The 72,089-nt window shown below is 36.5% G+C and overlaps 1 protein-coding gene and 1 pseudogene across 1 annotated transcript; one reads left to right on the forward strand and one right to left on the reverse strand.

Annotated features, from left to right (window-relative positions):
• Window positions 1–4,838: 4,838 nt before the first annotated feature.
• On the reverse strand, window positions 4,839–5,749 carry LOC125131499 (glyceraldehyde-3-phosphate dehydrogenase-like; annotated as a pseudogene).
• An 8,076-nt stretch (window positions 5,750–13,825) lies between these two features.
• On the forward strand, window positions 13,826–53,908 carry LOC125130459 (ankyrin repeat and sterile alpha motif domain-containing protein 1B-like). The gene is made up of 8 exons (XM_047785797.1): window positions 13,826–13,875; window positions 15,378–15,458; window positions 23,618–23,774; window positions 30,074–30,370; window positions 47,068–47,143; window positions 49,146–49,247; window positions 52,316–52,429; window positions 53,571–53,908. Exons 1-8 carry the CDS (start codon window positions 13,826–13,828, stop codon window positions 53,906–53,908), a joined length of 1,215 nt encoding a protein of 404 aa, XP_047641753.1.
• The last annotated feature ends 18,181 nt before the right edge of the window (window positions 53,909–72,089 follow it).

A 72,089-nucleotide genomic window follows, 5' to 3' on the forward strand; every position in this document is an offset into this window, starting at 1 on the left:
TCTCCATCAGAGCTCTTGGTGACGAGGTGACTTGTCATTGATCAGTAATATTTGGAAAGGAATCTTTTTTTCTGAGCAGTAGGTTGCTGCAGTGGGCTTAAAATATTTAGTAAACCATGACAGATGTGCTGTCATCCAGGCTTTCTTGTTCCACTTATAGAACATAGGCAGAGTAGATTTAGCATAATTCTGAAGGGCCCAGGGGTTTTGGCAACGTTTAATGAGCATTGGTTTCAATTTAAAGTCACCAGTTCCATTAGCTCCTAACAACAGAGTCAGCCTGTCCTTTGAAGCTTTGAAACCAGACGTTGACTTCTCTTTCTAGCTCTGAAAGTCCTAGATGGCGTCATTTTCTAATGTAAGACTGTTTTGTCTATATTGAAAATCTGGTGTTTAGTGTAGTCACCTTCATTAATTATTTTAGCTTAGATCTTCTGGATAGCTTGCTGTAGCTTCTATACTAGCACTTGCTATTTTACCTTGCTTTTATGTTATAGAGATAGCTTCTTTCCGTAATCCTCATGAACCAACCTCTGCTGGCTTCAGACTTTTCTTCTGAAGCTGTCTCACCTCTTTCTGAACCTTCATAGAGTTGGCGAGAGTTAGGGCCTTGTTCTGGATTAGACTTTGGCTTAAGGGAATGTTGTAGCTGGTTTGATCTTCTGTCTAGACCACTAAAACTCTTCAGATCAGCAATAAGACGGTTTCACCTTCTTATCATTTGTGTATTCACTGGAGTGACACTTCTAATTTCCTTCAAGAACTTTGCCTCTGCATTCCCAAGTTGGCTAACTGTTTGGCACGGGAGGGCTAGCTTTCAACCTATCTTAGCTTTTTTTTTTTTTTTTTTAAATTCTAGTCAGCTTTTGACATGTTTTCCTCACTGGCTTAATTTTTTTCTAGCTTTTGATTTAAAGTGAGAGATGTGTGACTCTTCCTTTCACTTGAACACTTAGAGGTAATTGTAGGGTTATTAAGTTCACTGTCATATGTGGGCATGTTTCATGGCGCTCTAAACCAGTTACAATAGTAACATCAAATATCACTGTTCATAGACCACCATAACAAATATAGTAATAATGAAAAAATTTGAAATATTGTAAGAATTACCAAAATGTGATGCAGAGACATGAAGTGATCAAAAGCTATTGGAAAACAATGAATATTTGTTCAACAGAGTTGCCACAGACCTTCAATTAAAAGAACAAACAGACCAAAAACAGTATCTGTGAAGCATAGTAAATTGGAGTCTAATAAAGTGAGTTGGCCTGTAGAAGAATTTCGTTTAAGATAAAGTTGACACTTGAAAGTAGCAGGAAGAGGAAAAATGAATCACTGAAAAGTCCTGAAAAAAAATGTTTTAATTATTGAGTGGGGGAAGAAAGTTCAATTCCTTACCTCATACCATTTAATACTCCTGCCCTCAACTGGGCCTGCTGCCTCTAGTCCAGAGACAATGTGTTTTATTTGATTCAGGGAATAAATCTCCCATTCTGCTGTTCCAAGAGTCAGAAATGATCTGAGAGGAGTTCCCGTCGTGGCGCAGTGGTTAACGAATGCGACTAGGAACCATGAGGTTGCGGGTTCGGTCCCTGCCCTTGCTCAGTGGGTTAACGATCTGGCGTTGCCGTCAGCTGTGATGTAGGTTGCAGACGTGGCTCGGATCCCGAGTTGCTGTGGCTCTGGCGTAGGTCGGTGGCTACAGCTTCAATTAGACCCCTAGCCTGGGAACTTCCATATGCCGTGGGAGTGGCCCAAAGAAATAGCAAAGAGACAAAAAAAACAAAAAAAAACAAAAAACAAAAAACAAAAAACACCCCCAAAAAAACAAAACAAACAAAAAAGAAATGATCTGAGAACCTGACTGATTTAGATTTTCAACTAATGTTGTTAGATATTTGAATATTTCATTCCTTTTTTTTTGTCTTTTTGCCTTTTCTAGGGCTGTTCCCACGGCATATGGAGGTTCCCAGGCTAGGGGTCGAATCAGAGCTGTAGCCACCGGCCTACGCCAGAGCCACAGCAACTCGGGATCCGAGCTGTGTCTGCAACCTACACCATAGCTCACGGCAACGCCAGATCCTTAACCCACTGAGCAAGGGCCAGGGGATCGAACCCACAACCTCATCGTTCCTAGTCGGATTCATTAACCACTGAGCCACACGGGGACTCCTGAATATTTCATTCCTTTTAATTGCTGAGTAGCATTTCGTTGTATGGATCTATCACAGTTTGTGTATCAGTTTATCAGTTAATGGACACTTGGGTTATTTCAGTTTCAGGCTATTATAAATAAAGCTGTTAAGAATATATATTTATATATTATTTATTAAAAAATATAAATATTTTATATAAATTATATATAAATATAAATTATATATCATATAAACATAAGTATAAATATTATTTTAGTATTCCTCTTAGCTCTAATTCCTTAACTCTCTTCTCCGTCAGTTCTTCTAACTCTCTACCGCTTCTATCTCACTATATTCTTACCGCTCTTTTATATATTTATATGTAAGTCTCTGTTATCAATGTGCTGTTATTTCTCTTGAATAAATATCTAGAGTGGAATGTCTGGATTGTATGGTAGTTGTATGTGTAACTTTTTTTTTCCTTATTTTGGCCATACTTGGGGCCATGCAGAAGTTCCTGAGCCAGGGCTCCACCCATGCTACAGCAGACCAGAGCCACTGCAAGTGACCATGATGGATACTTGACCTGTTGAGCCACATGGGAACTCCCATTTAACTTTTTAAGGAACTGCAAAATACCTTTCCAGAGTGGTTGTTTCATTTCATGTGTCTGTCTTCAGTGTGTAAGAGCTGTAGTTGATTTACATCCCTGTCAGCATTGGTAGGTGAAGTCTTTTTAATCAGCACCATTATGATAGGAGTCGTATCTCATGATTTTATTTTGCGTTTCTCTAAAGGCGGATGATGTTGAGCACCTTTTCGTGTTCTTACTTGCCATCTGTGTATCTTCTTTGTTGAAGTATCTATTCAAATCTTTTGCCCACTTTTTAAAAAAAGTCATTGATTTTCTTATTACTGCATTTTGAGGGTTTCGTCTATTCCCAAAGAATATATCAGAAAATGTGATTTGCTACTTTTTTTTCTCCCAGTCTATTTGCTTTTCATTCTCCTAACAGTGTCTTTGAAGAGCATGAGCTCTTAATTTTGCTGAAGTCCAATTTGTCAAATTATCTTTTTGAAAAATACGCTTTTGGTATCATATCTAAACAAATCTTTGATTAACTCAAGATCACAAAAATTTTCCCATGCATTCTCTTTTAGAAGTTTTATAGTTTTAGGCTTTGGTTTTAGATTTGTGGTTTATTTTATTTTATTTATTTATTTTGGTCTTTTTAGGGCTGCACCTGCAGCATATGGAGGTTCCCAGGCCAAGAGTCAAATCAGAGCTACAGCCGCTGGCCTATGCCACAGCCACAGCAAAGCCATGTCTGCGACCTACACCATAGCTCACTGCAACACCAAATCCTTAACGCACTGAGCAAGGCCAGGGATCGAACCCATGTCCTCATGGATACTAGTCTGGTAGTTAACCTCTGAGGCAGGACTGGAATTCTTCTGTGGTTTATTTTTAAGTGAATTTTTGTATACAGTGTTGTGAGGTCATCCCTTTTTGTTTTGTATTTAGGATAGCTTAAGGATATCTGTTTGTCTCAGCACAGTTTTTTGGTAAAACTGTTCTTTCTTTAATGAACTGCTATTGCATCTTTGTCAAAAATCAGTTGTATCTATATGTTGCTTTCAGTGAATTTTCTATTTCTCTGTTCTTTTCAAATGATCTATCTTTAATATCATACTACCTGTCTTGTTTATCATAGATTTGTCATAGTCTTGAAATCATGTAGTATAAGTATCCAACTTTGTACTTCTTTTTCAAAATTGCTTTGGCCATTCCTAGATCCTTTGTATTTCCACGGGAATTTTAGAATTAGTGAATTTCTACAAAAAACTTGCTGGGATTTTGATTGTATTGCAATAAGTCTAAATTTGTGGAAAATTAACATTGTAATGTTTATGATCCATGAACTAGAAATTATCTCACCATTTGTGTAGGTCCTCTTTAATTTCTCAAAGCAGTATTTTGTAGTTTTCAGTGTACAATTTTGCACAATTTTGTCAGATTTATTCTTAAGTATTTAATATTTTTCCTGCTATTATAAATGATATTAAAAAATTTTGATTTCTGATTGTTCTTTGCTAGCATGCAGAAATACAGCTGAATTTTATTTGTGAGTTGTTTTCTACAAACTTTCTAAACTCTTTTTTGGTTGTGTTTTTTTTTTTGGAGAAGCTTTTCTTTTTTTAAAACATTTTATGTTGAAATAATTTTAGATTTACAGATATATTGTGAAGAAAGTTCAGAGAGTTCCCTATATTTTTTACACAGTGTCTACTAATTAAACACAATTTTAAATTTAGTAGCTTTTTTGGTAAATTTCATAGAATTTTTTTGCATACCTGTTTATGTTCTCTTCAAATATAGATTTTCTTCCTTCCTTAAAATCTTCACATGTTATATTTCTTTTTCTTGTCCCTGCATTTCTAGCCACTATGTTAGCTAGAATCCCCAGTACATTTTTTTTTCTTTTTTTTTGCATTGGTTGCATTATAGTTAACTGATGGTACATGACAAGGTAGGGCTCTCTGAGCCTTACTCATTCTTCAAGTGGTCTTGAGTTGAAACTGTATTGAGAATAGGAAATTATCAGTGTGCTGGTGGGTCAGGTTGGGGCAAGGACTCCCCAGCAGCTGAAGGCATCTCTATTCCTCCCATGTTCACACTGTGGCTGGTGGTCTAGAGGGCTTTTACTCCTTGGAAGCCGTGTCGACCAGTCAGTCCACTGCCCTGTTACTGTAGCCACATTCGTTGTCCTACCAGGAAATGAGCTTGAGGAAGTGGTTACTGAGGGCAGTGCAGGCCCCAGTATCAAAGGTGAGAGAGTAGATGTCATTGTTAAAGTTGTAGTGTAAAGATTTTCGGTGTAGACCAGGATGTCTTCTAGTGGGCTCGCTAATGCTTGCTTCACTACCTTTTTGATGTCATTATATTTGAAAGCTTTCTCCAGATGGCAGGTCAGATCTATGACCACCATAATGGTAGTAGGGTCACAGAAGGCCGTGCCAGTGAGCTTCCCATTCAGCTCAGGAATGACCTTGCCAACAGTCTTAGCAGTGCCAGTAGATGCACATATGATGTTTTGGGCAACTCCATCGCTGTCACTGTCTAGTTTCCCAGAGGTGCCATTATGGTCATTCTTCTGGATGGCAGTGGTCATCAACTGTTGTCATGAGTCAGCCTGTGATGCCAGGTTGTCATGGTTGCCTTGGCCGGGGGCAGGGGAGGCTAAGCAGTTGATGATGCATTGCTGACAATCTTGAGGGAATTAATATACTTCTTATGGTTTATGCCTACCACAAACATAGGGGCAATAGCAGAAGGGGCAGAGATGATGATGCTTTTGGCTGCACCCATCAAGTGGAGCCTACGCTACTTCAAGTATTGAAGACATGAGTGGACTCCACCATGTATCCAGCAGCAGTATCGCCCCATTAGATGTTGGCAGGATCTCATTTCTGGAAGCTGGAGATGGGCTTGATGACAGGCTTCCCATCCTCAACCTTGCCTGTGGCATCTAACTTGCCTTAGGTAGAAACCTATTGGAACATGTAAACCATGTAGCTGAGGTCTATGAAGTGTCATTGATGGAAATATTTTCCACTTTTTTTGAAAGAAAGCAATATTTAGTGAAAGTTATAAAGAAAATAGTTCCAGAAACAGAAGTGATTTCAAGAATACTTGGGAAATTTTACAGCATGGGCATGGTAGGGGCATACTTATAGTGCAAAATAATTTTCAGTGGATATGTCTACAAAAAAGTAGAGCAACTGAATGTACCAACTTACATTTTACTCCAAGTTTTCAACATATTAACTACTAACTTGAACAGAGTCTAACACTCACATTTATGTATGTGGCTTGCAATTGACTGCTGTACAAGCAGGAAATTTGAGCAATTTATAAAGTCATCATCAATCTAATGCTAGAAAATTTTTATCATATTATCTTCCTTTTTCATTTTTCACTTGTTTTTCCTTCTTCTTCCTCTCTCTATCTTTCTTGGTCTTTCTCTAGCAATCCCCCCCACATCTTTTTTTCTTTTTAGAGCTGCATCTGCAGCAAATGGAAGTTCCCAGGCTAGGGATCAAATTGGAGCTGCAGCTGAGGGCCTACGCCACAGCCATAGCAATGCTGGATCTGAGCCACATCTGCAACCTACACCACAGCTTGCCACAATACTGTATCCTTAACCCACTGAATGAGGCCAGGGATGGAACCACGTCCTCGCAGATACTATGTGGGATTCTTAACTCGCCGAGTAACAGTGGAAACTCCCAGTTCCTCCCTTTTTAACTAACCATGCCAGGATCTTGGGATTAGGATTACGGTGTTGTCTTCCATGAAAAAACACCATTCCATTTGGGAGGTTACTTAATGAGCCTGACATTCTGTAAAAATTTAGTAATTTAAGCCACAAAGATATGTTGTACAGCATAGGGAATATAGATAATATTTTATAATAACTATAAATGGAATATAACCTTTAAAATTTGTGAATCACCATATTGTACACCTTTAGCGTATGTAATATTGTCCTTCAGTTTAAAAAAAGAAGAAAGGACACCTATGGTCAATTAATCTTTGACAAGGGAGGCAAGAACATAAAATGGGAAAAAGAAAGTCTGTTCAGCAAGCATTGCTGGGAAACCTGGACAGCTGCATGCAAAGCAGTGAAACTAGAACACACCCTCACACCATACACAAAAATAAACTCAAAATGGCTGAAAGACTTAAATATACAACAGGACACCATCAAACTCCTGGAAGAAAACATAGGCAAAACACTCTCTGACATCAACATCATGAATATTTTCTCAGGTCAGTCTCCCAAAGCAATAGAAACTAGAGCAAAAATAAACCCATGGGACCTCATCAAACTGAAAAGCTTTTGCACAGCAAAGGAAGCCAAAAAGAAAACAAAAAGACAACTTACAGAATGGGAGAAAATAGTTTCGAATGCTGCAACCGACAAGGGCTTAATCTCTAGAATATATAAACAACTTATACAACCCAACAGCAAAAAAGCCAATCACCCAATGGAAAAATGGGCAAAAGACCTGAATAGACATTTCTCCAAAGAAGATATACAGATGGCCAACAAACACATGAAAAAATGCTCAACATCGCTGGTTATAAGAGAAATGCAAATCAAAACTACCATGAGATATCACCTCACACCAGTCAGAATGGCCATCATTAATAAATCCACAAATAACAAGTGCTGGAGGGGCTGTGGAGAAGAGGGAACCCTCCTGCACTGTTGGTGGGAATGTAAACTGATACAGCCACTATGGAGAACAGTTTGGACATACCTTAGAAATCTATACATAGAACTTCCATATGACCCCACAATCCCACTCTTGGGCATCTATCCGGACAAAACTCTACTTAAAAGAGACACGTGCACCCGCATGTTCATTGCAGCACTATTCACAATAGCCAAGACATGGAAACAACCCAAATGTCCATCGACAGAGGATTGGATTTGGAAGATGTGGCATATATACACAATGGAATACTACTCAGCCATGAAAAAGAATGACATAATGCCATTTGCAGCAACATGGATGGAACTAGAGACTCTCATACTGAGTGAAATGAGCCAGAAAGACAAAGACAAATACCATATGATATCACTTATAACTGGAATCTAATATCCAGCACAAATGAACATCTCCTCAGAAAAGAAAATCATGGACTTGGAGAAGAGACTTGTGGCTGCCTGATGGGAGGGGGAGGGAGTGGGAGGGATCGGGAGCTTGGGCTTATCAGACACAACTTAGAATAGATTTACAAGGAGATCCTGCTGAATAGCATTGAGAACTTTGTCTAGATACTCATGTTGCAACAGAACAAAGGCTGGGGGAAAAATGTAATTGTAATGTATACATGTAAGGATAACTTGATCCACTTGCTGTACAGTGGGAAAATTAAAAAAAAAAAAAGCCAAAAAAAAAATAAAAAAAGAAGAAAGGTGCAGAAGGGTGACAATAGAATACAATCTTTTATGTAAAAAAGGAAGAGAAAGAATATATGCATTTGCATAAGAAAATTCTGGAAAAGTGCAAAAAGTTTTTTAGGTGGTTGCTTGGGAGGAGGACATGAGCTTAGGGATGAGACTTTCCTCTGTAAACCTTTATGTGCTGTTTTGTCTTTTGAACAATGTGAATGTATGTATTTCTTATTGAAATGTAATATACATGTATATGTGTGTATTTATATAAATATACAAACTTTTGAATTAAAATTTATTTTAAAAATAAGGTTATCCTATTTGTATGATATATATATAATTTTTAACAAATTTAAGTGTATTTGATTTATAGTGTGTAAGATTCAGGTATATAGCAAAGTGATTGTTTTACATATTTGTATTACATTACGTATAGAATATTACATTGTTTTTTCAGATTCTTTTTCAGTATAGGTTATTACAAGGTATTGAGTATAATTCTCTGTGTTGTATAGTAGGTCCTTGTTGGTTGGTTATCTATTTTATATATAGTAGTATGTATATGTTAATCTCAAACTCCTAATTTATCCATCCCCTTCCTTTCCCCTTTGCTAACTGTAGTTTGTTTTCTGTATCTCTGAGTCTATTTCTGTTTTGCAAATATGTTCATTTGTATCACTTTTTTAAATTCCACATATAAACAATATCATTTAATATTTGCCTTTTCTGTCTAACTTCACTTAGTATTATGACCTCTAGTTGCGTCTGTGTTGTTGCAAATGGCATTATTTATAATTAATTCTTTTTATGGCTGAATAATACTATCCCATTATACACACACACACACAAACACACGCGCGCGCACACACACACCCCTTTTGTATCCATTCATCTGTCAGTGGACATTTAGGTAGCTTCCAATTATTGGCTATTGTAAATAGTGCTAGAATGAACATTGGGGTACGTATATATTTTTTAATTATAGTTTTCTCCAGACATATGCCCAGAAGTGGGATTGCAGGATCATATGGTAACTCTATTTGTAGTTTTTTAAGGAACCTCCATACTGTTTTCCATAGTGGCTGTAGCAATTTACATTCCTACCAACAATGTAGGAGGGTTCCTTTTTCTCCACACCCTCTCCAGCATTTATTATTTGTAGACTTTTTGATGATGGCCATTCTGACCAATGTGAAGTGATACTTCATTGTAGTTTGATTTACATTTCTCTAATAATTAGCGATATTGAGCATCTTTTCATGTATTTGTTGACCGTCTGTATGTCCTCTTTGGAGAAATGTCTATTTAGGTCTTCTGTCCTTTTTTTTTTTTTTTTTTTTTGATTGCGTTGTTTGTTTATTTGTTTGTTTTGTATTAAGCTTATGAGCTCTGTATATTTTGGAAATTAGTCCCACATTTTTCACTTTGCCAGAGTTAAAAGTAGTTCTGGTGACCAGGCATCTGATATAGACAAATCCATTTACTCCAGTTTTCATTATCACATGGCACTGGACAGGAAGATGCAGCTGTCTGTTGAACGAACAAAAGCAGAGAGCCCCCAGAAACATGTTGAATAGAAGTGGAAAACAGACGTATTTGCTCTGCTCTTGATCTTAAGGGGAATATATTCCATCTTTCATCAAGATGGTGTTAGCTATAAGTTTTTTGTAGATGTCTTTTTAGGTTGATGAAGTTTTCTTCTATTCCCAGTTTACTAACAGGTTTTTTTTTTTTTTTTTGGTTAGGAACTGATGTTGGAGTTTGACAAGTACCATTTCCATATCTGTTGAAATAATCATGATTTTTTTTTTTAGTCTGTTACTATATTAATTTATGGGAGTTCCTGTTGTGGCTCAGTGGTTAATGAACCTGACTAGTATCCATTGAGGATACAGGTTTGATCCCTGGCCTTGCTCAGTGGGTTAAGGATCCCATGTGGCCGTGAGCTGTGGTGTGAGCTGGCAGCTGGAGTCTGATTCGACCCCTACCCTAGGAACCTCCATATGCCCTAAAAAGACAACAAACAAACAAACAAACAAAAAAACCCAGTAGTTTATGATGTTAAAACAAATTTGCACTCCTGGAGTAAACTCCATTTCATCATGATGAAAATATCCTTTTTCTGTATTGTTGGATTCAACTGCTAGAATTTTACTGAGAATTTTTGCATCTATATTTAGGCATGGCATATTGATCTGTAGTTCTTTTCTGTTATGTTTTTGGTCTCTTAGAATACTGATCTTGGAGTTCCTATTGTGGTGCAGGGAAACGAATCCTACTAGTATCCATGAGGATGCAGGTTTGATCCCTGGCCTCACTCAGTGGTTCGGGGATCTGGCATTGCTGTGAGCTGTGGTGTAGGTTGCAGATGCAGCTTGGGTATGGTTTTGCTGTGGCTGTGGCATAGGCTGGCAGCTGCATTTGACCCCTAGTTTGGAAACTTCCATATGCGGTGGCTGCAACTCTAAAAAGCAAAAAAAAAAAGAATACTGGTCTTATAGAATGCTAGGCAGTATTTGTGTCTCTTCAATATTTTGGAATGTTTTTTGTAGAACTGATATTATTTTTTTCCTTAAATATCTAGCAGAATTCCCTGTTGAAGCCATCTGGACCTGGAGGTTTTGTTTGTTTGTTTGTTTGTTTGTTTGTTTTTGTGGGGAATGTTTGCAACTACAAGTTCAAATTCAATTTCTTTAATAGAGGTAGGGCTGTTCAGGTTATCCATTTTTTAAAAAATGAGTTTTGGTAATTTGTGTTTTTCAAGAAACTTGCCCATTTCATCTAGGTTTTCCAATTTATTTGCATAAAGTTATTAATAATTTTCTTCTACTGTTCATATGTTTATATATTGATATTCTGTAGTGATATCTCTTTGCTCATAATTCAATAATTTGTGTCTTCTCTTTTTATCCTGATCAGTTTGCCTATAGATTTATTAATTTTATGGAATATTTTAAACACTTTTTGACTTAATTGATTTTCTCTATTGTTACCCTGTATACTCTCATTGCTTTCTGCTCTAGTCTTTATTATTTCTTTCTTCTTATTTTGGGGTTAATATGCTCTTCTTTTTTTTAAAGAGGAAACTGAGGTCATTAATTTGAGACCTTTCTCTGATCTATTAGTGTCATTTTAATACTAAAAATTTTCCTTTAGGTACGACTTTAGTTGCATCCCCAAAGTTCTGATATTTTGTGTTTTCTTTCTCTTTCAGTTGTACTTTTAAAAACTTTTTCAATATCTCCTTTGATTTATGTATTATTTAGTTTCTAATAGTTGTGAATAGTACAGATACCTTTCTGTGAATGGTTTTTAATTTAATTTCATTGGAGTCAGAGAACATAATTTGTGTGATTTGACTCTTTTAGATTTATTGTGATTTGTTTTATGATCCTCACTATGGTATATCTTGGTAAATGTCCTGTGTTCACTGGAAAACAATATGTATTCTGCTATTTTTGGGTAAATGTTCTATAAATGTTAGGTCAAGTTGGTTGGTGGTGTTTTTCAAGTCTTGTATGATTTTCTGTTTATATACTCTATCAATTATTGAGAGAAGGATGTTGAAATCTCTTAAGTATAAGTGGATAGGTTTATTTCTCTTTGCGGTTATATCAGTTTTTGCTTCACATATTTTCCAGTTCTTTATTAGATGCAAAGAACATTTAGGATTATTATGTTCTTCTGATAAATTGACCTCTTTATCATTCTGAAATGACTTTCCTTTACCACTTGCAACATTCTTTGCTCTGAAATCTGGTTTGTCCAATGTTAATATAGTTATTCAGCTTTCTTTTGATTAGTGTTAGTATGATTTTTCTGTCATTTTGATCTGTTCGTATCTTTTTAAAGTGAATTTCTTATAGTGAGCGTAAAGTTGGTCTTACTTTCTTTAACCCAGTATGGAGATTTTTCCTTTATTAAACTGGAGTGGTTAGAGCATTGGTAATTAATTTAATTACTGATATGATTATGTTTAAAGTTACCATCTAACAGTTGGTTTTGTATGTGTCTCAACTATTCTTTGTTCTTCTTTTCTGCTTTTTTTTCTTTTCCCTCTTTTAGATTATTTTTTATAATTACCTGGATTATTTTAAATAAGTACATTGCATTTGTTTCAACATTTGTTTTACTTATGGCTTATTTACTCATTACAAATTATCCTTTAATTTTTAAATTTATATAGTTTACCACACATTTATTAAATAGCTATTGTGGTTCTCTTGTAGCTCAGCAAGTTAAAGACCTGGCATTGTCAATGCAGTGGCTTGGGTTGCTGCTGTGGCATGGATTTGATCCCTGGCCCGGGAACTTCCGCATGCAGTGGGAGTGGCCAAAAAAAAAAAAAAATAGCAGTTGTATAGAGCATTTAGAGAAGGAGGAATTACTGGTGTTGGTGAATCTTGATCTGGTCTTTGGAGGAATGATAAGATATGATTGGTTGGAGAATCTATTATAGGTTAGTAGAAGGACATGATTAAAGGCATAAGGGTGGAAATTAATAGGACATGGTGGATGAAGTAGCAAGAAGAACAAAAGTACAGAAATTTTAAGAATATAATAAGAGATTGAAAATGCTTCAAGGATCAATTTTTTTTTTTCTTTTTTGGCCATACCTATAGCATATGGAAGTTCCAGGGATCAAATATGAGCTGTGGCTGTGAACCATGTCTTTAAACCACTGCTCAGGGCCAGGGATCAAACCTGCAATGTGTCCTTAACCCACCGTGCCACAGTGGGAACTCCTAATTTTTTTTAAATTTAAAAGCATAATGATCTTAATGAAATTGTAAAACACGTGCACATTTTATAACTTTCCAGTTTTAACTGTCACTTTTTTTTATTCTCAGGAGGCATGCTGCCATTAAATAAAACAAACCACTGGAGTGAAATAAAGTTAAGATCAAAATGAGGTTAAAACCTTATGATTGACTAATTATATTTGGACATTAATTTCTTTAAGACCTTCTTTATTACCAAATAAATTGTTTAATTCTTATCTGACTTTCCTTCTCTTTGGAACAATTTCCTGTTTCAAATTGTATAATGCTGTCTCTTGGTTTTATTTATTCATGGACAGTTCTCAGTGTCCTTCATATAACCTTTTCCCTCTCCTGGACCCTTCAGTATTGTTAATTATCCATGTTTCTTTTGTCTATCCCATATTTCTCTTCTTTATCTTTCTTTTTTTTTGTGATATACTTTCCTGTATATTCTCTGACAGTCTCAGTGAGGGCTGGGAGGTTTGTGAGTTGCATTGTACTTGGAACTAGCTATCCAACTCAGGTTTGATTTTTTGTTTTTTTAACTGAGGAGTGATAGATTTTTACTAATCTCAGCCTTTGAGATAAGGTTTCACCTTGCCCCACATACAAATTTTCCACTGAGGTGTTTGCATCTAATGGCCTCCCTCTTACCGAGTTTGCTATCAGGTACTCCCTGGGTTTACCTTCTGTTTAATAATAATTTGTTCTAACAATTTGCTGAACTGTGTTCTAACAAGTATCATAGGTGCTAGTACTGTGTTCTGCTACTGACCTAAGTGCTGCATAGGTGTTGATTCATTTGATTCTCACAACTCTATAAGGTAGTGCTATTATTATCATCTCTATTTTGCAGATGAGGAATTGAAGTTCAGAGAGGTTAAATACCTCATCCAGGGCTACCCCCAGCAAGTAATGGAGCCAGGTTATTGAACTCAGGTAGTCTAACTTCAGAGCCATGCTTCTAACTAGATATTTTCATAGTCTTCTGGAGAGCCTTACTTCTGTGTAAGTATGTCAGATACTTAAAATTCAATGTCTCCAAACCTGAAGTCCTCGTTTGCTTTCCATCTGCACTGTCTTCCCCAAGCAGATTTGCTTCTCTTCACATCTTCATTAATGTTGTCATTTTCCTTTTGGTCGTGTAGGCTTTAAATTTGAGTCATTCTATGCTACTACTTTCTCCTTTCTTCACTTGATGCCAGCATCTTATTGATTTGTCCTTTTAATACCTATCAAATAAGTACATTCTACTCATTTTCGTTGTCTCAACTTAGTTTAAGTCAGTTGTGATCTCTCATTTGGATTCTCTTCTTGGAGATGCCTTGTGCTCTCTGGTACCTTAATTATCTTATTACTCTGTAATTGTTAGTTTGTATATCTATCTTCTTCATTAGACTCTGTTCTTATAAAGAAGGATCTCAAATTATGATTTTGTACCCTCAGTGTCTGGCTCAATATGTGGTATACAATTGGTATACAACAAATGTTTTGTAACTATATGAATTAGTTTGTAATTAAGTGTCAGTTTTTATAATATCAGATAAAGTCATTTTTTGGTCCACTTTTGGAAAAGTGTCTTTCAATGACTTATTTTCTCAAAAGCTATACATAGTTTCTATAATTGTAGTGATCAAGGATAAAATGGACTCATATAATTACATGCTATCTTTAGAATATGTTGTATAATAAAATAATAACTTCAAAACTGTTAGAATATTTTATGGTTTGTGATAGTCCAAATCTTTAATTATGTTTTCAAGAATGAAATATGTACTATATTCTCTTGGGAGCAGTGGAACAGCATGACATATTTATATTCTTTCCATACGCAAAAATATCTTATAACTTACATAAACCAGTGCCAATTCAGAATGAGTTTGTTAAAAGGCAGGTGATAGGTATCATAAACTTTATTCTTTGGTAAAGAATATAATAGTTGAATAGTAATTATATCCAATATTTAAGTGATGGCAAAAAGTGATAGGGAATTTTGGGATCCAGATTTAATGCATAGTAGTGGGCCTGCATATGCTAATAATTTCTCTGCTTCAAATAAATGAAGTTATTTTTCTGAGGGGAGGCGTGAAAGGTGGCAGTTGTTTTCTCTGTGACTAAAGTTTTTGGAGTTCCTGTCATGGCCCAGCAGAAACGAATCTGCCTAGTATCCGAGAGGACCCAGGTTTGATCCCTGGCCCCCAGCAAGTAATGGAGCCAGGTTATTGCCATGAGCTGTGGTGTAGGTCACAGACATGGCTTGGATCTGGTGTTGCTGTGGCTGTGGCGTAGGCCAGCAGCTGCAGCCCCTATTTGCTCCCTAGCCTGGGAACCTCCATATGCCGCAGGCGTGGCCCTGAAAAAGACTAAAATAAAATAAAATAAAATAAATAAAATAAAATAAAATTTTCATATGCCACACACTGCTGACTGTGAGGCTGTCAGGCTTCTTTTGGCTTTTCAAACCATGATTTTGCTTAACTATTAACTCTGCACTTGTGCTTTATTTGCAGCATCTGGCGAGGCCCCAATGTGAACTGCACAGACAGTTCGGGTTACACTGCTTTACACCATGCAGCCTTAAATGGACATAAGTAAGTGCCACTTATTTGGACTGGACTCTTTGTGTGTTTGGTTACATGTAATGAAGTTATTTATGTCTGTCTCCTGTTGCCATGAGTCCCCTGGGCTTAGATGAATTTGGAGTCACCAGATGTTCAACACTTGACAAGCTGAAGGTGGTAGGAATACTGTTGAGGATGATTATGTGCAGAGTGTGAACCAAGTCAAATATCATACAGGGAAAATGGAAGACGTGGCAGGACCATGTCGTCATATGTACCTTTGATGAGGAAAGGGGATAAACCACTAAATGATACCTCCCTACTTTTTGGGTGTCTTCACCAAATATGGGATCATTCACTAGGAGTGAAATCTTAGTAGAGGCTTGCTGTTATGAGCCATGAGCATTTACATGAATCCCTTCACAATCCTTAAAACTAAGCTAAAGTGTTTTTTTTTTTTATCTGTTTGTCATTCATGGATGGTCCTTTGCGTTCTAAATTGCTTTAACCTATGAATTATATTTCAAATAGTGTGATAGTGCGCAGTATGGAGAGTAAAAGAATGTGTAATCATAACTGCTGTGTTATTAACAGTGCCTTAGCTAGGTAACCTAACAGTTCAGTGACAGAGTCAAAGTGTGAGGAGTCTTCTCAATGATTCAAATGTTCTGTCCTCCTTCATGAGAAAAAAAGCTGACCCTAGTAGCACAGGGAACTCTACCCAATCTTCTGCGATAATCTGTATGGAAAAAGAATAGATGTGTGTGCATGTATAACAGAATCACTTTGTTGAATAGCAGAAATTATCACATCATTGTAACACAACTATGCTTCAATAAAACCTTAAAAAATGAAAAAAATGTGTAGACAATTAAAAAAAAATGACCCTCTTTGTGCGTCTCCCCTTCTGTTTTTTCTTTTGCTTTAATGATTCGAGTTAGTTTTTTCAGATCTGGATAATTTCATGTCACTTCAGTTTTTTAGATGTGGTAATTACTACCTTAAAAATGCTTGTTACCCTTTACTTTCACACCTAACACTTTTTTTCATTCTGTGAATTGAGACACAAGGAACTTAGTTGTATTTGATCACGTTTTGTAGCCTTAAAACTCTCATGCAAGAAAAATCATTTTTATCATTACTTATCATTATGACATTTTAAGCCTAAAACTTGTTCCACAGATTGAACATTATCATCTGAATTATGTAAAATATGTTAGTTTTATCACTTAGATTCTTAGTATTAGAATTCCAAAATTACATTTATTTTCATCCAGTCCTTATTATATCAACTTAATCTAACTTAGAAATTTAATTTTGCCAAGTCTTTTAGCTATATTGCTGTCCTTCTATAGAGTGGAAAATGTGTTCAGATCCCTATAATGGGCATCTTTTTTTTTTTTTTGTCTTTTCTACGGCTGCACCCATGGCACATGGAGGTTCCCAGACTAAGGGTCTAATTGGAGCTGTAGCGGCTGGCCTATGCCACAGCCACAGCAACATGGGATCTGAGCCATGACTTCAACCTACACCACAGCTCACAGCAACGCTGGATCCTTAACCCACTGAGTAAGGCCAGGGATCGAATCTGCAGCCTCATGCTTCCTAGTTGGATTTATTAACCACTGAGACATGTTGGGAACTCCATACAATGGGAATATGTTAATGAATTAGCATTTATTCTTCTTTGTTCCTGAGTCATCAGGAGCCAAGTTAATTAAATCAGCCCAGGGTATACAATACTAATGGCTTACTTGGTCATCTTGGTTGTGGATTCAGGGTGATACTGTTTCTTAGTTCTGGTTAAGACATACTATCAAATCTAGTGGACAGGAGTTCCCATCGTGGCTCAGTGGTAACAAACCCAACTAGTATCCATGAGGATGCAGATTCGATCGCTAGCCTTGCTCGGTAGGTTAAGGATCCCATGTTGCCATGAGCTGTGTTGTAGGTCACAGTCATGGCTCGGATCCTGAGTTGCTGTGGCTGTGGTGTAGGCAGGCAGCTACAGCTCATATTTGACCCCTAGCCTGGGAACTTCCGCGGGTGTGGCCCTAAAAGACACACACACACACAAATCTAATGGACAGAAGATCTTGGGCTTGACCAATTGAGCTATACAACTTTTCTTGTTTTATATCGGCTTGGTGTTATAAGTACTTCTAAAAAATAATATTGTTCCCAAATAGACATATTTTTTTTTGGTGTGTGGCACAATATTATCATAAGAGATGGGGATTTGACTATATGTTTTTTTTTTTTAAATACACTTTATTTATTTACTTAGAGATTTTTTTTTGTCTTTTTGCTATTTCTTTGGGCCGCTCCCGTGGCATATGGAGGTTCCCAGGCTAGGGGTCTGATTGGAGCTGTAGCTGCCAGCCTATGCCAGAGCCACAGCAATGCGGGATCCGAGCTGCATCTGCAACCTACACCACAGCTCACGGCAACGCCGGATCCTTAACCCACTGAGCAAAGGCAGGGACCAAACCCGCAACCTCATGGTTCCCAGTCGGATTCATTAACCACTGCGCCACAACAGGAACTCCTGTTTTTTAAGATCTCTAATTACAGATGTTCTCTGAGAGTTATTTATCTGCTTTTTAAAAAAAGTCTCAAGGTCTCATTTATGTTTTCTTTTTAACACTTTCTAGAAAGATTTTACTTAGTGTCATTCTAAGAAGGAAAAAAGCAGGAAAATTCTAATCCCATCTCTCCCTCCCTTAACTCATTTAATTAACCTCCTTAGGCCTCATTCTATGTACTGAATACACTGGCTGGATATTTTCATTATTACTTCCAAGTATAACATTTTATGATATATTGTTTTGTTATTATTTGTGGCTCAGTTATGTACTATGATGTTATAATTCTGAAATTTAGTTTTTTCATCTAGAGTTTAAGATTTCTTGATTTTAAATTATTTAAGATATCAAAGACTTTTAAAATTAGAGATCATTTATTCCACCATACCTTGTTCACTTCTTTTATTTTATAGATGGAGAAATAAGATCATTCCTGGTTAAGTGGCCACTTACATATTATAAGATGTGGCTGTATCTAGAGTCTTAAGTGTTGTAGTTAGCATATACTTTTACCAGTAATTTATATTACCTCCCCTTTGTGGCTATATGCACATAAGATTCCTAAATTCTTTTTTTTTTAATGATCAAAGGGACTATTTTATTCATAGCTTCCTCCTTTCTGGTATGAATGCACATCAGGTAACTGAAGAGCTGTGGTTCCTAAATTCATGTTGGTTTTTCTCTGTTACATTATGTATTTCTCGGCTGCCTCCCATTATCATCAAGTAGTGTGTTTGCATGGAATGCTGATTTAAATATTGGCTTAAGAAAAGATATTTGAAGGAGAAAAAAGTGTCATAGAATATACCTCAGAGCCAGAGGAGAATGATTTTTCTTTGTCTTTGTATTCTCACTTTGCATAGGTAATGAACAATTGATTGCGTTGTATTCTTCCCAAGAAAGCTTTAGCAGTCAGCACAGAAACATATAATTTCTATCTTTGTTACTGCCGCTATTGTTATTCATCAGGTCTAGACTGTGTTCATAAACATGATGTCTCGGCTGAAGTTCATAGAACTATAGAACTGAAAGAAAGGTTATAGGGTCCTGTAGTTTATTCTTTGCTTTGGGCATATGCTTTTCCCTTCCCTGCGATATGTAGTTTATGGCCTTCATACTGCATATTAAGCCTGTATCCTCTTTACTTTGTACATTATATTGGGAGCTCTTATTTATCACTGCTAGTTCATCCACAAATGGAGTAGCATTTTGTACTTGAAATATTTCATATTTCCTAATGAACAATTCATTTACACTTAGCCAAATCAGGATACAATAGAAAATGTACTCTTGGTGATTTCCCTAGTCGTTTGTAATTATAGATTAGGAAATTATTACCTTCAGATGATAGAAAAAATATGGCCAGTAGAACAAAATTCATGAACAGCAATTATAAATAAATTATTTCAATAGATAAGCTAGAGATCTTTTTCTCCTCTTCTTTTTTTTTATTTTTTAAAATACAGAGGATTCATTGGTTCTCTCACACATTTCTACTGCCAATTTGATTCCCTTAATTCTCTTCTGAATAGCAATTAGCCAGCCTTCCTTCCTCCCTCCCTCCTTTTCTTTCCTCTCTCCTTCCCTTTTTCCCTCTTTCCTTTACTTCTTGGCTTTCCTCTTTTCCTCTTTCCCTCTCTTCCTCTGTCCTTTTTTTTTTTTTTTTTTGTCTTTTGAGCGCCACACCTGTGGCATATGGAGGTTCCCAGGCTAGCAGTCCAATTGGAGCAGCCACAGCAATGCCAGATCTGAGCCGAGTCTTCGACCTTCACCACAGCTCACAACAATGCCAGATCCTTAACCCACTGAGTGAGGCCAGGTATCAAACCCACAACCTCATGGTTCCTAGTCAGATTGTTTCTGCTGTGCCATGATGGGAACTCCCCTCTTTCCTTTTCCTTCTTCATTCCTTTCCACCCATCTTTTCAAATAATAATCTTATCATTCTCTATAAGGTTTCACTAAACTTGTATATTCTTATTTCATTTTGGTTCTCCTCTTTTTAGCACATTGCACCTTTGTTTTTTTCTTGATAAGTTTCATTTTATAAGCTATGTTGGGTACATTGTGATTTTTGGATACCGTTTTGGAAAATGTCAATGCTAAATTGTTATTGTATCTTTGAAATGTGTGTTATTTGATGTGTGGGGTTATAGTATTTTCTATTATTACTTCTCATTCTTTAAATATTTAATGCTTGACTCCTAGACTCCATTATCTTTAACCAAACTTGTATCTCAAATTGGATCTAGAGTCCAGATGGTAAGCTACCTGCATAATTTTGATTTGCTCAGAATAGCCTTTCTAATGAAAAAAGGGTATTTGCTCTAAAAATTTGTGTAATCTAATCCATGAAGTTGCTCTTTGAATAACCTGCAAATAATCTTTGGTTGATTGCTTCTTTCCTGGATAAGGATATTAACTAGTTAAAATTGCCTTTATTTACTCTATGCAGAAATCTTTGAGCATGAATTCAGTATATAAAGGAACTCCAATTAGAAAATGGAGTATATCATTCTAAAGTCTTTTGACCATGTCAGACATATTTGCAACTTGCTGTTGAGGTAAATAAATTTGCAGAATTAATCTTCCCAATGATTTAATTCTGCTCAGAACATATACTGAACTCCTTAAAAGACCTTCATATTAATCAAAGTATTATTTATGTTATCAGAAAACAAAATAAGTTAGCAAAAGTCAATACTTTTAGAATTCCTATTTTTACCTGAACTTAGCATATATTAGCCTCATTACAAAATCTTGCAATGATTTAAATGGGATTATTATTAAATTTATTTGATGTTTTGTTTTGTTCCTGGGAAATGATTTCATTAGCTAAATTTATTTTGGTGTTTCGTTTGGAATATTCCTTCCTCCCTTCACTAAGATTGTTCCACAGTGAAGCAAACAGCTTTGAGAATAGGTTTTTTTTGTTTTTGTTTTCGCCTTTTTAGGGCCACACCGGTGGCATGTGGAAGTTGCCAGGCTAGGGATTGAATTGGAGCTGTAGGTGCCGGCCTATGCCACAACCACAGCAATGGCAGATCTGAGCTGCATCTGCAACCTACACCACAGCTCACGGCAGTGCCAGATCCTTAACCCACTGAGCAAGGTCAGGAATCAAACCTGCAGCCTCATGGATGCTATTCAGATTCGTTTCTATGGAGCCACAATGGGAACTCCAAAAATAGTTTTTGATTGTATACAGTTTTACAGTTATATTCATTTTTCATTTGATTCACATCACAACCCTTTGAAAATGGTAGCAGTATGTAATCTCTAAATTCTATTGTAATAATATCTGAAAGAGTCAGGTTTTTGTTTGTTTGTTTTGGTCTTTTTGCCTTTTCTAGGGCAGCTTCCCACGGCATATGGAGGTTCCCAGGCTAGGTGTCTAATCGGAGCTGTAGCCATTGGCCTACACCACAGCCACAGCAACACCAGATCCAAGAGGCGTCTGCGACCTATACCACAGCTCACAGCAACGCCGGATCCTTAACCCACTGAGCAAGGCCAGGAATCGAAACTGAAACCTCATGGTTTCTAGTCAGATTCGTTAACCACTGCACCATGACGGGAACTCCAGAGACAGGTTATTTTTTTTTAAAAGTTTTATATATGTGTGTGTGTGTATACATTTATTCGTTTTTAGATTCTTTTTCCATATAGATTATCATAGAATGTTGGGTAGAGTTCCCTGTCCTATACTGCAGGTCCCTGTTGGCCAGTCATTCCATATACCACAATGTACATTTGGAAGACAGGTTATTTCAATTGCCAAGGTAACCAAGTTAGTAAGTGCTAGTAGGGAGTTGGGACTTGAAACCAGATCTTTTGGTTCTTAGCTGCTTTTGTTATTCTTTTTTTTTTTTTTTGTCTTCTTGCCTTTTCTTGGGCCACTTCCACGGCATATGGAGGTTCCCAGGCTAGGGGTCCAAACGGAGCTGTAGCCGCCGACCTAAACTATAGCCACAGCAATGCAGGATCCGAGCTGCATCTGCGACCTACACCACAGCTCACTGCAACGCCAGATCCTTAACCCACTGAGCAAGGCCAGGGATTGAACCTGCAACCTCATGGTTCTTAGTCGGATTCGTTAACCACTGAGCCACAGCAGGAACTCCTGCTTTTGTTATTCTTAAGCATTAAGTCCTTTTTACTTCTTTACAAATTATTTATCTCATATAGAAGACCTTGTATAATAATTCTTATGAGGCTGAAGAGAGATGAGAAGAGACATAGGAATTGGACAAACTTTAAGTTTCTTTCTGATTTGCAGACTATTTTTTCCAAAGGTGATTTGAAGGAAGCATTTTTATTTTGAAAGGATTTTATTTTTACTTGGGGCATGAACTCATTTTTGTAGAGTGCTTACTATTTATTAGTGTCTTCTCTTTTATAGTCTCTTTTAATGTTCTTACATCTTGAGCAACAGGCATTATTATTATTATTATTATTATTATATTTTCTACAGGAAAGAAAAAAGTGAGACTAAATAATACTTTAGGGGTCATAGCATTAGATAGTTTGCATAGCTGGGAAATCCAAGTCCTTTAAATTCAGATCTTATAAAATAGTACTGTTTTTGGAAAAGAAATCATAAAATGAGATTTATTTTTATTTTTTCAGAAGTCTTACCATTAGAAATTGCATCAGTGGTAGAACTTGTCTCATAAGTGAATTTCCCTCTTGAAATCATTTCTTAAGCTTGAGGAGGAAGGCAAAAGATTGCACGAGTATAAACAACATGCGGTCAAAGTATTTTTGTGCCATGGTTATTTTTCCAACCTCGACCTAACACTGCAGGGTCCCTTTCCTACTACTGCCTTCTCTTTAATATGAACTTTCAGTCCCTTATTCCCATTCTCTATAGGAATGATGTATAAACTCCTCAAATGTCTCTTGGTGGTAAGATAACTTTTCTTTTGTAAACAGGGAGTTTGCTTGCAACTCAACTCTTCCTTTAGACTAAATCTCAGATACAGGTTATCTGGAAATACTCCCTTTTTAAAAAAGATGAGAAAAGGGAGTTCCCGTCGTGGCTCAGTGGTTAACAAGCCCGACTAGGAACCATGAGCAGGAACCTGGCCTCACTCAGTGGGTTAAGGATCCGGCGTTGCCATGAGCTGTGGTGTAGGTCGCAGTCGCGGCTCGGATCCCGCGTTGCTGTGGCTGTGGCGTAGGCTGGTGAATACAGCTCTGTTTGGACCCCTAGCCTGGGAACCCCTATATGCAGTGGGGTGCGGGCCTCAAAAGACAAAAAGAAAAAAAAAGATGAGAAGAGGTATCCTTTTAAATTTTTTTACTTAATTCATTCAGTTAACAAAATTAGGTAATATTTGCCCATATTAATTCTTTTTAGTGGTTTTATGGGTTAGTCACTGCTCTGTGTGTGTATAGTGGTGGTTTGTTCCAGTTAAGTAAATTAGCCATATATTCAATAGGCAAATTCTTAAACTCAATTTTTTTTTGTCTCAGTACCTTGAAAGATATCTCTCAATTGCCGGCCAATATCTAGTATACTTTTATATCTCTTTAATAAAATCTGTATTATTCAGCATGTTTTCTTTTCTGTTATATTCTTTTGGTTTTTTTCCTTCCTAGGGACATAGTTCTCAAACTGCTTCAATATGAGGCATCAACAAATGTAGCAGACAACAAAGGTTATTTTCCTATTCACCTGGCTGCCTGGAAAGGAGATGTGGAAATTGTGAAGATTCTTATTCATCATGGACCATCACATTCCAGAGTCAATGAACAGGTGCATTTGTCAAATATTTGCTCATGCTATAATTTTTCTAGAGTTTTGTGAAGGCAAAACCACATGGACAGTTTGATTATTTCAGAGTTCCAAATGTAAATTTGTTCTGTCTTTTATAATGTGAATTAGTCTTTTTAAATAAAGTTTTAAATGCTAAAACAATGATGACAACGATTATTTGCAAAATGCTTTGTCATTTATGTAACACTTTCACATTAAGTATAATTTTGTGAGTTAAAATGCAAAGTACAATGTATACTGTTGCTAGTCACATATTAAATTAAATATTTCCTGTATGTATTTATATGCACATATGCCCAGAATAAGTTGAGTAAAACATAGCAGCAGGATGATACTGATTAAAGTCTAAATATTTGTAAGTACGTAATACCTATTTAATGGATATATTTTAAAAATATGCTATTTTCAGTATTCTAAATAAAAAGACCACAGATTCCAGCAAGCAAAATACAGACCCCTGGTACAGTATGATAACAAACATCTTGAGCTCTGCATGCCCCCTACTGTTCCCATTTTGTAAAACTATATTTGAAAAACAGCATGCAGTCCAAAAATTGAATTACAAACATGGCATTAAGCTGCAGGTTGGCAGTTGTCCAATATCAATGCAAGTAGGTTACTCTAGGGCAAACACATCTAATTAAGTACAATTAGAATATTGTTCAAATGGGTACAGACTTTGCAAATCTTTGACTGAAATTCAGATTAAAGAATAAAAAGTAGCATTTGCTAGCTGTAAACAGCAAATGGAAGAAAAATACATTTTTTTCCTCACATCGCATCAAAATGCAGTTGTGTAAAGAACTAATCAGGAAAAATGTTTTATTAATTGGAAAAGTGTCCTATTAATAAAATGTCTATGTTTACAGGCTACAAAATGCAGAATATTTTTTATGAGATTGGAGTCATGAATTTAATCTTCAAAAAAATGACAGATATGGCTGTCTTTACCAGCATATCATGCTAAAAGGAAATTTATGAGAATGCTATCTAGTCCTCAGGAAACCAAGTTAAAAGATCATTTGTGGGATGAGCCATCTGGTGGTTATTCTTAAAACCGTCTGAATGCCTCAAAGCAAACCTGAAATAAGATGGATAAACAATCCAAGGTTAAACAAGGGAATGTTAGCTTCTACAAATAAAAGATTTTTAAAATGACATAAAAATAAGAAAAAAAACCACACCTAGAATTCATTTATATTTGAAAGCTGAAGATTTTAAATGGCATGTAACTATAATGGGGGGTTTTTAAAGAGAAACAAGTTTTTTCTGTGATGTTAAATAGATCAATTAAAATATTTTTTCAAAGTTTTGTTTTGGCCATGTCCACGGTATACAGAAGGAAGTTCCTGGGCCAGGGATTGAACCTGAACCACAGCGGGGCTCTTCAATTTTGACGTTGAATCTTTAACCCCTAAGCTATGATGGAACTCTTAAAAAAAAAGTTTTTTTTTCTTTTCTGAGTATTGGACTTTAGAATTCTTTTTCTCTTCTATTACTTTATGTTGTGGTTTCTATTGGAAACAAGTTGAAAGTTCTTGAGATCTTTTAATATTCGGCTTTTTGTATTTTTTGTTCGCTATTATGTATATATCCCTTTATCGGTGATATAGTTCTTTCATTCAATATCATTTCTTCTAAAAGTTTCTGATGTAGGAATTTTATTTTCATAGGTAAATTTTGATTTTAGCTTTATTTCTTTTTTTCCTTTTTTTTTTTGTCTTTTTGCTATTTCTTTGGGCCGCTTCCATGGCATATGGAGGTTCCCAGGCTAGGGGTCAAATCGGAGCTGTAGCCCCCGGCCTACGCCAGAGCCACAGCAACGCGGGATCCGAGCCGCGTCTGCAACCTACACCACAGCTCACGGCAATGCTGGATCGTTAACCCACTGAGCAAGGGCAGGGACCGAACCCGCAACCTCATGGTTCCTAGTCGGATTCGTTAACCACTGCGCCACAACGGGAACTCCTCTTTTTTTCCTTTGAATGGGACAGAAGTGTGCTAATCGATTATAAAGTTTTATGTATTTAAGCAATAGAGGGCAGGAAAGAAAATGGTAATGAACATTTATGAGACTCACGAGAACCAGGCACTGTGCTAAGCATTTTTACCTTCGGTATGTTATTTAATTAATTCTCACAATCCTCTGAAGTGGTTTTAGCACTTCCATTTTATAGAGGAGAAATCAGGCTCAGTAAAGCTAAGTAACTCATTTAACACCACACATTACTGATTGACTTTAACTGAGACTCGGACTCAGGTCTCTGTATTTCCAGAGCCTTCCATGATAGCATATTGGCATTGTCATCATAAATCCTATCACTTAGGGAGTGTTTACCATATGCCAGGCATTGTGCAGCCTGTTGCACCTCCATCATCTTTCTAAGCTCTACCGAAGCCTGAGGAGGTAGGTATTAAGTATTGTTCCTGCTTTATATATGGGGAAACCACCTTAGAGAGATTAAGTAACTTGCTCATGATAGCATTGCTATGCACCATGTTATAATGTTAAAATTATGCATAATTGTCAAGATTACATTTCTGATTTCTGAATGTAATCTTTGATTTCTAATATAGTGTTCTTTAAAAATAATTCTTGTTTTGCTTAGTATAATAATTTCTGGATCCATCCATGTTGGTGTGAATGTCATTATTTCATGCCTTTTTTTATGGCTAAGTGAAGTAAGTCAGAGAAAGACAAATATCATGTGAGATAACTAATATGTGGACTCTAATAGAAATGATACTATAGAACTTAAATAACAGAAAAAAAATTTTATTAAAATTTTTTTTTGATATTTAAAGTTATATGAGGAATTTTCCTACATGTTATCTTTTTTGGTTTATAAGTTATATTCTAAGGTTATAGGGGAGGTAATATTCTTTTTTTTTTTTTTTTCGTCTTTTTGCTATTTCTTGGGCCGCTCCCGCGGCATATGGAGGTTCCCAGGGTAGGGGTTGAATCGGAGCTGTAGCCACCGGCCTACGCCAGAGCCACAGCAACGCGGGATCCGAGCCGCGTCTGCAACCTACACCACAGTTCACGGCAACGCCGGATCGTTAACCCACTGAGCAAGGGCAGGGACCGAACCCGCAACCTCATGGTTCCTAGTCGGATTCGTTAACCACTGCACCACGACGGGAACTCCCGGGAAGGTAATATTCCAATTTTACCGTAAGACGGGTTCAGAGAGTGTGGTTCACTTGCTAGAAAGTGCTTGTTAACCCATCAGCCTGGGTCACCATTGTATTCTGCCCTAGAATTAGTTGTCAATATAGGGTGACATAATTTTGAAAACAAAATGGAATCTGCCCTGATTATGGTTTATATAATTGCCACAGTCTTCCTGTCTTTTGTCAACTGGTTTATTGCTTCCTTTTTTCTGATGTTATATATGGTTTCAATTTTTATTTCTCTTCATATTCATGCATTCCACCTTCTCTTCCTCTTTTCCTCTTTATTTTAACATTAGGGCAAAAACCAGAGGAGCCTTATCTCATAAGTATATTTCCTTGCCATTCACCAAAACCCAATTCCAATTAGTGTTACATAGTTTCCATTAGTTTTACTTTGAAGTAAGCTCTTTGGTAAATAGCTTTTGTTAGCCAGTTTCGTACTGCCACCAATTGCCTGGAAGTGTCCATTTGGTTAAAAAAAGAAGGAATTCAAAACTATTTGAGAATGTTTAGTGTCGATGTACTAGCAATTGTTAATTAGTACTTTATCATAGCCTATTTATTTCAAGTTAGATTTTTTTTTGACCACTAGTGAGTGTGGACGTGAGTATACAACCATACTTTTTCTAAAGGTACCATGGTTGTGGTCCTAACGGATGTGACAATCCAAGTATGTGTCAGGTATTATGGACAATCTCTACAAACATTTTCTCCTGAGTAAGTCTTAAATGATTGAAGTAATTTTTCTCTTGATATCTGAACAGTGATAATTGGAGTTAGTAGAAGAGTAGTTGCACTTATAATAAGTTTCTATGCTAAGGCCTTTGCAAGGGTAAAGAGGTCTTTGAGGAATTATTTCATAATTCACTTTTCTTTTCCTCAAAGAGGTGACATACTTTAAAAAATGAGATTGAATCTCTTTTCAGCCAATGGGAAATTTGCTCTGGTCTGGAGGCATATTTCTATATCACATTTTCATGGTTTAAAGTAATAAGAGTGATTTTTAAATCAGGTTTGTAAAACTTGGCCACAGAATAAAATCAGGGAGTATAAACCTCTATGTTGTCAGTCTCTGTGAAGAAGAAAACCATGGTAGGACATTTAAACTAAGGAAAGGAATGACTCCCTCAGAATGGTGGAAGAGACAATACCTCCAGCTAAATTCCCCATCTACTAGATCTTAACCTTTTTTTTTTTTTTTTCTTTTTTGGCTGCACCTTTGGCATATGGAAGTTCCTGGGCCAGTGATAAAATCTGAGCTTCAGCTAGATCCTTAAACTCACTGTGCTGGGCCTCTATGGAGACGATGCACAGGGTCCTTAACTTGAGGTGCCACAGCAGAAACTCCTCAGATCTTAACTTTTTGTTGTCTGTTTCCAGGTTTTTCCTCTAGGGGCCTTCAGATGACCCCTCCTGATACTTGTTTTGAAAAGTAAAGTAGTAAGAAGCCTTTCCTATGCTTCTCACCCCCCACCCCCCATCATCCCATCACTCCTCTTTTTAAGTTTTCAAATCTCTCTACTCTCAATTTATCTTCATTGTTTTATCATCTAGACCAAGGCTCAGTTACTTTCTAGAACAAGATTTGTTTGTGTTTGAACCCTTAGAACAGCTACCTAAGCAACTACTTCCTCTTCCAAGTCATTTGGTGTTCTTTGGGGCAAAATCAATGGAAATTCTGCTTTCACATCACTAATTTCCTCTTTTTCTTCTTTGGCAATGCAGAAACTCATGGCAGTGTGGTACAGTGGAAAGAGCATAAGTGAGTTTGGATTCTGACAGAAACAGGTTCCAAAAGATTCTGATTCTGCTTGCACAGATAATACAACCTTTTTGTACTTCAGTTTCCTCCTCCATGCAGTGTAGATGTTAATATCAGTCTCGTAGGATCATTTGTAAGAGTTAAAAGAGACAATATATGTAAAGTGTTTAGACGGTCAGCAAATGGTAGTAGTAATAGTTGTTATCATGGAAGATGGTATTAAAAGTTCCAACTGTGGTTCTAGGCGACTTAGGTTCAAATGCTGGCCCTAATTCTAAATGGTTGTATAAAGTGGTATAATTAAAGGCCACCTATTCAGCTACTTAATACCTCAGTTTCCTCATCTGTAAAATAGGGATAGTGATAATGATATTTATCTCATAATGAGGACTGAGTAAACCTATATGAAATGCAGCTGTGCCTGACACTTAGTATTAGCTGTGATGCTGACACCCCAGCCCCACCCCTTGCTCTCCAGAACCCTCATTCAGGACATTGCATTTTTGTTACTAAAATTTCCTTCACATTTTTCCTGATTGACCCTTCCACTTCCTGACATAGTCACACTGCATATACCTATACCATCTGCACATACGGTCTGAAAGGTCCATTTGCCTTGCCACTGGGATCGGTATTTTCCGTTTTGACATTTTTCATTCTGCTTAATTTCTGGGAAAAGCTCACTGATTTTCACCTGAAACTTGTAAACTACATGTGTAACACTGTGATACTCCTTGTTAAGTTGTCTGGATGTGGGTAAAGGTCTGTCTCTCAATCCATGATTATATTTCAATAAGGTATGTTTTAATCTTAGAGCCAGTATGTCCTTATTCTCTTTGCAAAAGAAGTGATGATTTGTACTTAAATGGAAGATAAAATGAAACCATTTGGGAAGCTATACATCTTTCATCATCATAGAATTTACTATCTCAACTATCTTTTGGAAAACCAGTCTGTTAAAATATGTTAAAATTGTTATTAGTCTCTCTCATTAACAAAGGCCCCTGAGGCATGATGCACAGTGCAAGACGACACTGACCATCTGGGCCCAGCAGGGCTATTGACTAACATGGCTGAATCATTTATCACTCTTAGAAGCTGGAGTATATAATGTAGGGAAAAGAGATTTTTCCTATTGAAGTGGTAACAATAAAATGTGATGTTTGGGTGTAATAAGTGATATTATTACCAAATATAACATTCTATTACGAATACTTTTTAAAACAGATAAATCTTAAACGTACATTTTCAAAGCAGCTCAGGTTTAAATTCCTTTACTTAGATTTTGATAACGGATTGAATTTCTGAAAACTTGTACTTTCTGTCTTTGTTTTACCAGAACAATGAAAACGAAACTGCCCTACACTGTGCAGCTCAGTACGGACACTCGGAAGTAGTTGCTGTTCTCCTAGAAGAGCTCACCGATCCTACCATTAGGAACAGCAAGCTGGAAACTCCTCTGGATCTGGCAGCCCTCTATGGACGGCTGAGAGTGGTCAAAATGATCATCAGTGCACACCCCAACTTAATGAGCTGCAATACCCGAAAGCACACCCCGCTGCACCTTGCTGCTCGCAATGGTCACAAAGCAGTCGTTGAGGTGCTGCTGGAAGCAGGAATGGATGTGAGCTGTCAAGTGAGTATTCTTTTAGCTATGCTCCAAAAAGCAATGATGGTCTTACTTTGCTTTGAGATACACATGTTAAGAAATCTTACCATTTTTTAATCAAATTGTCCGTATGTATTTTTAAGCTGCTGAATTCAAGGTACCATGACAAACTGTTGGGAAATATGAAGAGATAGAAGGCACAATCTCTAACCTCATTTTAATTTGAGGGGATACACATGAAAAATTATTACTACATGGCAGTTGTGCGTGGTCTCCTTAGTAATTATTTACTTTCTCCTAGTGTTTAGCACACAGCCTGACATTCAGGAATTCAGTCAAAACAGAATGAATGAGTGAATGAATGAAACAAACAAAAGTCACTTTAACACTTTTGCCTATGTACTTTGTGTTTAATATGTTGACACATTTAGAATCCAAATCTCACAACCACCCTGTGGGAGTGAGAGCTATTAAATTCCATTTCAGAGCTGAGGAATCAGATTCAAAGACTTAGGACACTTGCCTAAGGGCATATAGCTGATAAACCCAGAATGTGAATTTAGACTTGCTGATTAAAGTCCAGGCCTCTTTCCACAATAGTGTACTGTTTGTACATGTCTAATAAAGGAAGGATCACTGTGCCTAAGGGCAATAAGAAAAAAATTTATTGTAGAGGTGTGATTTTGAGTTGAGCTTTGAAGGACAGATAACCTTTGGATAGATTTTGTTTCCTCACTGGGAAAAGCAACTCGCTTTTATTATCTGTCTCAAGTTAGCCCCAATTCCAAGATTAGCTTTTCTTTTCTTTTATTCTTCCTCTTTTTTAAAACAGTTTTCTCCTTTGATGACTGTTTTTTGGCCTCTGAGTCACTGGCAGCATACTTACCTTCCAGAGACCTTTTGGTTCCTGTCAGATTTTGACTTTTCTTCCCCCATGTGTTGATAAATAAGCTATTGATGTATAACAAACTATCCCAACACTTAACAGCCTAACACAGTAACTCTTTATTTAGTTTATAATTCTGGTGTTGGTGAAGACAGAAGATGGGTAGATCTTCTGTCTTCCCTAGGTTCTCTCATGTGTCTGGCATCAATTGTAAATCAGTTAAGTGGTTCTGCTTCAGGGAATGTCTGAATATTACCTAGGGTAGTGGGTGAGACAGCCATCTGTCTTTCATGATCTAGCAGGTCACCTTGGGCTCATTCACATGGCAGTGATATGGTTCCAAGGGAGGGAGGTTGAATCCTATGTTTCTAGGGGATTTTTTAGGTCTTAAAAATCTTAGGCTTACAATCCTAGGTTTCAGGATGATACCCTAAATCAGAATTTTCCTTAGACCTTTGCCTAGATTATTTAGTTGTTTAGATATTTATAAATCTTTTCTAATTTTTTTTTTGTTCTGCTTTGGCAGTTTTGAAAATAAGCACAAGAATTTTCTTCTAGCTCTATTATTTTTACTTTTTCCGAATTTAAAAATTATTTTATTTTTTAAAAATATTGAGAATGTGGAGGTTCCCAGGCCAGGGATTGAACCTGCACCACAGCAGTGACCTGAGCTACTGCAGTGACAATGTCAGATCCTTAACCCACTGTGCCACAAGGTAATCCTCTAGCTCTTGTATTAAAAACAAACAAAAAAACCCTTTGCTCTCAGAGGGGTATCAAAGTACAATTTGGTACTATTTATTGTAGGTGACTAACAAAGTTGCTTTCTTAAAGCATATTTGATTATAAACTATGTGTTTATTGTCTCAATGTTTGATTTCCCCAATCTAGATTTATTGCTTTCAAAACACTTATGGAATATCTCTACACTTTATTGCGTAGACTGCACTATAACCAGTAACTTTCACTATGACTGAGATTAGTAACTCACTTTATGTCCATAGCAAGGATCTTTTTATGTTTTGTACTAGACGACATGACTAGAAAGGAAAGTTCAGTTTTGTAAATGTATATGGTATATCTTTTTATGCAAAACACTGAATTTTGTGCTTTTGGAGAATTGAAAAAAAATGTCTCTGCCCAAAATTTGTTGGAGGACACAACAACTTGGAAGAGTTAACTCCTGTATATGACGTATTAAAATAAGTGCTAGGACCAAGTTCTATGAAGACATAGGTGATGAAAATGTAGATTTTAAGAGGGAGAATTTGGGAAGATATTAGTAGAGTGACATTTGAAGAAGACTTTGAAAGTGTAAAAGGACTTTGAATTTTAGGTGTGATTTAGCTTGCAGATGTGCATTATTTGGCTAATGGAGTGTTTTAAAATGTTGAATTAGGAACAGTTTTTTTTTAATTTTTATTTATTTATTTTGTCTTTTTGTCCTTTAGGGCTGCACCCACAGCATATGGAGGTTCCCAGGCTAGGGGTGGAATTGGAGCTGTAGCTGCTGGCCTATGCCAGAGCCACAGCAATGAGGGATCTGAGCCACACCTTCAACCTACACCACAGCTCATGGCAACACCAGATCCTTAACCCACTGAGTGAGGCTAGGGATTGAACCCTTGTCCTCATGGATGCTAGTTGGGTTTGTTAACTGCTGAGCCACGATGGGAACTCCTGAATACTTTTAGGTGGGATATATACCTTCAAAGGTTCCAACCAGTCTCTACCCTCATATCATTGCCAGATTCATTCCCTTAGATTTTACACTTGGTCTCCCAACAGCATTTGGGTTTATTTACTTATGTATTAGTTGAAAGGGACACAGTATGTTCAGACTACTGTGACACTTAATCAGAAGCACTGGGGCAGCTACCTGAGGAGAATGGGCAACGTTTTGGTTGCTATACCTCTTTCACTGGTGCTTACTCTATGATTTCAACTTGAAGGTTTCCAGAAAGTAGAACTGACAGCATATTTCTGTATCTCAATGACTTGATTCTTCCATTAGTTATAGTTAGCCTGAGCTGATGTTTTTTCTTTTATTACTATTACTTTGCTCATAGAAAACATTTAGGGGGTGTTTCATTGCCCTTTTTCTGTGAATATTTAATTTTATTATGTTATTCAAATTAACTGTCATATAGTTTTCCCATGATTCACTACCCAGTTTTTTAATATTAAATTTGAAGTAGAGATTTGTTGATATTCTAACTGGCTGAGAGTGAACAATACCAGTTAGTAACTTTGAACAGTTTCAGTGATTTTAATATTCATTGATTTGTTAACCAGTTGGGAGTTAGAAGTATTAAAAGTTATCTCATTTGAAAAAATAAGATAATCCCATTTGTTAAATCCTTTTAGACTTCAGTTACATTCAAGCTATTATGAATAATTCTTCAAAATTTAGAGATGGGTTTAGAGGATATTGTCTTTTAATTGCAAATATTTTAAAATGCAGCATTCATGTTAGTATTTTTTATAGAAATTTTGTTTTCCACTTTAATTCTCTCTGAGATATTTTGAATTATAACATTTATTTCAGCTAGTGAGCAAAAATAATTCCTATTTGGGTGAATTTCATAGTATATATTTACTTATAAATCCTTTAGTATTAAATGATTTCTTAATAAAGAGCATTAAAATATTACATTTAATTATTAAATTAAATAATTAAATTATTCCTCTTTGAGTGAGTTTAATTAAGATATTAAAAAAAGGGTTTAATTGGGAGTTTCCATTGTGGTACAGCAGAAATGAATCTGACCAGTACCCATGAGGATGTGGGTTTGATCCATGGCCTCGCTGTGAGCTGTGGTGTAGGTCACAGACACGGCCCAGATCCTGCATTGCTGTGGCTGTGGCATAGGCCAGCAGCTGCAGCCCCAGTTCAACCCCTAGCTTGGGAACTTCCTTATGCCACAGGTGCAGCCCTAAAAAAAAAAAAAAAAGGTTTAATTGGCAAGATTCTTTTGAAATTAGTAACTTCCATGGATTTCAAACCTAATTTTGAGTAACTTGGTAGTGATCATGTCATATTATGCCAGTGCCTCAATTGCATACGTTCCTCTTACTAAAACTCAAAGACTTAAAGCACTAGCATAACATTAAGCCAATTGGATTTTATATGAACATAAAAGGAAATGAAAATAAAATCACAGAAAATTAGTAGTAAGGAGTACAAGTTTCTATGTTAGGAGCTGTTAAGGTGCAAAGCTGAGTGAGGTAGAGTTTTTGCTCTCAAAGTGCTAATGGTGGCAGGCGAAATATGTGCCTAAATAGAGAGATTACATTTTAATAATCCATTTAACTCTTCTACTTCCCTAGTTGATTATTTTAAAATTTCTCCGCTCTTCCCCAAACTTCCGCACTTCCTTCCCTGTCATCCGTCTGTGATCGTGACTTTGCTTTTATTTCACCGAGATAGCAAGCAATGGCACATTCGCACCATCACATTTGCCAACGAATGTATGTGTATGTGCTTTCCTTCCTGGTGCTTTAAATTAACTTTCTAAGTTTATATCTGAGGCTAACTTCTATACTTACACACTGGCTTCTACCCCTTCTTATCTACTTGGGATACATTGCTCTGGCGAATATTCCCTCTTTAATACAGAAAGTTTTCCCCTCTTCACTGCATCGTTTCCATAAGGACAAAAAGATGTTGTAAGATATCCCATCTTTAAAAAAACTCCTCTCCTTTGAACCCAGATTTCCCTCTAGCTGTCGTCTCCTTTCTCTGATCCTCTTTATGGCAACGAATTTATGAAGACTTGCTTTTACTCATTGTATCAAATTTCTTTCCTTCATTTGCTCTTGAAACCATTCCAGCTCTATCACTCTATTAAAATTCTTTGTTTTCCCTTTGGTGAAGGTAACTGATGACTGCCATATTATTAGCTCTGTAGCCAGTTATTAATCATCATTTCACTTGACTTATCATCAGCATTGACAAAGTTGATTTCTCCCTCCTCCTTTTTTTTTTTTTTGCCTTTTCTAGGCCTGTTCCTGTGGCATATGGAGGTTCCCAGGCTAGGGGTCTAATCAGAGCTGCCCGCCTATACCTACGCCACACACCATATCTGAGCCACATCTGTGACCTATACTGCAGCTCACAGCAATGCCGAATCCTTCACCCACAGAGAAAGGGCAGGAATTGAACCCACAACCTCATGGTTCCTAGTCGGATTCGATTCCACTGCACCACGATGGGAACTCCTCCCTCCTCTTTGAAACACTTTTTATTAGACATCTGAGATACCACACTCTCTTGGTTCTCATTTAGTTAAGTAGCTGCTCCTTCTCAGTCTTACTTAAGGTGGAACCGAAACTCTTGAATACCTGCTGTTCAGCAATGCAGGTAGATAAATCTGCCAGCTCCAAGAGCCTGTTATCTTTAGCAATTGCAAGAATTAAGTTTTTTGTTTTCTGTCCTCTTTTGTAGAGTCATACCCCTCTCTCCCGAGCCAGCCTTCATTTTCATTCCTACCCAATAAACTTTTACATGGTAACCCTTTAACTCTCATTACTGCCTGTTAGCTGTTGCCACAATACTGCTGTACGGTATGCACAGAAAACTCAGACATTAATAAACACTCGCATTTTTCTCATTCATAAGTTTGTAGGTCAGCTGGGGAAGCTTTGCTTCATGCTATAAGTTAGTCTGGGCAGCTCTGCTCCTTGTGTTTATTATCTTCCTCCTGGGACTAGCCAGGCATGGCCTAAGCCCAACCATACAAGTACATTTTGGGTCTCTGCTTGCATCATGTTCACAGTCATCCATTGGCTAAAGCAAGTCTCAAATCAAGCTCCAGATCAATGGGCAGGGATATATACTACACCCATATAAGTGGAAAGGGATGCAATGTAATATGGCAGAGGGCATAAAATAGGAGTGGCCAATAATGTAATCTGTCACATCCCCAATCCATGGTTAACTGTTCTCACCATCCTGGTCTGTACACATCAGAGTTTTCCAGTTACTCAAACCTCTTTTCTTCACTATTTACACTTACTTCCTAGTCAACCTCATCCAGTCTCTTGGCTTCAAATGACATCTTTACCTAACAATAAAAGTTTGCTTATTCATCCCAGACCTTACCCTGAACTCTAAATTAAATGTCTGTCAGGAGTTCCCATTGTGGCGTAATGGAAATGAATCCAACTAGTATCCATGAGGATGTGGGTTTGATCCCTGGCTTTGCTCAGTGCTTTAGGGATCCAGCATTGCTGTGAGCTTTGGTGTAGGTCACAGATGCAGCTTAGATCCTGTGTTGCTGTAGCTGTGGTGTAGGCCGGCAGCTGTAGCTCCAATTCAACCCCTAGCCTGGGAGCCTTCACATGCCCTGGGTGCAGTCCTATAAAAAAAAAAAAAATTAAATGTCTTTCGGACCCATCTTTTGGATGCTAATGGGAATCCAAACTCAGTATTTCAAAAACTGAATATTTAGCCTTCATAACCCTACATCCCCAAATTTGCCCATCTTCCAGTCTGTCCCATTTCAGCAATGGGAGCACTGTCCTAGTTTTTTGGCCTCACAACGTTATGGTTTCTTTAACATTTTACATTTAGTTCCTCATCAAATCCTACTGGCTTTGTGCTCAAACTGTATCTAGCATTTCATAACTTTTATTCCTTTCCTTACTACCACCAGGGCCAAGTCTTGGTTCTCTCTTGTTCCTAACTGGTTTCCCTGCTTCTTTCTTTGCCTCTGTATTAGTCCACTTGGGCTACTGTAACAAAATATTATTAACTGCACAAATTAATTTTACGGTGGTTCTGAAGGCTAGAAAGTCCGAGATCAAGGTCTGGCCAATTTGGTTCTTGCTAAGAGCGAGTAGGTGGCTGCCTTCTCTCTGTGTCCTCACAGGGCCTTTCTTCTGTGCACAGATGGGGAGAGAAGGAGAGTGTTCTCTGATGTTTCCCCTTCCTCTTATAAGGACACTAATCCTATCAAACTGGGCTTCCACCTTTATGACCTCAGTTAACCTTAATTACTTCTGTAAAGGCCCTACCAGCAAATACAGTTACATTGGGGTTTAAGGCTTCAAAATATAAATTTGGGGGAACATAAACATTCAGCCAATAATAGACTCCTTCAGTCTATTTTCAACAAAGCAGCTAGAAGTGCTCTCATTAAACTAAATCATGTTATATCACTTTTCTGCTCAAAAACCTTCAGTGGTGTTCCATTTCACTGCCCGCAAAAGCCAGCTCCTTACAGTGGTTGACAAGGTTTTATTTGACCTGGTCCCACTGTCTCTCTGAAGTTTCCTCCTGCTACTTTTTTGCCATTTTCCACTTAGCTTCGGCCACAGTGGTCTCATTGCTCTTGCTGGAACATGTTGTGTATGTTCCTGCCTCAAGACCTTCGTCTTATAACCTGCATGACTTCCTCCTCTACTGTCTTTAGGTATCTGCTTCAAATATCACCGTAAATAGGGAGGCTTCCCCGACCTGTCTCATTTGCTACCCCAGCAACTCTTTTTCCTTCCCCTTTGCTGAGACCCAGCTTCCCTATTAGGACACCACATCCCCTCCAGCCTTCTCAGGTACCAGTCACATACCATTCCAACAAGAAAACTTGTTCCCTGCTCTCACAGAATTGAGAGCCTGGTCATGAAGACAGCAGATAAGCGTATAATAAAAATTACAAGTTGCACTAAGTGCTATGCAGGAAACAGACTGGTTCTTGTGGTCGAGAATGAAGGGTTGGAGAAGTCTCTCTTAGGATGTGCCACTTAAATATTACTCTCTCAGAGAAGTGAAAGATGAAGCCATGGAGGACAGATGGGTTTACAAGAAAGAGTCTAAAGGGAGAGAGAAACTGAATAAAAAATAATTAGGGAGGAGTTCCCATTGTGGCTCAGCAGTAATGAACCTGACTAATATCCATGAGGATATGGGTTTGATCCTTGGCCTCGCTCAGTGGGTTAAGTGTTTGGCATTGCTGTGAGCTGTGGTGTAGGTCGCTGATGTGGCTCATATCCTGCGTGGCTGTGGCTGTGGCTGTGGCTGGCAGTTGTAGCTCCAGTTTAACCCCTAGCCTGGGACCTTTTATATGCTGCATGTGTGTCCCTAAAAAAGCAAAAAAAAAAAAAAAAGGAGTTCCTGTTGTGGCGCAGTGGTTAACAAATCCGACTAGGAACCATGAGGTTGCGGGTTTGATCCCTGGCCTCGCTCAGTGGGTTGGGGATCCGGTGTTGCCGTGAGCTGTGGTGTAGGTTGCAGATGCAGCTTGGATCCCGAGTTGCTGTGGCTGTGGCATAGGCCAGCAGCTGTAGCTCCAATTTGACCCCTAGCCTGGGAACCTCCATATGCCATGGGTGCGGCCCTAGAAAAGACAAAAAGACAAAAAAAAAAAATTCAGGGAGTTTCTGGAAAAGAAGTCTTTAGAGAAGCAATTACAAGAATACAAGACTGTACAATTACGTATAATGAATTCATACATTGCCATGTATTTATGGAGTGCCTGCTCTGTGCTGGGGAATTGCCTACCATGTGCCAGAGCATGTAGCAATAACAAAATAGACAAAATTTTTGCTTGCAAAAGGGAAGATGATATTTAATAAAGTATGGAGTAAAGAAAAGAAAGATATGGGATAAAAGCTTGAAAAAGTCAGAGCAGGTTTACTGGAAGTTTCTTTTTTTTTTTTTTTTGGTAGATACTGAAAAGGTGTATATTTTTATGGAGAGTAGAAGGATCCAATGAAGAGACTGATATTGAAGATGTAAGAGAAACGATGAGCTATTTCATGAGCAAAATTCAAGAAGCAGAAAAATGGTATAGAGTGTAGATGGAGGATTAGCTTTAAGGAGGGGTATGGATGCTTCCTCTGAGACAGAAGTGAAGGAAGACAAGAAAGATAAAGACAATGGCCAGAAGTCCCTAGTTAAATAGGAGATGAGTTCCCTGTTGGCCTAGTGGTAAAGGATCTAGTGTTGTCACTGTTGTGGCTTGGATTCAGTTCCTAGCCCAGGAACTTCTGCATGTCATGGACATGGCCAGTGAATGAATGAATGGCTAGGAGGAGAGGTCTTCTTCTGAATAGGAGAAATGGTATTTCTGATCTTTTTGAAGATACATCCTATTTCTCTTACACCATCTCCCCACACCCTCATGCCAGTCTAAACCTTCTTATAACTTTCAGCTCTTCTTCACATGTTGTTTTTCTAGATTCTTGTTTTGGGATATTCTTCTCTAGACATATTCCAGTTTTTCAATGCTCCTACTGAAGTTTGCTATCCACATTTGAACACAGTACTCTAGACGGAGTTTGGCTAATGTAGGATACAAAGGAACTGTTGCCTCTCAACTTGTTTAGACATCATTTATTTGTTCTTATCTTTTAAATTCTTACCTTTTATCCCAAGAGATGCCCGCATGGCTAAAGGATACCAGCCAGGGCATGAGGGTTTGTTACTTCTGAATTAAACGCTGTTCTCATTGGCTTTCTTCTTTTTTTCTCTGTCAAGGTTATCTTTGCTCAGTGGTTGTTATTTCTTACAATGGTAGTGGGTCTTGTTTCTCAATAGTTTTTATCTCCCCTGCTACCTATGCTGTTTTTTCTATTGATCATCAACACAATCCCACTTTATATCTTGTTATCATTATTATGTTTATTTTCTCCTTTATTAAAGAATCAGTCTTCCTTTACCTGGTCATTCTATTTTGCAAACTTCAGAAGGACTGTGGGTAGAGTGTTAAATTTTGAAGGGGAACCGCTGCAGGCAGACACTAACATCTTCACATCCCTTTTCTTTCTGTTTTTTGTCACTCTTAGAATACATAACCCCAAAAGCCATTTTGAAACACCCAGAGATTTTGGATAAAATATAACAAAGATCTCTTTAAATGCATATTTGAGCTTTCATGTATCATGGAAATGCATACAGCCAAAATCAAAAAGGAAGCTAAAACCTAGGGCTTAAAATAGGAAGATCTTTTTCTCTCCTCTCGCCTTTTCCTGCCGTTTGTTTTGTTTTTCTAAGTTTTGGTGTCGCTGAGGCTTCACTTTAATAGACATTTCCAATCAAAGAGAGAATTTCTTTTGCTTTCATTAGCAATTTAGCATTAAGATAGTTATCATGCCAGTTCTTCACTCAACTGTTTTCAAATACGAATTGTGATTGAAAGTTTTTTTTTCCCTGTAGGGTCCTAGGATGTTGTGTTTCATATCCATTTACTAGATACCTGTTGATGTATTACAGTATTATTAACTGCATGATTGTCTATTTGGGAAACTAAATTTATTTTAAATGATTAATTAAAAAATGTAGAAATTTTATCCATTGGAAAAGCAGGCCCCAAATTTGGGTTCACCTGTTGTGTTCTTCGAATACATTCCACTTGCTTGTGGAATGTTTTGGACTAAATATTATTTCATGAGAACACAGCTTTTCAAGATTTGGCCATTTATGGGTTGTGGATTTGGGCCAGAGTTCTGAGATATGCAGAATGGTAGTAATTTGAATAAGAATAAGAATAGAAAATACTGTCTCAAGGTAGAAGGTGATGAATTATAGAATATTATGGAATTAACTTATATTTTGAAAGGAAAAAGTGTTTACATTTGACACATGTAAATTTTATATTATTTGTGATAATACTGGGATAGCGAGAAATATTTCCTGGTTCCACTGGTTACCTTAATTTTATGGGAATATGCCATTCCATTTCGATAGTTCTCATGTTCTCTTACCAAAGAGGTTAATTTACATCAACCATGCATTTTGAAAAACTGAGTACTTGTTCCAGGCCAAAAATATGTTTATCATCTACTGACCTTATCTATGTATGTATATATGCATGTATGTTCTTTTAGGGCTGCGCCAGTGGCATATGGCGGCTCCCCAGGGTAGGGGTTGAATTGGAGCTGTAGCTGCCACCCTGCGCCGCAGCCATAGCAACATGGGATCTGAGCTTTGTCTGTAGCCTACACCCCAGCTCCCGGCAATGCTGTATCTTTTAATCCACCGAGTGAGGCCAAGGATTGAACCCGCATCCTCATGGATACTAGTCAGGTTCGTTACTGTTGAGCCACAATAGGAACTCTTGACCTTTTTTAGTTTGATTCAAGGATTCAGTGACTCCTTATCCATTGTATGGAAACACCAATTATATTTAACATATAGCATTTTAATCTTGGAATAATAGAGACGTGTGTATAATTTTAAAATGTTGACATATATGTAATAATATACATGTTAAATATCTTACACAATATTATATGTTACATAAATATTACATATATATGTAATTTTTAAATATAAAGCTTATTATTATTATTTTTTGGCTGTGCCTGTGGCATGTGGAAATTTCTGTGCCAGGGAGTGAACCTGTGCCACAGCAGTGACACAAGCTGTGGCAGTGACAGTGCTGGATCCTTAACCCACTTCACCACAAGAGAACTCCTGTAAAGCTTATTTTTATAAAAATAGGTTTTGTAATAGCTTTTTTAGTAGCAATAATAATGATAATACTGGCATTACTTTATATGTTAACAAAATACTTAAACTCTTGTATATTTACCCTATTTAACTTTCGGAATAACCCTATTTGGCTTTTAATATTTTAATTATTTACAAGGTATATAAATTTTTTAGAGATATTAAATAATTTTCTTGAAGTTACTTAGTTACTAAAAGCCAAACTGCCACTGGAACCCAGGTCCTCTTACATCTACTTCCTCCAGAAGGAGAATTGTTTATGGTGGAGAGTGTATGTTTTTTTTATTTTTTAAATTTTTTAAAAATTTTTTATTCTTTTTTTCTTTCTTTTTTTTTAGTTATATAATGATCATAACAATCCAATTTTACAGGATTTCCATCCCATAACCCAAGCACATCCCCTCACCCCCCAAACTGTCTCCTCTGGAGACCATAAGTTTTTCAATATCCGTGAGTCAGCATCTGTTCTGCAAAGTTCAGTCTGTCCTTTTTTCAAATTCCACATGTCAGTGAAAGCATTTGATGTTGGTGTCTCATTGTATGGCTGACTTCACTTAGTATGATAATTTGATCCAACAATCCCACTCCTGGGCATCTATCCAGAGAAAACCATGACTCGCAAAGACACATGTACTCCGATGTTCATTGAAGCACTATTTGCAATAGCCAAGACATGGAAACAACGTAAATGTCCATCGACAGAGGAGTGGATCAAGATGTGGTTTCTATACACAATGGAATATTATTCAGCCATTAAAATGAATGAAATACCAGCATTTTAGCAACATGGAGAGTGTATGTTTTCATTGCCCAGAAGAGTCCATTTCAGTATCTCTAGTGCTCACTCCTCTATCAGAGTATCTGGGAAGCCAAACTAGTACAAAATGTAGACATTAGTATATTTTTAAGTAGTCTTTTTGTTTGGACTTAGCCTTATGTTACTTTTTCTCTTTATTTAACACTGTTACTTGCATCTTAGATTCTTCTTTCTGAATTAAATCCTACAGAAGTACTTTCAAATAAGGATCTGTTGTAACCATGTGTTTTTTAATCAGTCTGAAAATGTCTTTATTTTGCTCTCAGTCTTAGAAGATAATTTGGCTGGATAGAGAATGCTAGGTTGACATTTAATTTCTCTCTCTCTCTCTTTTTTTTTTGTATTTTTGCCTTTTTCTAGGGCCACTCCTGCAGCATATGGAGGTTCCCAGGCTAGGGGTTTAATCAGAGCTGTAGCTGCCGGCCTATGCCAGAGCCACAGCACCACCAGATCTGAGCCTTGTCTGCGACCTACACCACAGCTCACGGCAACGCCGGATCCCCAACCCACTGAGCAAGGCCAGGGATCGAACTGGCAACCTCATGGTTCCTAGTTGGATTTGTTAACCACTGAGCCACGACAGGAACTCCTAATTTCTCTTGATATACAAAGATGTTATGCTTTCTTCTGGCTTTATTGTTTTTGCTGAGAATTTAGCTGTTGATCTAATTATTGTTTCTAGACACTTAGGTTTTTATCTTGGGATGTTTTTAAGATATTCTCTTTATCTTAGGTGTTCTGTAGTTTCACTGTGGTATGTCTAGGATGTATTCTTTTTTTTTTTTTTTTTTTTGCTTTTTCTAGGGCCGCACCCGTGGCATATGGAGGTTCCCAGGCTAAGGGTCCAGTTGGAGCTGTAGCTGCTGGCCTACACCACAGCCACAGCAATGCCAGATCTGAGCTGTGTCTGCGACCTACACCACAGCTCACAGCAATGCCGGATCCTTAACCCACTGAGCAAGGCCAGGGATCGAACCTGCAATCTCATGGTTCCTAGTCAGATTTGTTAACCACTGAGCTATGACGGGAACTCCATAGGATGTATTCTATTCATTTATCTTGCTTGGTATTCTGAGAAATGAATATTAGTATCTCATCAATTCTGGAAAGTTCTTAGCAATTGACTATTATCTTCCTCATTTCCTTCTATAACTCAGATTAGACATATGCCAAATCATCTTATCCTATCCTGTCTTTCAATATAATTTTCAATATCTTGTTTCTTTGAACTGCCTTGTGTACTTAAAAAATCTGCCATGCTATTCAACACTTTTTTTCTCCCAGCTCTGTCTTTAAAGGCTGTATCTGTTATTAAACCTATCTATCTGTCTGTCTTTTGTCTGCTGTTCTTTCATTCTTTTGTTCTTTCGTTCCTTCCTTCCTTCTTTCCTTCTTTCTTTTTCTTTCTACTTTTTCTCTTTACGGCCAACACCCGTGGCACATGGAAGTTCTCAGGTTGAATCAGAGCTACAGCTGCTCGCCTGTGCCAGTCACAGCAACACCAGATCCAAGCTGTATCTGTGACCTATGCTCCAGCTTGTGGCAACACTGGATCCTTAGCCCACTGAGTGAGGCCAGGGATCAAACCCATATCCTCACAGACTCTATGTTGGGTCCTTAACCTGCTGAGCCACAATGGGATCTCCTAAAAACCTATCTATTTAAAATACTATGTTTTCAGATTTCCATGGTGGCTCAGCAGGTCCAGCATTCTAACTGCTGTGGTTTGGGCTGCTGCTGTGGTATGGGTTTGTTCCCTGACTGGGAACTTCCAAAAAAAAAAAAAATACTCTTTTCCATTTCTAGAAATGCTGTCTCTCGCATTCATTTCTTTATTTTTTTATTTTTTTTAAATTTTATTTTCCCACTGTACAGCAAGGGGGTCAGGTTATCCTTACATGTATACATTACAATTACATTTTCCCCCCACCCTTTGTTCTGTTGCAACATGAGTATCTAGACAAAGCTCTCAATGCTATTCAGCAGGATCTCCTTGTAAATCTATTCTAAGTTGTGTCTGATAAGCCCAAGCTGGTCAATTTTGATGAGCATCTTGTTCTTTAGTTATATTTCATATCCTCTTTTAGATATTTGGCCTTATTGATCATATATATTTTATATTCTATAGCTGACCATTCTAATATGTGAAGTTTTTGTAGATCTTATTATTTCCTTTTTTTGTTTTTTACTATTTCTTACTTATAGTGGCTTATTTTCTTTCATGTTCAGTGGTTTCTAATTTTGAATCTGTGTTTCTTAGAGCTTTGACTCTTGGAACTCTTGGAAGCCTGAGTTTAAAGTGTACTTTTTTTTCAGAAAGGATTTATATCTGTTCCTGCTAAGCATTTATATCTATCTCTGGTACTACAAACCCAGATCACTTTATTTTACATTTTTGGCTCTGAGGGGCACAGAGATTGTGTTAATTTTGGTCTCAAACCATGTGAGGACAGAATTGTGTTTAGAAATTCTTAGAGCAGTGGAATTTTTTTTTTTTTTTTTTTTTTTTTTGTCATTCTAATCTACTTGGAGCTAAAACCTGGATAGTCAGCCTTCCTTTCTCTCTCTGTGCAATAGAATTTTGTAACAAGTTTGTAATTTTTTTTTTTTTTTTAGCTGAGGCTGTTATTCTTTGGAGGTTTTAGTATTTTGCGGGAATCCTTGGTCTAACCCCTTAATTTGGTTGGGTTTTAGACTTGGTTTCCTGCTCCCCTCCCACTTTGAGAGGCTAGTTAAAGCCCAGGTACTAATCTATCAGCGACTGATCAGCGATTCTTGTTCCAGGGTTCAGCCCCTGGATTTATACTTTCTGTCTCTCATTCTCTTCCCCAGGCTCTGAGGAATTCCACTTTGCTTTTTCATCCCTATATTTAAAATAACATTTAGTTTTTCAGAATTTTAAGGTATGCTCTTCCAGGAAGGTTTTTTCCTAACATTAAGTCCAAACTTTCATGAAAATTTGAAGGAAATCAAATTAGCAGTAAGAAAGTTGCTTGGAAAACATAGAATGAGAGTGAGAACAACTAATTATTTCAAGGGATATTTTTTAGGGAGTGAAAAAAAGCCCTGTTTATCTCCCTCATTGAAACATTGTTTTAAGGAGTTGAATAAGTTTCTACAGTTTCATTTTCCTTCTACACACTGCTGTATATTTATAAATTACTATTTTTATTTTTATTTTTATTACTGTCTATACATATCATAGCTGGAAACTTATAAATCAAGTGCATTTCAGTTATACCTTTTTGGCAGTAAATTCAGATCACACCAGCAGATCTTCAGTGTTCTTCAAGCCACCTTAACAATGTTATTTATAAACCATTTTATACTGGGTTAATTTTCCAATAGGGTTTTATTCATTAAAAAAGCTTTTACATTATTTTATAGTGATGTTTCTCTTTTGTTTTGGGATTCAAATCCCACACTAAAGATCATTTTTAGTACAAGGGGACAAAGTTGCCACAATGATACTGTTCAGTTAATACACACAGATATGTACGCACACTGGGGACCTGGCAGACATTTGAAAATTCTTGAGAGAAAAAAAAAGTAAAAACACGCTAACATTAGTATAGCTTTAAAAGCTTCCTTTTTGAAATCTTCCTTGATCCTCCTCGAGGCAGAAACCAATCTTTCCCTGCATTACTCATGAGTTCTTCTCCTCTTTGCTATGTTCCTCTCTCCTGCCATTTGCTCTCAACATAATTCTCAAATGTCTATACATTTTCAAGGTACTTTTTACTAGGCATTGAGGAGCCATGATGAAAAAATAGATGTGGTCTATATTTCCACTAAACTTACAGTTTATTAAAGGGAATAGAGACATATAACATTATGACATAGTACTATAAATGCTCTAATGAGGAAGATACAGACTGATGTGGAACACACGGAAAGCAGGCTAGACTTCAGGGGCAGGTGATATTTTCCTGAATGAAATTGTATCTAAACTAAGACTTGACAGGTAGTATAGGTCAGTGGTCTTCCGTTGTATTCCCTAGACCTTTAGTACCCAGCAACTTGCTAGAAATGGAAATTCTTGGGACTTATCCAAGGCTACTAAGTCAGAACCTCTCAGGGTGGAGCCCAGAAATCTGGTCAACAAGCCCTCTAGGGGATTCTGATTCATGCTGAAGACTGAGAGCTGGTGGTATAGGTGATGGTGAGAATCAGACTGCTGTCCCTCAGAAAACCCCTCAACTGTTCTTGGTGTAGAGTTGCTGTTGAATTAATTCATGCTGAATTGAGTGAACTCTTTGGACATTCACCAAACCTTGTGAGGTAGGCATTCTGACTCTTGTTTTATACTTGAGAACAGCTGAGGCTAAGAGAGGTGAATGGCTTACCAACATGAAAGTGTCAGATTGTTTGTTACACAGAAGCAGAGGTGTTTCACACACTCAAGCTTTTGGATTTTGTTTCTAGAATCTCTTTATTCCACACTACCTTCTGTCAGAGTGCTAAGATTACAGAGAATATATATGAATACATAAAATAACAGCATTTTTTTAAACTATAAGCATTCCTAATGTGACTGTGCTGCTTTTTTCCCCCTTTTTTTCTTCCAGACAGAAAAAGGGAGTGCACTTCATGAAGCAGCTTTGTTTGGAAAGGTGGATGTGGTGAGAGTTCTGTTAGAAACAGGTAACTATCATGATTCTCCACAGAGCTTACCTTACCAAAAACTGTTTGTATTTCAGTAAACAAAGGAAGATGACACAGTTCCCCTCCTTCCCCTCCACACCCTTACTTCTTGCCTTCACCCTAAATTGCAGGTATCTATTCGTATCATGTCAAACTGAGCCTCGTGTTGAGGGAAAAAACTAGTGTAAATAGGCACCTTCCTTTTTTTTTTTTTTGGCTTAAAACAATGCGAATTTTTTATATTACAGTTCTGTAAATACAAAGTCCAAAATGAGACTCACTGGGTTCAAGTCAAAACATTGGCAAGGCTGCTTTACTCAATAATTACTTTAATAAAAAAGCTTTTGGAAATTATAATTTTATACATTTAAATCACATTAAAATGTGTTAGAGAAACTATCAAAAGGAAAAGGAAATACGTGCCTTCTACAGGAGAGAGATCCTTATGAAATTATGGCAGTTGCTTCATGTATTAAAGTGTGCACCACTTTCCCTCGGGTTTTGTGTGTTTTTTGTTTTTTCTTTTTACAGATGTACCTGAAGCATATGGAAGTTCCTAGGCCAGGGGTCGAACTGGAGCTGCAGCTTCAGCCTATGCCACAGCTATGGCAACACCTGATCCAAGCTGTATCTGTGACCTATGCCACAGCTTGTGACAATGCTGCATCCTTAATCCACCGAGTGAGGCCAGGAATCAAACCCGCATCCTCACAGAGACCATGTCAGGTCCTTAACCCCAAGAGTCACAACAGGAGCTCCTTCCCTGGCTTTTTATATTGTAAACTATGGTAAACAGAAATTAGAATTCCCTGTTCTTGAGGTAAGTTCTTCTAGTTACTGCATCAGCTGAGTAGCTATTGTTTGTAAGCTGCTGTGATTTAAACGGAACCTTTTAGAGGGAAAGCTTTGAAGGAACAACAAAGTAGGTTTTTGGTCTTCATGTTTATTATGATTGAAGTAAAATTGGAACTGGGGTCAGACTTTTTTTTAAGATCAAAGGCATGGATACAAATTTGTGCTTGTAAACAATTGATGTGAGTCTTCTGTGATATAGACTATATTTAGTGTCTGTATTTCCCTCAGTAAAAATATTAAATGAAAAATATTGGCAGACTATAGATAGCACTGTGGTCGTGCTCATAGAAAGTTAAAATTTCATGTATACCTAACTTTGATATGTAACAGTGATGCAATAAATGAGGCAACAAATTAAATATGTGCTGATAACACATTTCTATAGAAATTTAAGCAAGTACTTCATAATTTTATTATAATGAACTAACCTTTGAGGTCAGATGCTGAAAACTGGCTTTGTTTGCAGTTAGGTATTTCAGAAGTTTATAAACTTTTTACTCTTTGCTACATTAAACTCTTTAGTACAATAAAGAATTAAAATAATTACTGTGAAAGAATTACAGTACAGAATTAAAATAATTTCAAAGTCATTTAGTTACACACTTTAAGAAATTTGTTCACCAGGTATTTGATGAGTGTTGCTGACACTGAATATAAGTCTTGCATAGATAAATATGAAGTATTTGACTTTGTATTTGGATAAATAGTATTTGGACAGTAATTCAGAATAATCCTACTTTTTCAACTTTTGTGAATTCTAAAACATCCAAAGACTCTTCTTATAATTATTTATATGGTACATCATTATTATTTATATCATATACAGAATATATAAATAATATGACCGTTATACTTTAGGAATTCACATTCTAAATCAATAGTGTTTTTCAGCTTGATAGTGAACCATTTAGTTAACTGGATATAATAACTTAGTTAACTAGCCATAACCTAAACTAGCTATAATATGAAAAAACAATGTTAATGATTGAGTCAGTGCCCTTTAAAAGTTAATTCATAGTGCTTAATTTTTAAAAAATCGTCTTCAGTGCTTGGTCTATATTGAAATTAGAGCAGTTATGTGCTGACACTATTGTTGGATGATACTCCACTTGTGTATATCGATTGGGTTTTTTCTTTTTTCTTTCAGGAATTGATGCCAACATAAAAGATAGCTTAGGTAGAACTGTATTAGACATTCTGAAAGAACATCCATCTCAGAAATCTCTCCAGATTGCAACTCTCTTACAAGGTAAACAGTATTGAATGATGGATGAATTTGCCTTATAGTTAAGATTAAATTAAAACTGTCATAGTTCTTTCTTGGTGTTTACTTATGAAAGAACTTATTATTTGCATTTTTTTCTGGTAGACTTTTAAACTCAATAATAATATCTTTTACTATTTGATTTGTTTTTTGGCTGCTCAGTATTTTTTAAAAAGCTGTATTTTTTTTTACTCACTTGATGTTAAAAATGTTTCTGATTAAACCCATGTAATAAATATTTAGTTGTGAACTTCAAGGTATTAGGGCTGTAAAGTGATGATCTTATGTTTGAATAATGCTTTAAGAGTTTTCAGGGATTTTCTATTACTTTGTCTGATTTCTGCAATTCCGTGAGGTAGGTAAGTCAGATACTATTATACGTCTCATGCTTGAGGGAAACTGAAGCTCCAAGAGGCTAAGTGCCTTGCTCAAACTCATATATCTTATTCTGAGTGATAGAGCTGGTGTGCAAATGCTGGGTTAGTAACAACAAAATTGTACTTATTTGAAAGAATACAGACTATTTCCTCCCAAATCCAGTAGTACAAGATAATTAAGTCCTGCCAGCCTTTGGAGTTGATAAAGGTCATTTAAGGAGTTCCCATTGTGGCTCAGTGGTAATGAATCTAACTGGTATCAATGAGGATGCAGGTTCGATCCCTGGCCTTACACAGTGGTTTAATGGTCTGGTTTTGCCGTAAGTTGTGGTGTAGGTCACAGAGGCAGTTCAAATCTGGTATTGCTGTGGTTGTGGTGCAGGCCGGCAGCTGTAGCTCCAATTTGACCCCTAGCCTGGGAACTTCCGTGTGCTGTGAGTGTGGCCCTAAAAAGCCACAAAAAGAAAAAAAAAGGTCATTTAAGTACATTTGAGGTTAGTTGGTTAAGTTGCAGTTATTAGGTCTACTGAAGGTATGACAACCATCTAAGCACTACTTTTTCATTTGCAGGAATACATAATTACCCATTTGATCTAAAAGTTTTATGAAAAATTTAGATTTAAATGCTTTTACTTTCTGCTTAGTGATTAGGCTGCTATGTAGCATGTTCCCATAAAAGCCCAGTTGTTTGTCCTTTCCTTTCCAGTTATCTCCTGCAGTGTTCAGTGAGGATTAGCCCCTACAGTTGTTACAGATTGGCTGTGAATGTAATGGAGGTGAGATGGGCTTCATTGGACATCAGTTGAGAAGCTGATGAGAAGCTTCATCTTGCAGGGAGATAGAATTAAAGCTATGTGTGCAAGAGCTGTATAGAAACAGGAGTCAACAAATGCCAGAGAGGGAGAAAGAATAGATGCGCTACAGGAGGTCATTTGTGTTCTTTTCTCTATTTCCAAAACCTCTCAGGGAAGTCCAAGCCCCTACAGTTTTCTTGTCAATAAGGAAGTTAATTGCAAGTCAAGTGCATATAGAGACAAATCAGATAAGAGCACATATTAGGAGTTCCCATCGTGGCGCAGTGGTTAACGAATCCGACTAGGAACCATGAGGTTGCGGGTTTGGTCCCTGCCCTTGCTCAGTGGGTTAAGGATCCAGCGTTGCCGTGAGCTGTGGTGTAGGTCTCAGACACGGCTTGGATCCTGCGTTGCTGTGGCTCTGGTGTAGGCCAGTGGCTACAGCTCCGATTCAACCCCTAGCCTGGGAACCTCCATATGCCACGAGAGCAGCCCAAGAAAATGGCAAAAAGACCAAAAAAAAAAAAACACATATTAATTCATATTAATTCTTTATATTAATTCAATTAAAATCAAGTTGAATGAAAGGTGAAAAATAAAAAGAGTGGTGTACAACATTTTAAGAAGTCTTCCCCCTCTAGGCACTTTGTATTTCGTATTGGATTTTTGCCTCTAACCGAACTTAAAAAAAAAAAAAAAAACTGAGGCTTGTGTATAATATGTCTTTTGGGAGAGGAAAAATAAATACCATTCTCTGAAAAGGGGGCATAATATAATTACAAACATTTTTAATATTTTGTATTAGTTCAACTTAGATGAAAATGTTTTTCCATAGGAATAGTCCTCTATGTTCTCTGAAATGATCATGATATACCTACTTAGGGATCAAGTCTATTCAAAGCATCATTCGGAGAATTTTGTTTATTTGTTTGTTTGTTTATTTATTTACCTGCTTTTTTTTGCTTTTTAGGGCCACACCCGTGGCATATGGAGGTTCCTAGGCTAGGGGTCCAATCAGAGCTACAGCTGCCGGGCTACATCACAGACACAGCAATGCCAGACCCGAGCCACATCTTTGACCTACACCACAGCTCACACCAACGCCAGGTCCTTAACCCACTGAGCAAGGCCATGGACCAAACCCACAACCTCATGGTTCTTGTTGGATTCATTTCTGTTGCGCCATGACAGGAACTCCATTCAGAGAATTTTAAACCGGAAACATGTCTAGTCACTTATGATGGGGCATCATAATGTGAGAAAAAAGAATGTATACATGTATGTGTAACTGGTCACCATGCTGTATAGTAGAAAGAAAATTGTATTGGGGAAATAACAATAACAATATTAAAAAAAAAGAAAACTAAGGATGTTATTGTGTCTTCAACAGGCAAATTTATTTATTTATTTATTTGGGCTGCACCTGCGGCATATGGAGGTTCCCAGGCTAGGAGTCCAATTGGAGCTATAGCCCCCGGCCTATGCCAGAGCCACAGTAATGCCAGATCCGAGCCATGTCTGTGACCTACACTACAGCTCACAACAATGCTGGATCCTTAACCTACTGAGTGAGGCCTGGAATCAAACCTCACGGATGCTAGTCAGATTCGTTTCCGCTGAGCCATGACGGGAACTCCTGGGTAAATTTATTTTTAATTAAAAAATGTGACAAAAGTTTAGTTTTCAGAAAAAGAGTTCATAAGTCTCCTCTAAAATATCCTTTCTATTTTAATTAAAAACTTTTAAATTTATAGCTTATCATGAAGTTCTTTTAAAACTTAGGGTATGAAGAAATAAAAAAGTGACCATAAAAAATAAAACAAAGTTAAAGTTTTTAAAATAAATGAATTTAAGCATGTCATTTCAAAACTTATATACACAGAATATTTAGAAGGTGTGGGAAGAGCAGCAGTCCTTGAAGAGCACATACAGGAAGATACAACCCAAGAAACACACATTTCATCTCCCGTTGAATCTCCTTCCCAAAAGACCAAAAGTGAGTAGCTAATTATAAAGCCCTTGAAATGATACTAGACTTTTATGTGCAAATTTGTCCCATATGTTCAAAAAGGCTTATTATTATGGAAATTTCAGGTCTAATTTATACTCTATATGTTATCCTCGTATTCAATCAACTTTTATTGAGCTCTTGCCATTTGTCAGATACTGTTGTTGGTCCTGAGATACCGTGTGAACAAAAGAGATAGCAATTCTTGCTCTCATGAAGTTTACATGGAGTAGGTATTTCAAGTTAACTTTTTTTCCTAAAAGGCTTTTGATGCAGAATAAAAATATTTGTATCTGGATTGTAAGTGCTGGAGTTTTTTTCAGAATAAATTTTGAGGCTGAAGTTCCTTTTTGAGAATGATTAGAAAAAATGGATATTTGCATGCAACCTGCAAATTATTCATGTTGACAGATGTTGCATATATCTTTTCCTCCTATTATCCATTTATATCATAATTAATTTATTAATGACTTATGTAGTTATTTGTTTAAAAGTTATTTTTTAATTGAACCTAGGAAGTAGGATCCCAACATCATTTCAAATTTGTTAATGAATTCTGTCAGTGAAGTATGATGCTTATAAAAGACTATTAAAAGTTAAATGCTATGATAAATTGAAGCTTTAGAAATTATACTTCCTTATGCTTTTATGTAGTGCATATGTGTAAACCTTCAATACTTATTTCTGTTTTGAGAAAGAATAAAAATAGACAAAATTGTAATTTCTCTGTCTTTTAACATTACTGCACTAATTATGATATATGACCTTGCTTTCAATAAACTAAATTTTCTGATAACTTAATCTTGTTTGCTATATTTTGAGTTCTAGCACCATACTAGTATTATTTATTTATTTGTTTATTGTTTAAATAAAAAAAAAATTTTCCCAGCCACACCTGGAGCATACGGAGATTCATGGGCCAGGAATCAAATCTGAGCTCCAGTCAAGCCACAGCTGCAATCCTTAATGCACTGTACCATGCTGGTAGAGTGTCCACTTCTGTAGAGACAACACTGGGTCCTTAACCCACTGTGCCACAGCAGGAGCTCATATATTTTTATTATTTAACATGAAGTTTTAGCCGTATTTCTTTCTTGAAACTTCTGAAAAATTTACTTGCTTCTTACAGGTGAAACTGTGACTGGAGAATTATCAAAACTCTTGGATGAAATAAAGCTCTGTCAAGAAAAGGATTATTCTTTTGAAGATTTGTGCCACACGATATCAGATCACTACTTAGATAATTTGAGCAAGATTTCAGAAGAAGAACTTGGGAAAAATGGAAGCCAGAGTGTAGTAAGTAAGGGGGGAAAGAAGACGATGCGTCTGTCTTTGCCAGTCCATTATGTACCTGACAGGCACGGGATTTGGGTGTTATCCTGTTTTCAGATCCAGCCAGTTTCAATCAAGCTCCCTGTGGCTCTTTCCCTGATATTCATCAGTGTTTCATTCTCACTGCATGTGTAGGGAAGAAATGCTTTGATACATCACTTACGGTATGTGGTGATCTCACCAGTGTTAGACCCTCATAACACATGAATTCATAGTTTCTTTGATTATGTTCTTTTAGTTTTACTGGGCATAATAATTTTGATTTTCAAAGAAAGAACACCCTCCTTTTGTCTTTCTTCCCTGTTTTCCCTTTGATCTGAGTCTAACCCCATGGTGAAGACAAAGCTGAGCCATGTGTGTTTGCTTTTCCAGCCAATCTGTAGGTCATAGTAGGAGAGAAACATTGTGGAAAGTTTGACCTCCATATTTCTGTAATCTTATGTAAATTCCAGTGAATTTGCATGCAACCCATAAGTTCAGAGTCTAAATCATGAGGTAGAGATTCTTGTTCATTTGGATTTTTATATGAATATAGTAGCAAGAGAAACCATAGAGAATCAATCAGTTTAAAATCAAGATTTGTATACCTGTTTTTTTTCTTATATAGAGGAAGGGTTTATAGGATGTATTGAGTAAAAGAAAAATATTATTATGGTATGAAACCTTATTTCACTTTTTGAACTGAATTCATTGTAGAAACATTATACTTTCTTCAAAAGCTAATAATAGAGTTGATTGTGTTAAGTATGTCATTTTATTTATGAAAGCTAAAAAAGTTGCTAAGTATAGTGACTGTTGTGAGAACATTTACTTCTTTTAGTTAGTTAATGTGAGCAGAGACACTCTTTCCTAGGATAGTATTTGCTAGTCTAGATCCGTGACTAGTCTTACCTTCTAGGCCTGGTTTTTTTTTTCCTTTGATGCCTTGTCTTTGGTAAAACATTGCCATATTGACTCCAATAAAACCTCTTTATGAATAATTATGATTAACTATATATATGCTGAGGTGAATACTTGTAGATTTTACTAAATTAAACTTTTATATTGATAAGATATTTACAATTATAACTTTAATGTTAGGACAAAACTCCCTGTTTAAAAGCATCTAAAATAGCTTATGGTAACTCCAAATTACAAACTAGTTAAACCTCAACATTTCCTTGAAAATTGTTTAGAAATTAAAACATATTTATCCTACATGAGCAATACATGGTGTTTAGGTCCATTCTTAAAGATTTGTCGAAAGTGGCTGCTTCTGGCCCTCTACTTCTTAGCTCACAGATTCTGAAAGTGTTAATTTTTTTAGACCAATTGTTCCTAAACTTTTATTGTTGTATGTAGTAAATAAATTTTGAGCAAATATGACAAATGTATTTGTATGTAATTATACATACTTATTCTAAGAATATATGCTATAAATTACGAGGCACATACTATAAAAGAAATGTGAGGAGGATAAAGAATAAGCATAAAATAGAAGATCTAATTCTTTTTCTTTTATTCATTTGGTATCCTGTGCACCCTGGGGTCTGTACACTCTGCTTAGAGATCATAATTCAAGCTTATAGCTTTTGGACAGTGATGGCAGAGGCCTTTGGCATTGAGAGAGTGACGTAATTTGGAGAAACAATGGTCAATTTTTTTCCTAAGTCAAAGACTGTTATTGTTGTAGTAGTAAGAGAGAAATTAATGCCCATAAGTTGAATTTAAGTTCAAAATTCAAGCTTATGCTTCCATATAAGCAATCACTCTGTTCCTGCGATAAAACTTTATATTGTGTTCTTTGAAAATATTGTCATAAAATATTCAAGGTTACATAAGGCAGAAAAGCAGAAGTTACATATGAGTAAGAGCAAGCAGTTCTCTTTATCTGGAATAATAAAGTTTATGAAGGGGGAAGATGGAGGAAAGATTAGAAGATAGATTGAGGTCAGGCCATAGATGATTTCGAATGTAAAACTGAGAATTTTGATATTCACTTTTTAGGAAATGAAAAAATGCTCAATATCATTGATTATAAGAGAAATGCAAATCAAAACTACCATGAGATACCACCTCACACCAGTCAGAATGGCCATCATTAATAAATCCACATATAACAAGTGCTGGAGAGGTTGTGGAGAAGAGGGAACCCTCCTGCACTGTTGGTGGGAATGTAAACTGGTACAGCCACTATGGAGAACAGTTTGGAGATACCTTCGAAATCTATACATAGAACTTCCATATGACCCCGCAATCTCACTCTTGGGCACATATCCAGACAAAACTCTACTTAAAAGAGACACATGCATTCGCATGTTCATTGAAGGATTTTAGATAGATTAAAAAACATTACTGAAAGTGGTCTTTCAGAAGATTAATCTGATAGAAACTTGTTACTGATTGTTTAAAAAGTAATGCAGTTTCTTTGGCACTGCTCTATAGCCTGTGTTTTATTTGGATTCATCCTTGTTTTGTTGAATATCTGTTTCTATTCATCAAAATGTTTTTCCCAAGTTTTTTTTTAATCGATTATACTCTCAAATTATATAAACATTTAATTGAGTACTAAGAGATTGCTTAAGGCCATCACCGTGTTGTGAGCTATAGGATTTATAATGGCAGAAATGAGACACAGTGTCTGACTTCAAGGAGTTCAATTTTTTTTCTCCAAGAGATCTTCAATCACATTGTGCAGAGAAGACTGACATGTAAGCAACAAATATATAGGAACTGGCATTTATTAGTGCTTGCTAGTTGCTGTTCTAATGCTTTTTATGACTTAAACCACCTAATCCACATGGCAGTCCTAACAATGAAAGAAGTATAGATTTGGAAAATGACTCAGCTGGCAAGTAGCAGATCTAGGATTCAAAATCAGACCCAGTGTCACTAATTTACAGCTACATTTCTTATAGTAAACTACCTGGTAGCCAAAGGAGTTTTTTTTACAGGAACAGATGAGTGATTTATAGGTCTTCATGGAGTTGGGGAGAAATTAAACTGGCATCTGGAGGAAAGAGATTAGTTACAATTGTATTGAAATGAATGAATGAATGAATAAATAAATGGGAGAGGGTTCTAGCCTGTAGAAATAGTGTGTACAAAAGCAAGGAGGTGAGGCCTAGCGTTTAATATGAAGAGAATGCATTACCTTGAGAATTTGTTTTAAAAAGTAGTGAGGTGTAAAGTTGGATAAGGATAAGTAATAATAATATTTAACACTTATGGAACGCTGTTTTAACTGATTTAATCCTCACAATAACCCTCTGAGATTTTACAGATAAGAAAAAAAGAGACACAGAGAACTGGCACGGTCAGTACCAGTGTCGGGATCTGAACACAAGCACCTCTGGGCCTGGACCCATACCCGTTACCACTCAACTATTTCATTAGAGAGCAGAGGCAGATTATTAGATTTGGGAAGCTAGTCAGAGGTTTAATATTGATGCTGAAGAGAATAAACTCTTGATTATGGGAGTTCTTTTATGAAGGTGACAGATGAAAGTGGCTACTGAAGTTCCCTTGTGGCACAGCTGGGTTAAAGATAGGGTGTTATCACTGCTGTGGCTCAGGCCGCTGCTGTGTGCAGTTTGATCCCTGGCCTGTGAATTTCCACATGCCACAGGTGTGGCCAAAAAACAAAAAGTGGTTATTTAATGTCAGATGTTTTGAGAAGATATTCAAACAGTAATTCTCAGCAATAGTTACGCATTAGACTTATCTTCAAAATATACCGACACCCTCAGGTACCATGGCAGGCCAACTAAATTATAATTCTTTGGGTGACTCTAGGCATTGATTGTTCTTTTAAAACGCTTATTCTAACATCCTCTTTATTGGTGTAGAGGACCAAAAGTCTGCTACAACCTTACTGAGGTAATTCAGGCCTGAGACGATGAGTCTGAACTGAGGTCTTGATAACACCACAAAATTACAGAATTTTAGATTTTAAAAAAACCATAGATTTTCTGGTGCCCAGCCTAATTCTCCGCCCCCTCCACTCTGCAGTGTAAAAGTTCTCTTGAATTAGGGAGGTTTTTAGTTTATCATAAGGAAAATTCAAACTGTAGTTCAGCCATAGTTCTAAATTATGATTATTTCTATATAATGAAATGTTAAATGTGAAAAACATTTTTGCTTGTTTATTATTCATATTACTGGCTGAAGGATGGGCATTTGGGTTGAGATAAAATTTAATTTTAGATAATAGGAAATATGGCAATTCCAGAAATAATTTAGAAGAAATCAAAATGTAAGAAAAATATATCTTGTGGCATTTACGCTGTTAATAAATGGATTTTACATGTTAATGATTTGGCATGAACTTTGGAGGATATTTTAAATGTTCTTTGTCAGTTTAGCTTTTACTGCCTTTTTTTCTTCCAATAGAGGGCACTCTAATTCAGTAATTTAAAATACAAAACCAGCTGTATTATGTAAGAACTTTCATTTTTGAATTGGAAGTTTCGGTTTTATGAAACTATTAGCCTTAAGGTGGTAGCTTGAACAATTTTACTGAAATAAATGAATTAAAATTAAATTATTATTATTATTGAATGTATTTTATAGAAGGTTATACATTTAATGTGAAGGCCAGCTCAAGTTAAAATTAAATTTTCTCTTGCAGAAATTTTAATTCAAAAGTCAGTCTGTTTTAAATGCTTTTATAATATGCATATGGACTCATTTTCTAAGTTGAATTAGGACATTATATAATCTAGAATGTAAATTTTGAAGACATAAATATTTTCTGAAATTCAGGTTTTTGAAAGAATATAAAATCACCTGAAAAAAATTTTCTATTTTCTTCATTTGTTTTTCCAAGTGTAAGATGCAGCTTTTCCTCCATGTGTGTAAAGAATATATACAACTCTTAAATATGAACACAGCATAACTTAGAAAAATTTGAGGATAGAATAAAGACCATTAGAGCATATTTCAGAATTTAGATTTTAGGAAAACATTGCCTTAAGATATAAGATTAAAAAGACTTTATTCCTTCATTAGCCTGTGTGTCTAAGAAATAATTAAGAAGCATCAGCGATGAAAGGCATTATATATTTTTTTTCCTGAGGGAAAACCTAGACACAAGCAGCATCTGAGGGCTATTATTTAAAAGGAGTTGTGTTGACAGGTTTTGTGCAGTTTTACTCTTTTAGTACATCTCTTTTGTGTTATTTCACTTTCTGTCCAATGTAAAATCCTTAATTACATGCAAGCCTTTTGAAGTGAGTTATTTAGTAGTTCAAGATTTCAAGATTTAACTTCTCAGTTTTTATACCAAGCTTTTGTAAATTGCATGAGAGTGCTCTTGGAGCGGGGGTGGGTGGGTGAGAGGGTTTCTATAGGAAAATATACTCAACTCAAGTCTTAAATTGGATCAAATTAGGTTGCCTAAAATCTAAATGGTGTTTCTGATACAAAGTTTATTTTCAAGTACACTTTAGCAGATTTTTAGGGCTTAATATCAGGAATGCACAAATTTCAGAATTGTTTCATCCAGTTCCTGTCAGAGTACTTTGGGGAATGTATTTTCTGAAACATAAACAGAGGGTTTTTACTGGATTGTAACTGATTCTTTAGCATATATGATTTTTTTTTAAAATAGTGGAGCTAAGTTTTAAGCAGTGGTTAACTATTATTTTATTGGGAATATACTATTCAGAAAGACATTTCTGACTTTAATAATTCATTTCTTATGTAGTTAAACACATTTTTTGAAAGTGGTGACTCAAGGCTGCTGTATATGTATGTGTATATATATATATATGTATGTATGTATTTAATTATTTATTGCTTTTTAGGGCCACACCTATGGCATATGGAAGTTCCCAGGCTAGGGGTTGAATTCAGAGCTGCAGCTGTCAGCCTACATCACAGCCACAGCAACGTGGGATCCCAGCCGCATCTGTGAACCACAACCCATGGCAGTGCTGGATCCTTAACCCACTGAAAGGGGCCAGGGATTGAACTTGCATCCTCGTGGATACTAGTCGGGTTCATAACCCACTGAGCCACAATGGGAACTCTAAGGTTGCGGTGTATTAAGCCCGGGTTTTAGGGATTTAGGGAAGGCATAGATTCTGTTCACCTATTTTAGTATTTTGAAACTTATACCATTAACCACGTATATGTACTATATGTACATGCAAGAAAAATGTAGAATCAGAATCCAAAGAATTTTTCTCTATTCTCACTATAGGAAGAAAATTTGTACTTATAGTGAATCTAAGATCCTTGAGATAAATGTCTATTAGGATAAAAGAGTCAGTCTTCTGAATTTCAGACACAATTGCTTTTACCTTTCATGCCACATCTCTTTGTTCTATTTTGTCTTAGAGGCTAATACATTTTTTTATAGTACTACTTATAGACTCCTTGATGGTAGGATGTGTATTTGATTGACCTCTGAAATCACATCCTGCCTAGCACAGTGTCTTGCATGTAGTGGTCTCTCAATGGAAGTTCACTGGATGAACAAATAAATAAGAAGGAAGACACTGCCTGTGATTGCACATGTCCTTGTAAGTAAATCATCATCACTGAAAAGCATGTTTAATTATTTGAGGTGAATTATAGAGTCCAAAGGCAGGTTTTTTCCATCAAGCATAGAGTTTCAGCCATCTTTCTTAGGGAGGCAACTTAGTCTAGCAGTAAAGAGTGTGAGTTTGGGAGTAATTTGAGCTTGGGTTGGCATCCTTGATCTGCCACTTACTAACAGGTGACCTTTGGAAGTACTTGATCATTTCGAGCATTGGTTTACTCATTAGTAAAAAGAAAAAAAAATGTTTAATGTGGCTTTTTTTTGTTAGTTACAGAAAAAGAGCTATTCTCTTTTGTGTGGCCAAAAACATATCTTGATTTTTATGTTTGCTTAGACTTTGTCCAGCTTTGTCTAAGCTTTATAATAATCACTCAATGTTAGCATTAGGGGGATTTCTCTAGTGAAATGCTAAATGAGTGTTCAGTTCTTGGATTTGTCATAGTCAACATTACTTTGAAAAAAAAACCAATCTGTCATAATCACTTATATGCACATGTTAGGGAGGAATAGCAAATATGGCAAATAATTGAACTTACATGAAAATTTATCACAGTAAACTGAGATACTTTATCACAGTAAACTGAGATTCTTGAATTCAATGGGAATTAATTTTAAATCCCAAATTAGATGCCAAAAACTCAGTGGTATAAGATGGAAGAGATTAAATTTGGGGGAATAGCTTACGCAGAAAGTTCTGGGATGTTTAAATGACCACAACTGCAATGTGAACCAGTAGTGGAATGTGGCTGCTAAGAATCAATAAACAGTTGCCAAGCTATGGTCTCTGGAAATAGCATTTATTAAGTACCAAGTCTTAATTAAGTTCTAGACATTACATGTTAAAGTCATTATCTCCTATATTCCTCACGACAGTGCCTTGAGATAGGTTTCATTATCCTCAAAGTGGAAATTAAGAGTAAAATAACTTGGCCTGGATTATAGGACTACCAAAAGATAAAGCTGTGATCTGAACTTAGGTCTGATGTCTTATAAGGTCATGATTCTAACCAGTAGGTCAGCTTGTCTGTCATTAGTAGCTTCCATATTGACCTATCCTTATCTTTTCATCATTCTTCCAATTTTGAATGTTCACCTGAATTATTACAAGAGCCTCTTACCCTTTCTGTCTGCTTCTAGTCTCCTCTCTTCATTCACTCCAATTTATTCGTGACTCTCTTGACAAATCAATATGCCTTAGGTGCAATTCTGATTATTTCACTCTCCTCAGAGCTAGAACTGGCCCTCACTATTCAAGTTAAATATGTAATTTTAACTCTGATATTCAAGGCCCTCCGTGTTCTAGTTTCATCAGGTATTTCCAGCTTTCTTCCATTAATGTCTTAGATAAATTTAATGTCTTGGTAAAATGGGTTATTCCCAAGCATGTCTTTCTTTCCCTATCTCTGCTCATGCTCACAGTGTTGCATCCATACATAATTATTTTCCTGATTACCTATTTATTGAAAATTGTCTTTCACAAAGCCTTTTTTGATCTTTCTATTTAGACCCAGCTATTTGAATCCGATATCATTAATTTTATTTATAAATCTGTTACGTAAATTTCTTAGTCTGCTTGTAGTACTAGTGAATGAATCCTCTTTTTTTGGCTTTGCTTTTAAATCCTATGATGATAGGGGAAATGCTGATCTCTGTGTGACTGTGCATTTGTGGCATAGTTTCTCATTCACGTGCTTAATAAACATTTGTTGAATTGATATGATTGGCTTTGCACCTTAAAAAGTATGTTTAATAACTGAATTTAGGTGTAGAACTATGAGAAGAGCTCTTATAAAAGAGTCTTTCAGAAGAACTTCTCTGTTGGTTGATGTTTCAAATAATGAATGCCTCACCATTTGTTTTGACGACAAAATGAAATATTCAGTTAAAACTACATTATAAACTTCCTCCCAGCATAAAATCACTAACATCTTAGGTCAAGTCATATCTTCTTAGGAAGTAATGCATCTCTTTCACTGATAACAAGAAAATCTTACATTGCAAATGCTATGTTTGATTCCTGATAATGTATAAAGAGGAAATCCAATGTAAGAATATGGGAACATATGTCTCATTTGTATTACTAATTTTCGGATTCTTTAGTTCTGTGATTGAACATTTTTTTGAATTAATTGCTGTTAATCTTTCTGTGTAAGTTGAGAGGGCCTGTTTTTGAAACAGTTTTTTCTGTTAATCATTAAAAAATGGGCTTAAGCCAACATCCTGGGTTTCTCCCCTCTATTTGTTAATGATTCTTGCTGATTACTATGTGCTTGACTGATGCATTGTATTATTGTGTTTGACACTAGAATATCTTTTCATACTATGAGCATTATGTTAAGGTATCTGAAGGTAGTAAACTCCCTTCTTAATTAAACATTTATATATTTGACTTTTATGAAGTTTGTGAAGTAACCATTTTATCTACTCTGTAGATAGGGTATCAACCAGTTTTTGTTTTGATACTTCCATTCTCTCTGATCTCTCTATAATATGTTACATGAGTTTAATCTTCCTAACAGAAGAACTCAGCTATTACAATTTTCCTGAGAATATACACTTTACATCCAGGAGTTAATTATAATGTTTTGTTGAAAATTTGATAATAATTCAACTTTCTTCTAACCTCACTCTCTAGATAATGATGAAGTTAGTTTTTGACAACTCTTAGCCACATGTCACATTTACTGTGTCCATTTGCCAAAATACACATGATTTATAATTCTGTTTCATGGTGCACATTTGAAAATTCTTGATTCTCTTCTGGAGTAAAGTCCTTGGACAGCCTGCCATTATAAAAAGAATGCCATTTTGCTTCCTAATGCCAAAGGAAATCAGTCCAGAGCCTGAGTTTAAAGAGACATGTTAGTGGTGATAATCATTTATCTTTGTGTCAGTGACATGTTTTTCCCCTTGAAGAGCAAATTAATTCTAATGGCGTAGTAGACTAGTAACCAAGAAAAAGTTACTGAAATCGCTTATGCTTATAGCATATTTTATCATGGGACATTGTCTGATACTATTTTCACTTGCTTTTGCCAGAATTTTTATTTCTACCATCTATGCTTTTTAAAGCTCAAATGTTTTGGTTGCTTACCAGCTGGATAGCCAGTTTACCAGATTGCATAATTGCCGGTCCACACTAGCAAATAATTAATAATGAGAAACAAAGTCTTAATTTGGAAAAAGGATGAGTTAGTCAAGAAGATTAATTTGACAGGGATGAAAGGTCCTAAAATGAACAAAGATAATGAGCCATTGAGAAGTGTGTATTAATAAAGTGGAAATAGCTTGCCCCCCAGATAAATGAGACAAACATTGACATAATGTGTCCCGTAATCATCCGTTCCATGTTGCCAAAATAAATCTATCCAAGTTTTGAACAAGATTTTCTTTTTGCTCTTTAATCATGTTTTTTACTCAGTGTGGTGCCATTTTCCTAAACATTTAAAAATATCTTTATTGTCATAGTTATTATTATTAGCTTCACTAACTTAATGAGTCCCACATTAAGGAATTATACTAATTTTTTAAATAACATATATTTGTAACTTAGAGTAACAGTGTAGAGAACAGGAGCTTTGAACTCAAAACAGACTTGTATTTGAATCTCAGTTCTTCTCCTTAGAACTCCTTACTACCCTGATCTTTAGATTTCTCATCTGTGTTTCTAAAAAAGTCTCTCTTACCTCGATCTACTGAATCAGAACATACAGAGGTGAATTAGTTACAATAAATTCCCTAGGCGATTCTTATGCTCCATGGTTTGTGCATACTGCACTGGAACATTTTAAAAATATTGATTTCTTAGTCAACTACTCAGACCCATTTTCTTTTTTACTCACATGGATCTGTGGCTTCCAGATTTTAATGATCTGACCATTATTAATTTGCCTTTTCCTTGGTTTTCTGCTCCTATGAATGCAAATTTGATTGGTTATCTAGGCAAAATGACTTCTCTTTTAAGGATTGCATTTCTATTTCTGTGGAAAATGCCATTAGAATTTTGATAGGGATTGCATTGAATCTATAGATGGCTTTGCATAGTATGGAACTTTTAACAATATTAATTCTTCTGATTCATAAACACAGCATATCCTCCTATATGTTGTGTCTTCAGTTTCTTTCAAGTCTTGTAGTTTTCATTGTATAAATCTTTCACCTCCTTGGTTAAATTTATACCTAAGTATTGAATTGTTTTTAATAACGCTTGTGAATAGGGTTATTTTCTTTATTTCTTTTTCAGGTATTTTGTTGTTACTATATGGATATGCAAATGATTTCTGTATGTTGGTTTTGTATTTTGCAACTTGATTGAATTTGTTCATTAGTTATAACAGTTTTTTGGTGAATTCCATTGGAATCTGAGATCCACAGTTAGAGGTGGAGTCTTTAGGATTTTCCATATATGAGATCATGTTATATACAGACAGTTTTTTTCCTTTTTGATTTGTATACCTTTTATTTCTTTTTCTTGCTTAATTGCTTTTGGCTAGGACTTACAGTACTATATTGAATAGGAGTGGTAAGAGAGTGGGCACTCTTGTCTGGTTCTTGATTTCAAGAGGAAAAGCTTTCAAACTTTCACTGTTGAGTATGATGTTAGCTGTGGCTTGTCAAATATGGCCTTTATTCGGTTGAGATATGTTCTTTTTATACCCAATTTGTTGAGTGTTTTTGTCATGAAAGAATGTCGAATTTTGTCAAAAGCCTTTTCTGCATCTAATGAGATGATCATAGGTCTTCTTTTCTTTTCTTTTCTTTTTAGGGCTGCACCCATGGCGTATGGAAGTTCCCAGGCTAGGAGTCGAATCAGAGCTATAGCGGCTGGCCTATACCACAGCCACAGCAACAGCCCTGTCTATGATCTATACCACAGCTCACAGAAACACTGGATCTTCAACCCATTGAGCGAGGCCAGGGATGGACCCCGCATCCTCGTGGATACATCAGGTTCATTACTGCTGAGCCACTGCAGGAACTCCTTTGTCTTTCATTTTATATAACTTATCCTTTAATAATTGAAATTAAATTAAAATGGTGTTAAAGTACCAAATAAAGTATAATGTGGTATTGAAAAGAATATATTATCATCCTTATCGTAATTTCATTTTCAGTTCTTCAGATTCATAGACTACATCCACTGCTGCTCACTTTTTCTTTAAAGTTCTATCTTCTCTGTTACAACCCAGCTCTGGCCTGCTTCTCCCTGACCCCCTCCTTATTTACACAAAACTCTGTAGGAATGAAACTGAACCTGTCTATTTCAAGTGCGTGTTATCATTCTTAGGGCATAGTAAGTGCTCAATAATTTTTTTCTGGGTATTCAACTACTCTTTTAAAATTTGATTATTACCAATGTCTTCCTTTTCATCTTTTCTATTATATACAATCAGAAATCATTTTATCCCCTCATAACTATAACCCCCAAGATTCTGGGCAACATAAATTAAGATGAGGTCATTTTACTAGCATAATCTTCAAAGATTGTATTGGCTCAAAGCATCCTTCATGGGAATTAAGCAAAGTGCCAGATAAGACTTTAGAAAGAGATGTTCACAGAGATTGATTGTGTTTCATGTTAACAATAATTTATTAATTGTTCTTCTACTGGTGTCATCCTTTTCCCAAAAGAATACCTAAGCAACACACCACATACGACAAAAGTGTGTGTCTGTCTGTGGAGAGGGGGAGGGAGGAAGGATGGGAGAGTAGAAGAGAAAAGCGCATTCCTCATATTATCAGTGGGAACTTGTATCTTTGCACTTTGGTAAGAGTTCTCTAATTTTATCCTATCCTTTGGAACAAGTGACATTTTATGGTTTTGAGACTCCAACCATAAACACTGAAGAATGTCATCTTTTTTAGGCAGTAATGTCACAATATAAATTCTATATTCATAGATCAGATATGAGAAGGCATATTTCATAATTCTTTTCTTATCTGTAATCTATTTCTTTTCTTTTCTCTTTCTCTCCCCCCCCCCTTTTTTTTAGGGCCACACCTGTGGTATATGGAAGTTTCCTGGCTAGGGGGTCAAATCGGAGCTACAGCTGCTGGCCTACGCCACAACATAGCAACGCAGGATCCAAGCCACGTCTATGACCTATACTACAGCTCACTGCAACACTGGATCCTTAATCTGAGCGAGGCCAGGGATTGAAACTGCATCGTCATGGATACTAGTCAGGCTCATTATTGCCAAGCCACCTCGGGAACTTCCTGTAACCTAATTTTAAGAGGCACTTGTTTATTATTCATAAACCTGGAGGCATGTTTACTTAAACAAAATATTCTGACTCATACACAATGATGAGATAGAGTAATTAGGGGGTGGGATGTGGTTCTTTATATATGGTGGCTAGAGGTGGCCTCTCTGGGGAGTGATGTATAAACATGATCTGAAGGAAGAGAAGAAACCAGTCATATAAAGTACCAAGGAAAGACTATTTGGAATAAAAGTAAATACTCTTTCCCGAGATGGGGAAGAGTTTAATATGTTTAAATACCGGAAAGGCGGTCAGTGGGGTAAGCTAGAGTACAGCGAACTAGGTAGAGAGTAAAATGGAATGGAATTAGAAAGATTAGATAGGGCCTTATAGGTCATTGAAAGCAGTCTGATTTTTTAAAATAAAATGTTTTTAATCAGGTAAGTGATATGATCTGATTTATAGAGGCAAATTTGGAAAGTTTCTAATTCCTCTAAATTCACCAATAATTCTTTTATTATCAGATGTACAGAATAATACATTTAATGATATGCTCAACAATTATTTGTCAAATAGTGTCTATGGGCCAGGTTCTGTGCTAGGCCCCGAGATACATACAACAGTTGACAAGATTGATAAAGCTTTTTCTATTACTGAACTTGTAGTTTAGCAGTGAATATAGACATGGGCGTAGGCAATTTGTAATAAGTGTTATAACAGGGGAAATAGAAGTAGGATTAAATAGATGGGAAAGATTCTGAACTTGGATATTTGGATGATTATGGGAGACTTTCCAATTTTACTTGTTTTCTCCTTAATTCCCTGAGTATCAGCCAGGCAACCACTGTCCTTTATTGTTTGTGATTTCCTTACCTGGCTCCTCTTTCTTCTCACAGTCCTTTGGCTTTCTGTTCTTTATTGAGCATTCTCTTCATTAGAGAGGGAACTGCTCTTTGAATTCAGACAGCAATTTCATGTTATTTATTTCCAAATCTACAGTCCTGTCTTCAACTTCTCACTAATCCTCAGCTCTGAATTGCCAGCAAGACCTCTTTCTACAAATATCCCACTGTCATTTCAAACTCAAACTGTCAAAATTTAAATTAATCACCTTCCCACTCAAATTTATACCTGTTCTCTATCTCTCTTTCAGTAAGAGAACAGTTATTTCCTTCTTCTAGGACAAAAGCTTTGGTATTATGTTTGGTTCTTTCACATTTCTTTCATTCTCCTGGTCTAATAGAGAGTTCTCCTTTGTTTAGTCTCATCTTCTTTGCATGACCCCACATCATCTTCCAGGAACAGCCTCATTTCGTTATTGGAAGAATTTTCTCTTGTTGCTATTTCCAGTGTCTCTCCTCCATTTTTTCTTAAAATCAGTCCTATCAGGCTTTTTACTTCACCAGGTGCCAGAACTATGTCATTGATGTGTCCAGTGACTTCTGTTGCTAATTCCAGTAGACATTTTTAAATCTCTGTCTTATGTGATCTTTGAGGGGCATTTGACATTGTTGATCATGCTCTCGCCATTATACCTGCATGCTTTCTTCACTTGATTTCCTAGACACCACGCACTCCTGGTTTTCTTCCTATTTAGCTGGCTACTCCTTTTCAGTCTCTCTTGCTGGTTCCTCCTCATATTCCTGACTAAGTGCCCAGGGCTCAGTCTTTGGAGACTTCGCTTCTTTACTGATACTAAATATCTTGGCCAAGCATGCTGAATAGTCTCACAGCATTAAATATCTACTATGGATCAGCAAATTGCACATATTTACAGCTTCAATGCTCTTTTGGAGTCCAAATTCTTGTTCTTTTTTTAAAGTATATTTTTAATTTATTTTTAAATTATTTTTGTCTTTTCCATTATATCTGGTTTACAGTGTTCTGTCAATTTTCTACTGTATAGTGAAGTGACCCATATATACATTCTTTTTCTCACACTACCCTCCATCATGCTCCATCACATGTGACTAGATATAGTTCCCAGTGCAGGATCTCATTGCTTATCCATTCCAAAGGCAAGAGTTTGCATCTATTAACCCCAGATTCCCAGTCCATCCCACTCCTCCCCCTCCCGCTTGGCAACCTCAAGTCTGTTCTCCAAGTCTATGATCTTCTTTTCTGTGGAAAGGTTCATTCGTGCCATATATTAGGTTCCAGATATAAATGAAATTATATGGTATTTGTCTTTCTCTTTCTGACTTACTTCAGAAAGTATGAGAGTCTCTAGTTCCATCCATGTTGCTGCAAATGGCATTCATTTTTTTTTTATGGCTGAGTAGTATTACATTGTGTACATATACCACATCTTCTTAATCCATCCATCTGCTGATGGACATTTAGGTTGTTTCCATGTCTTGGCTATTGTGAATAGTGCTGCAATGAATATACAGGTTCATGTGGCATTTTCAAGGAAAGTTTTGTCCAGATATATGCCCAAGAGTGGGATTGCTGGGTTGTTCTTTTTTTTTTTTTTTTTTCCTTCCTCTTTCGAGTTGCACCTGTGGCATATGGAAGTTTCCTGGCTAGGGGTTGAATTGAAGCTGCAGCTGTGGGCCTCTGCCACAGCCACAGCAACACCATATTCTGAGTTGCATCTGTGACCTACACTGCAGCTTGCAGCAGTGCCAGATTCTTAACCCACTGAGCGAGGCCAGGGATCAAACCCATATCCTGACAGACACTATGTCAAGTTCTTAACCCTCTGAGCCACAATGGGAACTCCCAAACTCTTCTATTTAATTGTGTGTTTGACATCTCTATTTGTGTCTGATATCCTTTTGAAACTTACTAGGACTAAAAATGAAATCCTGAATTTCCTCCTCAAACCTTCTGGTCCCTTAGTTTGCCCGTTTTAATAAATAGCAGCTCTATCCATCCAACTTCTGCCCTCTAAAAACTTGGAGTGCTCCTTTAATCTTCTCTTTTCTTATGTCCCAAATCAGATGGTGTTCAAATCCTACTAGCTGTTCCTTCAAAATATGCCTAGGGTCCAACTACTTCTTTTTTTTTTTTTTTTTTGTCTTTTTGCCATTTCTTGGGCCGCTCCCACGGCATATGGAGGTTCCCAGGCTAGGGGTTGGATCGGAGCTGTAGCCACCGGCCTACGCCAGAGCCACAGCAACGCGGGATCCGAGCCGCGTCTGCAACCTACACCACAGTTCACGGCAACGCCGGATCGTTAACCCACTGAGCAAGGGCAGGGATAAAACCCGCAACCTCATGGTTCCTAGTCGGATTCATTAACCACTGCGCCATGACGGGAACTCCCCAACTACTTCTTTACAGCTTTACTGCTGCCACTCTAGTCTAAGATACTATCATCCTTTGCTAGGACTATTTGAAGGGCTTCCAAACTTAAAAGAGTTACCAAATTCTTAAAAGAGTTACCAAAGAGATCCTTTTGAATGTAAGTTAAATCATGTCACTTTTCTACTCAAAACATTGCTGGAGCTCCTGATCTTGCCCTGAGGAAAAAAAACAAGTTCTTAACACTGGCTCAACCCTGTATGCCTGCTCCTGCCCCATGCTTATCTTCCACACCTCATTTTTCACTATTCTCTTCCTCGTTTACATTGTTTCAGCCATGCTTGGTTCATTGCCATTCCTATGAAACACCAGGCACCCTCCAGCCTTAAGACTCTTGAATTTGCTGTCCTTTCTTTCTGGAACTCTTTTCCCCAGATTTTTAAAAAATTAAAACTTAGGTGATTTACAGTGTTGTGTCAATTTCTGTTATACAGCAAAGTGACTCTGTCATACATACAGATATATTTTTTAAAAAATATTATTTTCCATCATGGTCTGTCCCAGAAGTTTGGTATAGTTCCCTGTGATATACAGTAGGTTTCCCAAATATTTTTATGGCTTTCTCTCTCAGGTTTTTATCAAGCATCAATTTCTGACTGTGGCTTTGCCTGATCTCCCTATTTAAAATTACCTACTCTTGTGGAGAAAAAGGAACCCTCCTACATTGTTGGTAGGAATGTACATTGGTCCAGCCACTGTGGAAAACAGTATGAAGGTTCTTTAAAAAGCTAAAAATAGAACTATCATATGATAACTGCAATCCCACTCCTGGACATCTATCCAGAGAAAATTACAATTTGAAAAGATATATGCACCCTCGCATTCATTGCAGCACTATTTACAATAGACAGGACATGGAAGCAACCTAAATGTCCATCAACAGAGGAGTAGAAAAGATGTGGTGTGGGTGTATATATGTGTATGTGTAGAATATTACTCCGCCATAAAATCCAAATGAAATAATGCCATTCGCAGCAACATGGATGGACCCAGAGATTATCATAGTAAGTGAAGTAAGCCAGACAGAGAAAACAAATATCATATAATAATGCTTATATGTGCAATCTAAAAAAAAAAAAAAGAAACAAATGAACTTATTTACAAAACAGAAATAGACCCAGAGGAACAGAAAACAATGTTATGATTATCAAAGCGGCAAGGTGGGGAAGAGGGATAAATTAGGAGTTTGGGATTGACATATACACACTATTTAAAAAATAGATAACCAACAAGGACCTGCTGGATAGCACAGGGAACTATACTCAATATTTTGTAATAACCTGTAAGGGAAAGAATCTGAAAAGTATATTTTTGTACACACACATAATTGAACCACTATATTGTATACCTGAAACTAACATGACACTGTAAATCAACTATACTTCAATTTAGAAAAAGGAGAAAAATAGAACTACCATACGATCCAGCAGATTCCCCTGCTGAGTATGCATCTAAAGAAAATGAGATCACCATGTCAGAGAGCTATCTGCATGCCTATGTTCATCACAGCATTATTCACAGTAGCCAAGACAGAAACAACCAAAGGTCCATCCACAAATGAATGGATGAAGAAAATGTAACATATATGCAATGGAATATTATTTAGCCACAAAGAGGAAAATTCTGCCATATTCTGTTGCCCAAATCTCCCTCATAAAGTCACATTGCATTCCAATCTGCGAGGGAAGCTAAGAAATACAGTCTAGCTGTGTGCACAAGAAGTAGAGAAAAATGGTTGGTAATTACCTAGCCAGTATTGACTGTATAATATCTTTTATAACTTAAACAATTTTTCTTTATATAAAAATAAATCTTGATTTTGTAGTTCTCATTGATAGAAACTTTTCCTGTAGTTATAGATAACCCCATATTTAAGCAGGTATTTATTATTAAAATATTCCTAGTTAAAATTATGTAAAATCTTTTATATAATAAAAGTCTTTGTGCAAGACAATTTTAGGTGAGATTGACCTAAATATGTTAGTTCTAAGTGTGTAACATAGTGATTCAGTATTTTTTTAATTATTATTAATTTTTAATAGTTATATGATTCAGTATTTCTATACATTACCAAATGATCACCATGAGTCCAGTTGCCATCTGTTAATGTAAAACATTGTTGCAGTCTTATTGACTGTATTCCCTTTATTGTGCATTTCATCCACATGACTCATTTATTTTTTGACTGGAAGTTTGTACCTTTTAACCTTCCTCACGTATTTCTCTTATCCCCTGATCCCCTTCCCTCTGGCAACCACCTGCTTGTTCTCTGTAC

Source organism: Phacochoerus africanus, chromosome 7 (assembly GCF_016906955.1).
Source record: "Phacochoerus africanus isolate WHEZ1 chromosome 7, ROS_Pafr_v1, whole genome shotgun sequence".
In the NCBI taxonomy this organism is placed as follows: domain Eukaryota; kingdom Metazoa; phylum Chordata; class Mammalia; order Artiodactyla; family Suidae; genus Phacochoerus; species Phacochoerus africanus.

Bases quoted from the DNA above. Each gene is read 5' to 3' on its own strand.
- LOC125130459 (XM_047785797.1), top strand. From the start codon at position 13,826: ATGCTTCTAACTAGATATTTTCATAGTCTTCTGGAGAGCCTTACTTCT. The intron at 23,775-30,073 runs GTGCATTTGTCA...TTGTTTTACCAG, and splicing joins ATTCCAGAGTCAATGAACAG to AACAATGAAAACGAAACTGC. The intron at 49,248-52,315 runs GTAAACAGTATT...TTATATACACAG, and splicing joins GATTGCAACTCTCTTACAAG to AATATTTAGAAGGTGTGGGA.